This window comes from Mytilus galloprovincialis, chromosome 13, assembly GCF_965363235.1.
Source record: "Mytilus galloprovincialis chromosome 13, xbMytGall1.hap1.1, whole genome shotgun sequence".
In the NCBI taxonomy this organism is placed as follows: domain Eukaryota; kingdom Metazoa; phylum Mollusca; class Bivalvia; order Mytilida; family Mytilidae; genus Mytilus; species Mytilus galloprovincialis.
In genome coordinates, this window is record NC_134850.1 from 8,070,633 (window position 1) to 8,142,721 (window position 72,089).

The 72,089-nt window shown below is 32.4% G+C and overlaps 3 protein-coding genes across 10 annotated transcripts in view; 1 reads left to right on the top strand and 2 right to left on the bottom strand.

Moving 5' to 3' along the window:
* Positions 1 to 7,543: 7,543 nt before the first annotated feature.
* LOC143056089 (uncharacterized) lies at positions 7,544 to 9,540 on the bottom strand. The gene has a single exon (XM_076229174.1). It carries the CDS (start codon positions 8,890 to 8,892, stop codon positions 7,702 to 7,704), a length of 1,191 nt encoding a protein of 396 aa, XP_076085289.1. The 5' UTR covers positions 8,893 to 9,540; the 3' UTR covers positions 7,544 to 7,701.
* Positions 9,541 to 13,419: 3,879 nt separating this feature from the next.
* Positions 13,420 to 49,430, bottom strand: LOC143056869 (protein kinase C iota type-like). 8 transcript variants are annotated; one of them, XM_076230044.1, is made up of 19 exons: positions 49,297 to 49,430; positions 45,584 to 45,652; positions 42,071 to 42,192; positions 41,664 to 41,753; positions 41,200 to 41,250; positions 40,360 to 40,445; positions 35,874 to 36,008; positions 34,974 to 35,085; positions 33,661 to 33,692; positions 33,249 to 33,275; positions 31,277 to 31,441; positions 30,671 to 30,768; positions 28,988 to 29,124; positions 28,051 to 28,136; positions 27,190 to 27,277; positions 22,227 to 22,352; positions 20,698 to 20,777; positions 19,296 to 19,501; positions 13,420 to 17,300 (listed from the first exon to the last, which is right to left on the bottom strand). In XM_076230044.1, the coding sequence occupies exons 2-19, from the start codon at positions 45,643 to 45,645 to the stop codon at positions 17,213 to 17,215; spliced, it is 1,791 nt and encodes a 596-aa protein (XP_076086159.1). In that variant the 5' UTR covers positions 45,646 to 45,652; positions 49,297 to 49,430; the 3' UTR covers positions 13,420 to 17,212. The 8 variants fall into 8 exon arrangements, with proteins under 8 accessions (XP_076086159.1, XP_076086158.1, XP_076086155.1 ...); XM_076230043.1 differs by having other exon boundaries at positions 49,286 to 49,390; XM_076230040.1 differs by lacking the exons at positions 27,190 to 27,277; positions 49,297 to 49,430 and adding exons at positions 23,712 to 23,799; positions 48,979 to 49,117.
* Positions 49,431 to 65,647: 16,217 nt separating this feature from the next.
* The window catches only part of LOC143057207 (F-actin-capping protein subunit beta-like), a 9,402-nt gene continuing 2,960 nt past the window's right edge, over positions 65,648 to 72,089 (top strand). Inside the window, exons 1-4 of the mRNA XM_076230464.1 lie at positions 65,648 to 65,773; positions 69,244 to 69,333; positions 70,739 to 70,860; positions 71,477 to 71,590. Coding sequence (XP_076086579.1) covers positions 65,771 to 65,773; positions 69,244 to 69,333; positions 70,739 to 70,860; positions 71,477 to 71,590 — 329 coding nt within the window. The 5' untranslated portion in view covers positions 65,648 to 65,770. The remainder of the gene's footprint in view (positions 65,774 to 69,243; positions 69,334 to 70,738; positions 70,861 to 71,476; positions 71,591 to 72,089) is intronic.

A 72,089-nucleotide genomic window follows, 5' to 3' on the forward strand; every position in this document is an offset into this window, starting at 1 on the left:
TGTCATTTTGGTCTTTTGTGGATAGTTGTCTCATTGGCAATCATACCACATCTTCTTTTTTTTTTTATAAAATCAACATATTGCATTGATGATACATGTCTATATATGTAGCTATGAATTATAACTATTTGAATATAGACTGCAAAAATTCAAGAGATGGAGTATGATTCCCTGTATGACAACGTTCAATCAGAGACAAAAGGACAGGGATGTAAACACATAAAGGGCACTGTTAGGACTTCACTTATGATCAACACGCATGTCCTATAGTTAGATTTAAAGAGGAGTTCGTGATGAGATGACTCACTCTATTAACTTGTAAATAAGGTAGAAATGGAAACATAGTACATGTATGTTCCTAATTCGAATGTACTGCATATAACAGTCTAAATTGGAAATGCACCAGTCTGAGACTTAAAAAAATAGGATATCATTTGAACTGATTGCATAATTAAAGTGAGCATTAATTGTACTTGTAATTTAAACTTGTTTATTTATTCTTTCTATCAGCAACAACAACCGTCAACAAGATAAAAGTTACAACAAAATCAGGTAAGAAAAATGTCTGTATTTCTTTGTTAAAGATGGATTGATAAATGGATTTTTAACGTTCAGTGGAAAGTTAAATATACATTCAGGACAAAGACATGAAAATGTGATATGCATATAAACTATGTTTTGTACTAGACTGACACTCTTATCCAGATATCTGAAATGTCTATGAAAAGAGAATACAATTAGATGTTTTAAAGGTTATGCAGTATCAAGTCAATATTGTGTTGTTTTCACTCAATAATTCGATTATGTCTGTTTTGTTCACGCATCGTTGTAAAATAACGGAATTTGATGCGACTGTCATACAAGTGAGAGGTCATTTTTATAAATTTCCTGTTTACAAAACTTTGAATTTTTCGAAAAACTAAGGATTTTCTTATCCCAGTCATGGATTACCTTAGCCGTATTTGGCACAACTTTTTGGAATTTTGGATCCTCAATACTCTTCAACTTTATTCTTGTTTGGCTTTATAAATTTTTGATATGCGCGTCACTGATGAGTCTTATGTAGACGCGCGTCTGGCGTACTGAATTATAATCCTGGTACCTTTGATAACTATTAGCGCTGTAAAACCAGGTTCAATCCAATTGAAAATGCCTGTACCTGACAGCTGTCCATTCTTTTGATGTTTAACATTTGATTAGGGACATGGGATTTTTCCTCGGAGTTCGGTATCTTTGTGATTTTACTTTTTTCTGTTGCATAGAAAAATAAAATATATCTTGTAAACCTTAGTTAAGCTTTATTCAGTTACTCTCATGATGTACCCTTATATCAAACTGTTATCCACGATGTCCGAATGTTGCTTTGTGATCACTTGTAACAAACTGCTGGCACACCAAATTCAATCTAAAAGTACATTTATTTAGGGTTGGAATAAAGTTACGATAAACATTTCATTTGTTTGACGCTATAGTGTTTTCTCAAACGGCAAAGAATATGTAAAACCTCTTTGCATGAAGTTTAAACGTTATTATTTTTCTTCTGCTACTGAATGCACATGTACTTATATTTAAGCTGCTGTATTGTGTATTTTATTCTGTATGTATTTTTGTCCGTTTTCTATTTGTATTAATCGTTTTTGAAGGCCTCATGGAAGATTAACATGTAACTGTTAAATGTGTTACCTTCGTTAAATAAAGATTTGTTTTTACTTATTATTTATTATTATTATTATTATTATTAAACAATGTTAAATTCTAGATTTCACAAATTTTCATTTTTTTAATGTCTCTTTCCTTTCGGGACATCTCTGTCGCCTTCTTTTTTTTTAAGTGTGGTACGGTCGGTTTTGCATATAGATATAGGAAGATGTGATATCAGTGCCAATGAGACAACTCTCCATCAAAGTAACAATTTAAAGAAAACTATTATAGGTTAAGTGCGGACTTCAACACGGAGCCTTGGCTCATACTGAATAGCTAGCTATGAAGGGCCCCCAAAATGACTAGTGTAAAACCATTAAAACGGGGTAACAAACAGTCTAATCTATATAAAAACGAAAAACATGTATGAACTACTTAAAAAAATTCGTAAGGGTTCCACGAAACCCAGTGTCTCGCCTACTTTTGCTGTTAATCGCAAACTCAACAAAAATGAGGAAAAACATCAATAAAAATTTCCTTCTCGATACTGTCTTTTGATTGAAAGAAGCTTCCAAGTTTGGTAAAAAAAATCCAGAATAGTTTATGAATCTAATAAATGTTTTATAAACTTTAACTGCAGACTGTATGTAATGTTAACTGGAAGAAAAACTAAGTTCATTTATAAGTAAAATACGGAAAAAGTTAATTTTTTTTTACAAAATTTACTTCTGAATAATATCTTATGATCAGAAACAAGCTTTTGTTTAAGTTTGGTAAAAATCCAGGATAGTTTAAGAACATTATAAAAATTTTAAAAACTTAAACCACAGAGTGAATGTTTTGTTTCTGGCAAAAAAAACTAAGTCCATTTACAAGTAAATACGGAAAAGTGGAAATTTGTTTTTACAAAATTTTCTTCTTGATACTATCTTATGATCATAAACAAGCTTCTGTCCAAGTTTGGTACAAATCAAGGATAGTTTATGAAAGTTATTAAATTTTTAAAAACTTTAACTACAGAGTGAATGTAATGTTTCCTCGCAGAAAAACTAAGTCCATTTATAAGTAAAAAATGGAAAAGTGGAAATTTATTTTTACAAAATTTTCTTCCTGATACTATCTTATGATCATAAACAAGCTTCTGTCCAAGTTTTGTACAAATCAAGGATAGTTTATGAAAGTTATTAAAATTTTAAAAACTTTAACCACAGAGTGAATGTAATGTTTCCTCGCAGAAAAACTAAGTCCATTTATAAGTAAAATACGGAAAAATGGAATTTTTTTTTACAAAATTTACTTCTGGATACTTTCTTATGATCATAAACAAGCTTCTGTCCAAGTTTGGTAGAAATTTAGTATAGTTTAAGAAAGTTATTAAAATTTCAAAAACTTTAACCACAGAGTGAATATATTTGTGGACGCCGCCGCCGACGACGACGGAATGTAGGATCGCTTAGTCTCGCTTTTTCGACTAAAGTCGAAGGCTCGACAAAAACGACAACCACTGTACATCAGATTCCTGACTTAGGACAGACCTGTGCAAACATTTGCATATTTTTTAAAAGTGTGATAAGGACGGTTTTGTATGTTATTTTAAGTGTGATACGGTCGGTTTTGTGTGTTTTTAAAGTGTGATACGGTCGGTTTTGTGTGTTTTTAAAGTGTGATACGGTCGGTTTTGTGTGTTTTTAAGTGTGATACGGTCGGTTTTGTGTGTTTTTAAGTGTGATACGGTTGGTTTTGTGTGTTTTTAAAGTGTGATACGGTCGGTTTTGCATGTTTTTAAAGTGTGATACGGTCGGTTTTGTGTGGTTTTTTTTAAGTGTTATACGGTCGGTTTTGTATGTTTTATATTGTCCGTTCTTCTAGACAGTTAACATCTTGTGCCTAAGTATCTTCGTTGAACGGTTGATACCTGAAGAGTTTTACAAGATTTGTTAATCCTGCTAATATGAGTAAGAGTTTGATAACTAGCTGATTTGTAAGTTACAAAGTTAATAATATTTTTTATTTTAGTTTCTTGTGTATAATTCGGAGTTTAGTATGACGTCCATTATCATTGTACTAGTATACATTTTTTAAGGGGCAAGCTGAAGGACGCCTCCGGGTGTGGGAGTTTCTCGCTACATTGAAGACCCATTGGTGGCCTTCGGCTGTTGTCTGATCTATGGTCGAGTTGTTGTCCCTTTGACACATTCCCCATTTCCTTTCTCAATTTTATTCAATGACTAATATTTTTTTTTCTGTTTACAGGGAAAAGTTCAACAACAAAAATTTCACATTCAACAACTGGCTGGCTTGCAATTAAAGGCAAATACACAACAACTGGTTGGCTGGCAATTAAAGGCAAATAAATATTTATAAAATTTGAAGGCTTTTATAATAAAGACATTCACATATTCATAAAATAAATAAAAAAAAAAAAAAAACCAACCACACGTTATAAATTCCATGCGCTTAAAGCGCTCTTCTAAATTTACCTTCATCAAGAACAATCTAAGCTGATTATTTGAAAGCCAAGGATATATAAGGACCGAACACGTTGAACTGCATCCGTCTTTTGCCAACTATGTATGATAATGAGGGATACGAATAGAAGGCTTTTATATCAAAGGCGACTAATATGTATAAAGGTTGAAGTCTGCTATATAAAAGAAAAATGAATATTTATAAACAATTATGGCTTTTATTTTATCATGTTTATATTAAAGTGAATGTAAGTAGACTTACAGTAGGGACGTATATGCAACCGAGTAAAGTCATTATATAGTCTGCAACAATAAATAGAGCATGTCGTATAAGATATATCAAGGAATACATTAATTAAGAAATGCATAAGAAACAATTTATTGCCAAATGACCAGCATGTCGTGTAGATTTGGGTACAGAAAGCGGACTCCAGGAGCATTTTTGTTTAATTGTTTAAGTTCTAGATTTTTCTGAAAAAAAAGCATTTTTGTGTTACGCTCACTGAAACAGCTTAGAGGGTAACATTTGTAATGAACCCATAAGAAACAAAATTAAAAAATCTCAACTGTTTCCTTCCATTCTTTATGAAAAAAAAAACGTCAAAAATCATAATTTTCGTCTTTGTTTACATATTTTCGATGATCACCAGCACCGGTCAGGACCAAATCACCAACACAGAACGTTTTACCTTACCCACCGTGTGACTAGTATTTAAAATATTATGTATAAAACTGCAATAGTTAAATCAGTACAGGAAGAGCACCTTGCTGGTACTATATAATGAACAAAGACAAACTTGATCCAAACAATGTTCAACAATATTTTCAAAGAATAAACTCATTTGACTAAAAGCATGCTCAATATGAGATTTCCCCCCCCTTGTTTTTATTACCGATCGTTGTACTTCGGAGTAGATTCAATTTCATACAGCAACGTCATAACCTGTACAGAAGTAAAACCACACAACAATCATGTGATATACTCAGAACGACATGTACAAATCTCAAATTCAGAACAGACAAAAGTGATATTTTAATCTTTTAAAGCCATTACTAAGCGATTTGATGGTCCTGTTGAAATAAATCGTATTTTTACCGGATCGAGTAGCAAAACTTAAAATAACAAAAAACCTCTGAAGAAAAAGTGAAAACCAAAAGCCAGAAAAAAACCCCTAAAAAAACCAAAACAGATGCTATGCAGGGCGCAGCTTTATACGACTGCAGCTGTCGAACCTTTAACAATTGGGGCAAGTATGGACACACCATTCAAGCTTGATACCGCTCTGAATTTGGATTGTGATCAAATTTTTGACATAATATGTGTTTCTGACACAAAAGAAATGTCAAGATCTTACAAATCTATTGCGCAATTAAAGATTTCTTCTTCAAACTTTTCAAAAATTTGGAATTTGAGAAATTTGGAAAAAATATTGAAAACTACTACCGACACCCTTTTTTGCAATTAGTCCAAAACCTTACATTCCTTAATTTACAAGAAATATAAGGAAGGATATCTGAAAATACCCAAAATTGTATGTTAAATGTTATTGAATTACCTCCCTTAGACTGCTTTTAAATTTACTTAATTGTCCATTGACCGTGCAAGGGCTGTATAGCCAGTCAAGGTCGTTAAAAACTTCCATTTGTTGTTGACCAGAAAAACCTCAAGAGTCTATCCTAAATTGAGGTAAGTTATAATACCCTCCAAATGTGGTTTACCATCTTTGCCTCAAGTTTATTGTTTTATGTTTGGTAGTTAATTAGTATAAAGATCCATTTGTTAAATCTTGTGATCTATTCAATTGGCAGGCGCGGATCCAGAAAGGGGGTTGGAACCCCCCTTTTTTTTGGACGATCAATGCATTTGAATGGGGACATGTAATTGGAACCCCCCTTTGTCCTGGGTTAGGAACCCCCCCCCCCCCTTTTTAAAATGGCTGGATCCGCCCCTGATTGGCAATCGCCAATGGCAGTCAGCAGGGTTTAAGAACATCAGATGTTCGACCTGTTAGTCAAATGCCTTTAGTCTTCTTTGGTCTTTTGGAAAATATTATTTGTGCTGTATTTAGACCCCTCTTAAAGAATTTTTTTTTACATGCACACGTATAACAATTGCAGTTTTTATCAGGAGTTCTTTGGTATCTAGACAGTTGTGTATCATACATTATCTTGTATTGTATTTAAGTGTCAGCAATATTCTGATGGGTATGCCCCTTGCAGTAAAAAAATTCGGATAGGTCAATTTTACCAATGAAAGCCCATCCACTCAATATGAACAGAAACTCTACATCTGATAGTTCTTAATTTTTAGATCTGATAGGCCGTTTTTCATGATGTTTTTTCCGATACATATAAAAACAAATCTCCCCATCCCTCCCCACGGTGGCCATTTCAGTTAATTTCTGACAGGTGGCCCACCTGTCAGAAATTAACTGAAATGGCCTAAGGGATACTGATAGCCTTTTTAGAATTTTCACCACTTTCTAGCACTGCCCAAAATTCTACATGCACAGGTTACTAAAGTACTTTTATTTTAATATTCAGAAATTAATTCAAATATGTATCATAACCATTTACTTGTTCAGCAAATCCTTAGGCCACATAGGTCTTTTATCATGCAGTGAATACAAAATTCGCAAAAATTCGCAAAAATTCATTTTCATCTGTATGTAAAATTATTTAATATTTTTTTTCTATACCTGATTCATCCCTCAGTTTTGGGAAGTGTGTTCAGTTGAAACTATATATGTTTTTGTCCAATCACTGCACTTTTCAGATACATTCGATTGACTAGATCAAAATGTAGGTAGGGTACATAAAAAAGAGCAACCTAAATTCCAAATGCAAATACATTGTGCTACTACTACAATTACATGTACAAATGTATATGTTTTTTCACCAGCGTCTGTCCTCAAATGAATTTCTGGACATGATTTCATAGGGAAATTGTAGGAAACAAATAATATCTATTTACATTTAACAAACTAAGTTATTTATTACGATTGCAGAGGTCCGACCCTTAACCATTTATTTTAACAGTTTGGAGAAAAATGGACACAATATTTGTGATTAATACATGCATACAGGTCTGAATTTGGATTATAATTTAATAATTAAATTTTTGACACATATAGGTTTCTGACACAGAATAACTGTAGTCAACAGTCTGCACGGTTAGCCACTAGTCCGATGCCCCAGACTAGTAAAATTTCTTTCAGACTAGTAAGTTTTTGCAAAACTGTTTGGACCAATAAGAAAAATGTCAGGATATTTGTCTTCGGACTAGTAGTTGAAAAATTTTTTGGTGCAGACTTAGTCAAAGAACTTATATATACCGTAAATAAAATTGGTTTATAAATGATTTGAACTTATATTCAATTTTTTGCTTGTGTAAATTGACAATGCCCCCCCCCCCTCCTCCCCCCCCAAAAAAAAGTAATTAAATTATCCCCCTTTTTATGTTTTTGTACAATACACTATGCTGTTGCAAATTAATGCCCCATAAAAAAATAAAAAAGTTATTTGGAGAAATTTTCTGAAATCTTGAGGAGTAACATTTGTACCCCCCATTTTTTTCACCACACTCCCCTTTTTAAATAAGGAAAAATTCTTTCCCTTTACCACATACTCCTGCTTCTTCACTTTTGTAAGCTTCAACATGTTCAAGTTTTTCACCATTATCAGGATTATGTGTTCTCCTGTGTCTTAGATATTGACTATAGTCACCAAACCGTTTACTACATACATCACATGTGTAAGGCTTTTCACCAGTGTGTGTTCTCATGTGTCTATTGTAGCCACTAGTGTAATCAAACCCTTTACCACAGACATAGCATATGTAAGGCTTTTCACCAGTATGTGTTCTCATGTGTCTATCGTACCGAATAGTGTCATTAAACCCTTTACCACATACATCACATGTGTAGGGTTTTATAGCATTATGAATTCGCATGTGTCTATGATAATGACTGTTTTCACTTAACTGTTTCCCACATACATCACATGTGTAAGGCTTTTCACCTGTATGAGTTCTTTTGTGTCTATTAAAAGAACTGTGGTCCTTAAACCCTTTACCACATACATCACATGTATAAGGTTTCTCACCAGTATGAATTCTCATGTGTGTATTATAGTGACTGCTGTTTTTAAAGCCTTTACTACACACATGACATATGTAAGGTTTTTCACCTGTATGAATTCTCTTGTGTCTAACGTAGGAACTGTTGTCCTTAAATCCTTTACCACATACATCACATGTGTAAGGTTCCTCGCCAGTATGAGTTCTCATGTGCCTAACACAAGAACTGTTATGGCGAAACATTTTTCCACAAACATCACAATTGTAAGGTTTATCACCAGTATGTATTCTCATGTGTCTAATAAAGCTGCTTTGATCACAGAACTCTATTTTACAAATATCACATTTGTAAGGTTTTTCACCTGAATGAGTTCTTCTGTGTATGTCACAAGCCTGACGTGCAATAAACCCTTTACCACATACATCACATTTATAAGGCCTTTCACCCGTATGAATTCTCATGTGTCTAAGACAAGCACTGTTAGTGTCAAACTCTTTACCACATTCATCACATTTGTAAAGTTTATCACCAGTATGTATTGTCATATGTCTATAGTAGTGACTTTCGTCACTGTACCCTTGACTACATATATCACATGTGTAACGTTTATCATCAGTATTAATTCTTGTGTGAATGTTGAGTGATCTGCAGTCTTTACCTTTACCACACACAAGACATGGAGAATATGTATTATCAGTATCCATTCTAAAGTATGTGTATAAAGCCCCACTTGAAATATACCTTCTACCACATTCTTTAAATTTAACAGTTTATTGCCGATGGTATGTGTTCTCCATTGCCTTTATTTCTCCTATGATTCTCTATGTGTATCAAACCCAACTTGAACTATACCTTCTACCACATTCTTTGACAGATTTATCGCCAAAGGTATATTCTCTCCTGCCTTTAAAAATGTATTTTTCCTGTGATTCTGTATGTGTATCAAGTCCAACTTGAACTATACCTTCTCTGTTGCCTTTATTTCTCCTCTGATTCATCGAGATAAAGCTTTGAATAAATTGTTGCCCACATAATAAGTACATTTTTTTAAATAGTGTATTATCTGGACATCTTACTCATGTTTAATGTTTCTATGTGAGTTCTACCTCATGTTTTATGTTTCTCTGTGATTTCTATCTCATGGTCAATGCATATGTTTCTCTGTGAGTTCTACCTCATGTTTAATTTTTCTCTGTGAGTTCAACCTCATGTTTAATGTTTCTCTGTGAGTTCTATCTCATGTTTAATGTTTCTCTGCATCAAATGGTCTGCTATTTCACAGTTTTGTTTTCTTTATTTAACAGATCTCTTACACTCTAGTCATGGATTATTTGTAATTATCTGAAAACTTGAAAAAATATATCATTTAATTTTAAAGCGAAAAAAAATGTGTTTACAAATATATTAACAAACATTACAACCCTAATTATGTTTGATGTGATATTTTTCACGATATTAGCTCAAAAATGGTGAAAAATTGGTGAAAATGGGAAAATCATCAAAATTGGGTACTTTCAAGGGGTGTAAAAAAAGATATTTTTTTTTGCCATATACATTGATATATATATTCTTAGCAGTCCAGGGACTTTAACAGAAAGTCCATGTGTATTCATATAAAAAAATGGGGGGGGGGGGGGGGTAGACCTTTATCAGGACTCTGGGACCGGGTGTTTTAAAGCTCAGGATTTCGGGATTGGTCCTTTCGGGATCCAGCCTCCAGGAATTTTTTTTCTTCAAATTTCTGGATGTCAGGATTATTATATATCTGATGCCACAATGGAAAAGTGATTATTGTACAAGTCAAAAGTTCAAGCAGCCGGATCAGCCAGGATTAGAGATAAGGTGTATTATTGGTACTAGGTAAATATCCATATTACAATACATAATAGATATAGGAAGATGTGGTGTGAGTGCCAATGAGACAACTCTGCATCCAAATAACAATTAAAAAAAAAGTAAACCATTATAGGTCAATGTACGGCCTTCAATATAAACATGTTCTTGGGCTGAATATGCTTATTAATTTGCCCCTGTCATAGTTAGTGAGACGGGGTTCGTTTCATGTATGGATAGTAAACCCGGCAAATTGTAACAAGGCCCTGTGGAAGCACAAAGAAAATAATTTAGCCTAATCACTTGAAAAAATCGAGCCGGGCAAATCTCTGTTTGGCTCGAATTTCATCTCGATTGTTTTTTCACCAAACTTTGTATTAATCGTAATATGCAAAATATGTTTTCTATCATTGTCTATTAATATCAACTCACATGTTTTTTTTTGACGATCGAAAATAGATAAACAAAATCAAGGGGCGATAATCGATGAATATCATTATGGAAGCAGGACAAATCGCCATCACCAACTCGCCCCACATTTTTTACAAATCGACCCTCTTGTGAAATGGTTTAAATTCCGTTAGTATCACTGCAAACTCGCCAATCTTTATAATGAAAAAAGGTAAATCTAGATGAATATATAATTTTCAGTTCTGGATCACCATGCACTGCCCTTCTATCAGATAACTATGTAATGTGTGTTAAATGAAACCAACCCACTAGGACTCACAACACAGAAGGCTGGAACAGAAACCATAAGAATGAAAAGCCAGCCTTCTATGACCTCATAAAAAAATTCATGAAGAATCACAACTCCTTCCAATTCAGATCAAGCTTATATGCTACCAGCCTGCACTGACCAATCCATTCTATTTAACATTTGGGGGCAGTACATTGCCGGCAGCATATCTACAATCAAAATATTACTCTAGTGTGTTTATGTATGTATGTATGTATGTATGTATGTATGTATGTATGTATGTATGTATGTATGTATGTATGTATGTATGTATGTATGTATGTATGTATGTATGTATGTATGTATGTATGTATGTATGTATGTATGTATGTATGTATGTATGTATGTATGTATGTATGTATGTATGTATGTATGTATGTATGTATGTATGTATGTATGTATGTATGTATGTATGTATGTATGTATGTATGTATGTATGTATGTATGTATGTATGTATGTATGTATGTATGTATGTATGTATGTATGAACGGACAGAAATTCACAGGACAAAATGTCACAGGACATAAAATCACAAATTTGATAGGACAAAAAGTCACAAATAATTTTTTGTCAATTGTTTGAATATATGTAACAGGCCCGTAGCCAAATTTTTTTAAGGGGGGAGGGGGGGGTATTTGGACTCATGAACTCGACTTTAACAGTCACAATTTGAACATAACGTTGACTTTAACAATGCTTAGTTGTTTTCAAGGTGGGGTTCATCCAAACCCCCTGGCTACGGGTATGTGAAAAAGAAAGATCTTGAAGTATTTTCTTTTTACATGTATTAATTTTTAAGTTTAGGAAATTGGTCTTAAACATTGATAAATGAAAATTTATTAAATTTAAATCATGTAAAGGATATATATTTCTTGGCACAATGAAGCCTTTTAGGTACAAAGCCAGTTTGACATTTATTTTTCATAACAATTAGTTGATCATTTTTTATATTTATTGAATAAATTTTAATAACTAAGTTGCTTTATATATATATAATAAATCAACAAAGTTACAAATCAAATATTTTCAATAGTTGTGTTCTCTTGTTCATATAAAAATAATCTCAAAACTGAATTGTGACTTTTTTGTCTGTGGCTTTTTGTCCTGTGACTTTCCGTCCTACATTCATATGAATGTATGTAGATCCTCCGTTAACGGGACACCACTCGAGTGCGATTGTGTTTAAGTTTCATAACATTGGTTGAGGCAAATTCAAGTTAGAGAATGGAAATGAAAAATTAAGCATTTTCTAAAACTGTAAAAGTGACACCACCAAATTTAAACTTGGTCTCTGTTATGTGCGTCTAAGCATTGTGTAAGAGTTTCATAACATTTATTTCAGACATAATAAAGAAAGAGAACAGAAACAAAAAAATCAGCAATATTTTCATTTGTAAAGGGCATAACTCTAGAACAGTTCAAGTGACGTCACCAAAATTCCAACTTGATCTGTATTTTTTGGTACTAAGCATTTTGTATAAGTTTCATAACATTTGGTTGAGGCAAACAAAAGTTAGAGAACAGAAACCAAATATATGAAGACCTTTTCTTTTTAACTTCTGAAAAAAAAAATTTGCTCCCTCCCTAATCCCCCCCTTTTTTTTCATCACCCCTACCCTTTTCCCAAAAAATCTTTTCCTCAAGTTGTAGACATATTAATCTCAACTCAAATTTCAATTGGAGATGCAACTATAATTACCCATTTAAATACATCATAAAATTCTTAATATAGAAAATTAATATTGCTTAATCAGCATAAACTTACCGGTAATAGTAATTTCTCAATGTAAATTGACAGCTAATCTCCTCAAGACAATACAAAATCTCTTTATACATAGTTTTAAAGCAGTGTAAGTATAGATTATCGGGTTTTCTACACATTGATATCTTAAAATATCAGGCGCGAGCCACAATGTGAACCTTTTTGGCGAGTGAGCGTAGTTAACGAGCGGCAGATATTTTACGATATCTATACGAAGGAAACCTGATTATCTTTTTATCGTTCTATTACTGGTCGTTTCTTTCTCCCTAAGACAGTTTTATGCTTGACAAAAGCAAGCTTGATAACGTCTCCTCTCGCATTGTGACGTCACTGATAACTTCTCCTCTCACATGGTGACGTCACTGATAATGCCTGGTCTCGTTTTGAAGTCTTGATACGAGAATTACGGAGCAACAGAGCAGGGTGATATAGGCAGAGGGAAGAACGATAAGGGAGGTTATATGTAAGACGACAACATAATACCAATATACTACCCCAAAGTTCAATCATAATTTCCTTTGATTTGCACATATACATAGTATGTCCTTATAATCTTCAAAGTTTCATAAAATTTTGCTGAGTGGTTTCAAAGGAGTTGCAATGACAAATTGTTGCAGTAGTATATTGGGGCAAATAAGTTTAAAGGAGCGTAACTCCAAGAAAAAAAACCTGAATCATAATTTCCTGTCAATATGCACATCTACATAGTATGTCCTTATCATCTACAAAGTTCATCGAATTATTTTCAGAGGAGTTGCAATGACAACAACAGGACTGACGGACGGACAGATGGTTGGACCGGTCAACAACATTATACCCTGCTCAACTTCGTTTTGTAGGGTATAAGAAGATATAATTATATATTAATGTGAGAAAGACATAACAAAAATCAGAAATACAAAATTGAAATGTTTATTTAGAAAGAGATTCTTATAATACACTATTTGTACATAGACTAGATTATGTTATGTTGTCTTCTTCTATAACTTGTTCATTATAATTTATATCATACTATAAATATAGTTTTTATCATACCATAGTAGAAATAGTTTCCATCATACCATAGTAGAAATAGTTTCTATCATACCATAGTAGAAATACAGTTTTTATCATACCATAGTAGAAATAGTTTCTATCATACCATAGTGGAAATACAGTTTTTATCATACAGTAGTAAAAATACAGTTTTTATCATACCGTAGTAGAAATACAGTTTTTATCATACCATAGTAGAAATACAGTTTTTATCATACCGTAGTAGAAATACAGTTTTTATCATACCGTAGTAGAAATACAGTTTTTATCATACCGTAGTAGAAATACAGTTTTTATCGTATCGTAGTAGAAATACAGTTTTTTTTCATACCATAGTAGAAATACAGTTTTTATCATATCAAACTGTTAATGAACCTGTCTTATTTGAAAATAAAAATTTAATAATTCTTAAATAAAAATATTTTTAATGAGTAAATCCCAATTCTGTATTTGCTTGGCCTAGATTAATTGATATACTTTTATTTTCTGTTATCATATATATAAATTGTATGTTAATATAAATATTTTGGTTATAAAAACTGTTTTTTCCAAATACTATAAAAAAAAATAAACATTATTCACCGTCGGATTCATATCCACCTTTTGCACCAATTCATTTTACAATTGAATAACTCTATTCTAGCCTCTTTTTGGAAGCCCACATCAAATATTTGTCTAAAATAGCACAGTGGTCATAAGAACTTACATTAATGCCTACTGAGATTCTTACACTGATTTTATTGTTTGTACAGCAAAATGAAAATAAGTTATTGTTCCAGTGAAAATATATTGGTGTACACTACTCACAATATTATCCAATAGGAATTAAGAATTTTATATGATGGGGTATTTTATACAAAAATATGAAAATACTTCAACAACAAAAATATATTTAGCACATCTGGACATAAACTGTATCATTTTCCAGTAACTTTTAGTTTTCTTTAAAAACTTCAGTTTAAGATAGTTTGCTTGTACTTTTAAGACAGAATAAGGTTGTAAAATTAGTATATATGTTGTAACTACTTCAATATGAAGTTAAAAGGTATTGGCTTTCAATTTCCTCAAAGAAAGATTGTCTCAGAATAAATACATATTCTTTATATTATTTCACATTTGTTTCAGAAAATCAATTCCGGTTTTTATCCTGTAAACTGGGAAATTTTTATGCAGTTTACTTCTGCAGTTGTTTTTTCTATGGTCGGGTTGTTGTCTCTTTGACACATTCCCCATTTCCATTCTCAATTTTACTTTCAGATTTTCAATTTAATTATGAGCCCTCTGAATTACTGTTTTAAGATAGTACTTAAATAAACATATAAATAAATCTTTCCTATTAATTTAGTTTCCAGGAAATATACACAGTAATACAACTGGATTGCAAAAGTAACAAAAACACAACTGCAGCAAAAATGTCCTTGTTTACAATAATCAATTACTGTGGATTCATTATTATTCGTTGAATACCTATTTTCGTGGGTTTCATGGGTACAGGTGAACCATAAATTTAAATGTTCAACCAAATACAATTTCTATAAAATTGTCTCCATACTTTGGCAGAACCACAAATTCACATATATATAGAATAATAGGTAGTTTCGTTTTTGATACTGACTATATATCATGTGGAATATCTAGACGAGCCCATTAGGGCCAGTTTAGATATTCAACATGATATAGCCAGTATCAAAAACGGAACTACCTATTATTTTGTTTATTGGTAATTATGATGTCACATAATGTATTGCCTAATATTTTCAGTGATACAGCCAGTACGTTGATACTCGAAAATATTAGGCAGTAAGAACAAAGGGAAAATATACGAATTACCGATAACAATGAATATGCAAGGTTTCTGCAATCCATGAAAATTGATGCCCACGAAAATAAATGAATCCACAGTATTATTACAATGTACGTTATACTATTAAGTTCCACATAATTAAAATACATGTATAAAAATATGATATGTATGAATACAGAGTACTGAAATAGAAAAAGTAAAAAGATCTGTACAATTTATGGTGAATTCTCGTATCACTTTATCAAATAGCTGCAAATGATATTTAATATACTGCTTCAAAGACATCTTAATTAAGTTTGACCTTAAAATGTCATTTACCCGGTAATCTAAAAATAAAGCAACTAAAAATCTTCATTGGTCTTAATAATAAATAAATCTTTTTACATTTTATACAAAGATATCATTATCATCAATTTTCGATTTTTAATATTTCAGATGTCTCCCAACTATTTCATTTCTACATCCATTATAGAGCCTTTTTAAACAGATACTATTACTGCACAGGTTCAGCATTGTTTTGCTTTGGAAATATATAATTGAAATTATCTTTCCACAAACTTTGGGGTCAATTAAAGCTTTTGGAATTTCTTGATGCCAAAAATTATCAATGTTATTGTCACAGTAATAAACATGCACTTGAAAAAACCATGACCAAAGGACTTTAATCAAAAGAGTACAAATACAGTACTATATCTAAACAGCTGACATTATTTGTCATATTCTCTTTTGTTGACTTTTAAATATTTGTTTTCACATTTCATAAGAATAAAACAATGGAAAGCCAACAATATGTTGCACTAAAAATAAACTATTGGCCCCATAACATAAAGGGTGTGTTTGGATATACGCCTGAGGCGGCCTATGGTTACCCATAGGAGGCATATATCTAAACACACCCATAAACTTACAATAAAACTGTGCAGTTGTATGAAATCCTATAACTGATGTTGATTTACTGATAATAAACATGATAAACAATGTCTCTAATACTGTGTGCTGTAAACTTCAAATCAACATACATGTTCAAAAATATGGAGTAAACCTGGAGTTGATTTCACAAATAATCTTACGACTCAGATTGATCCTAAGTATAACGAATTGTTCATGGCTTATGATCAATCTTAGTCGTAAGTTTTTTTTTATGAAAACAACAACAAACTATGACACATATTGTTTTGTTTACATAGAAGTGTCAAGAATACAGGTTTTGTAGTGCTTGCATTCATTCCGATATCTCAAAATATACTTTAAATATTTTTTAAAGTTTAATTTTAATTGTCTCTAATTCTATATTAACCTTTCCAAGTAAAAAAAGATGTGTCAAATAACGGTACTAATTGTACTATAAGTTAAATTTAAAAAGCACTCATGGTAGTTAAATTTCACAGAGAAAATCGACTGATTGTGGATGTTCTATTTCCATAGGCTTCACATGACAGATTTCAAAATCTGAGTGTTGTCACCTAAATCACCAGCATTCATCCTGTTTCACTAGGATTCACTAACCCACATGTTTATACTACCATCTTAGATAAATATTACATAAATTACTTCTAAAACTGTTCAATGAATTTGCCTTTTCAGAATCTAAAGTACTATGGGTAATCTCCTTGTTTGTACGCCAAAATGAAAATAACTTTCCATTGTTTAGAACATTTTTAATCAATCACACCCTTTTGGTGTATGCTTTTGGAAATATTACCAAGAATGCATTAGATTCTGGAAGGGTGAATCACTCTAGTGTTTACAAAAATTTATAAATTTTAAATAAAAGGAAGCACAACCGGAGATTTAATATCACAATCATCAGTAGTATACTGTTGCCCTGTCTTTAAACTGGTTCCCTGTTGTTATACTGTTTCCTCTAGTGACATCAGCAATGGATTAACATATTCAAATCCATCAAATTCTGTTTGATCTATCTCTGATATCAACTTCCTGTAAACAGACAACAAAGACAACAATTGTAAGTCTTTAGAACTTCAATTCTGGGATTTGAATTTTTGTGGTTCATATGATCATTTAAATAATTTTCTTTCCACTTTGTACTAAAAACATCCTTCTTCTCTGGAGCACCAGAGTTCATCTCTGTTTTTAGTGGAGTTTGTGTTGCTCAATTGACTTTGTACTAAGACAAGAGTGCACATGCTGAAATGTCTAGCCTTCTTTACTAATCATTGATATTATGTTGATAGTCCTAAATATAAAGCTTTATTACAACTGACACATAAACTTAACATTAACCAAGATAACTAAACAAGGACCAATGAACCATGAAAATTAGGTCAAGGTCAGATGAACCATGCCATGCAAACAATGCTTCCATACAACAAATATAGTTGACCTATTGCTTATAATTTAAGACAAATATGCCAAAACACAAAAACTTAACACTGAGCAATGAACCATGAAAATGAGGTTAAGGTCAAATAAAACCTGCACGACTGACATAAAGATCATTTAAATATTTCCATACACAAAACATAGTTGACCTTTTACATATACTAGTATTAGAAAAAAAGACAAAAACTTAAAAACTTAACTTTGACCACTGAACCATGAAAATGAGGTCAAGGTCAGATGACATCTGCCCACTAGACAAGTACTGGTACACCTTACAATCATTCCATACAACAATAGACCTACTGCATAAAGTATGAGAAAAACAGACCAAAACACAAAAAATAAACTATATCCACTGAACCATGAAAATGAGGTCAAGGTCAGATGACACCTGCCAGTTGGACATGTACACTTTACAGTCCTTCCATACACTGAATATACAAGACCTATTGCTTATAGTATCTGAGATATAGACTTGACCACCAAAACTTAACCCTGTTCACTGATCCATGAAATTAGGTCGAGGTCCAGTGAAAACTGTCTGACGGCATGAGGACCTTGCAAGGTACGCATATACTAATATATTATCCTATTACTTATAATCAAAGAGAATTTAACATTACAAAAAATCTGAACTTTTTTTTCAAGTAGTCACTGAACCATGAAAATGAGGTCAAGGACATTGGACATGTGACTGACTTGTATCATGAGGAAGTCCTATACAAAGTATGAAGCATCCAGGTCTTCCACCTTCTAAAAAAATTAAGCTTTTTTAAGAAGTTAGCTAACTCCGCCGTCGTTGCCATAGCTTCTGGATAACTATCCCTATGTCGAGCTTTCTGCAACAAAAGTTGCAGGTTCGACAAAAAACCCTTCTTCTCTGGAGCACCCAAGTTCATCTCTGTTCATCTCTGTTTTTAGTGGAGTTTGTGTTGGCTCAATTGATTTTTCTGTTAGTGACTTGGTAAATTTCCATTACATGGATCTTTTAATATATGTATAGGAAATAAGTTTTAATGCTCCTATTAAAGGGATCATAAAGTGTCGATTTGAGTCTATATAGTAAATATCCTTTTAACAACATGCAGACAATGAATTTTCTGTTTGGATTTTTCCTTATACATAACTAAGGAGCATACAATTTCCTGCCGAGTGGGTAAAAGTATGATGACAAGCTCAACAAACATATGAATTCCAATAACCTTTGGGAGCTCATGAAGGATTCTCAGTCATTAAACTTTACGCATCAATACCTTATATAGTTATGGATATAGTAATAGAGATGTTTTCAAAAAAGAGAAAGAAATAAACCAATAAAACCAAATTTAATGTGCCATGTTCATGAACAAATCCCAAGAAAACACACAAGTCTTAAAAAAGAGTACTGTATATATAGAAATTATTGCATTCATTTATTATTGCGATTTTTCATGAATGGAGTATAATGCGATATCAGGAAAATCTGCATAAAGATATATGTAACAGATATTATAATGCAAGTTCCTTATTATTGCGAAAGTGTTTTTAGTCGAATAAATCACAATAATAAAAACCTCGCCATAATTTATGAGTTTAAAGTATTATACATACGGATCATCAGGGGTAAGCTGTACTGGCTCATCTGTAAAAGCTTTATCAAAGTGTTCTAGGTCCCTGTCTGACTTGAGCTCTGGTTTATAGGGGGGTTTGATTTGTTTCTGTTCTAACTGGTCCCAGCTTATAGAACGGTAGAATGGATGTGACATGATGTCACTAAATCCTGTTTGTGGATGACAACCAAGTCTTTCTACAGGATTCTATAAATAGACATTCAAAACATTGGTTGGAATGGAATACAGAGGTTCCCAGGTCAAAACAAAACAGATATTGAGTTTAGTATGGTGTTCATTATCACTGAACCAGTATATATTTGTTTAGGGGCCAGCTGAAAGATGCCTCCAGGTGCGAGAATTTCTCGTTGCATTGAAGACCTGTTGGAGACCTTCTGCTGTTGTCTGCTCTATGGTTGGGTTGTTGTCTCTTTGGCACATTCTCCATTTCCATTCTCATTTTTATGTTCACATGTGAAATAAATGTTGTTATTCTGACATTCTATTTAAAACATTGGTTAGAATGGAATAAAGGTTTCGATGTTGACATGTGAAATAAATCTTGTTATAGCTTTTTAACGAAATTTTCCGTTTGTATTGCTGACTGATATTTCCTTTCTCAGCGGAGTCGAGTGATATTAAAAATTAATGATAGAAACTAAGGGGTGCGTGGCGTTGTTATTGAAATTGACATGAAATGACAACGTGGTCATAGGTAAAATAGAAATAAACAGATTATCAATGGTCTTCTCAATTTGATTGCTTTTCTCACTTTTGCCGTACAGGCTCAAGTGAGAAAATCAATCTCATTGAGATGATCAACAATAATCTTTAATTATTCTGACATAGCAAAACAGTCGGTGTTGCTAAGATGTTTTCAGATAAAGCTCCTTTCATGTTCTATTTAATTTACATTTAAATCAATGTAATTAAAAGAAAGACTCACTAAAAAATAAATGTTCTATCACTAAATCATATTTTTGACATGTAAAATTTATTCTATAGTTACTTTTTCAAATGTTAGGATTATCTAAATATACGCATTATGAAGCAGTAGTTTACAAAAATGTTTTTTTTTAATCTGAAAGTGCAATTCTAAAATATCCCACGAATAATCAGTCTTCTGAAGTCTAGTTTATATATTTGATATTTATTTTGGGGCAATCACTTTTACAAGGAGTCAAGTTTAATTAGGCTAAAAAAATATATTTATTAAAAAGGTTGCATTGACAAGAGAGAGAAGCCAAAGATACCAGAGGGAAATTCAAACTCATGGATCTATTTACTTTTATAAATTGTGACTTGGATGCAGAGTAGTCTCTTTGGCACTCATACCACATCTTCCTATAGTATCTATCATATGTAAAGACATGAATTATCCTTAAAGTAATACTGTCTCTCACCTTGTTCAGGAATCCTTTGAGTATTGAAGCTGCCTTTACTGACAACGACCTAGGAATTCTTATAGTCTTTTCCAATATAACTGTAAAATTATAATAAATGATCATTCATTACAAAGAATTAAAATCAATCCTTAAATGTCATGAATGTATATTGCAAGTGTGGAAATGCCTTACATTCACAAATGAATAAACATAATTAATATAATTAGAAATTGTCAACAAATTGATATGTGCTAACAGTATTGTAACTTTATATGAATTACAAGTAGAATCTATCAAACTAACTGAAGCAGAAAACTTGACATTTAAGGATGTACCCAACACTTTCACTAAAATTAATTTGGCTCGTTTAATTTTCATAAAATTTTGTCAAAGTATTTACTTTGAAACTTTAATAAAAATATAAAAATTTAAATTTTTTTGAACCAACCGTTTTGTCAGAAAAATTACACTGGTTATATAGCAATTTGACAAACACCAATTTTGATCATTGAGAAGCTTAATATTCCTTTTACAACTCAACGTAATTAAAACGTTTAGCTGACTTTACAGAGTTATCTCCCTGTAGTGTTAGGTACCACCTTAATTGTCTGTTCCATCATCTACATCAATGTTTATCCAATAATACAAATATGTTATCGCTATTTTATGAAATTTTCCTTTGATCTTGCTGACTGATAATTTTCTTTCTCAGCAGAGTAGAATGATGTGAAAATTATCGCTAAAAACTAAGGGCGCAAATTCCCCTTGTCAACAAAATTAACAACATCGTCATAGGTGAAATAGCAATAAACAGATTATTGAATTGAATAATTATTTATTATTATTATTTTTAATTTTAGTTTCTTGTGTACAATTTGGAATTTATTATGGGGTTCATTATCACTGAACTAGTATATATTTGTTTATGGGCCAGCTGAAGGACGCCTCTGGGTGTAAGAATTTCTCGCTGCATTGAAGACCTGTTGGTGACATTCTGCTGTTGTTTGTTCTATGGTCGGGTTGTTGTCTCTTTGACATATTCCTAATTTCCATTCTCAATTTTATCATCATGATCATTGGTCATCTCAACTTGATTGCTTTTCTTGCTTTCGCCGTACCGGCTCAGAGAGAAAATCTTTCAATCTTGTTCAGATGATCAATGATAATCTATAAATATACCTATCTATTCTCCTGGTTGACAAGAATATAAATATACCTATCTATTCTCCTGGTTGACAAGAATATAAATATACCTATCTATTCTCCTGGTTGACAAGAATATAAATATACCTATCTATTCTCCTGGTTGACAAGAATATAAATATTATATCTATTCTACTAGTTGACAGCTTTGAATGCCGACATACCCTCTGCATTACATTTTGAATGCCCACATACCCTCTGTATTACATTTTGAATGCCCACATACCCTCTGTATTACATTTTGAATGCCCACATACCCTCTTGCATTACATTTTGAATGCCAACATACCGTCTTGCATTACATTTTGAATACCCACATTACCCTCTGTATTACAATACTTTACCTTGGAAGAGGTAATCTTCTGTGTTTTGGTCAGGGTTCTCTGCTCCGCCCACCACATCAAAGGGGGATCTGCCAGCCAACATTTCAAACATAAGAACCCCTAATGCCCACCAGTCTACACTAAAATCTGTGAATAGTGTATTAAATTATTAATTAGAGCAATATTTGTAAGTCAATCCAATAACATCATTAAAATATTCAATCAACCAATACCAAACAAAAGCAATGTAGTAGATGCAAAAATACAAGACTAGCTGTTTAATCAGCTGGCGATGTTCAAAAGAGATCAGACAGATTTAGTAAATGTATATACAACCTGTCCAACTAAGGCAGCCTGCAGCTCATACATATTTGAAATAATTTTTAAAATATACCGAAACAAATTGCTTTACTCATATTGAATGCCATGTCCATTAAAACAATAAAAAAAACACCTTCAAAATGAAATTGAATATACCGGGTACCTGCCTCATCTAAAAATGCTGTGAAATGCCTGGTTAAACAAGCATTCTGTGAGTAAATATCTTCAAGCATGAAGAAAAAAGAGTGGAAAACTTATTTGACGAACTAACAGACAGACAGACAAGACAGACGGACAATGTGCAATCTTCTTATATAAAGGTGACAAAAAAACATGTTAGGAATATTATTAAAAATGTGGCAAAAGCCAAATAAAAGGAAGTTTTAAGGAAATAATAAATGAATAAGTCCTGTTGTAGAAATTAAAAAGTGCTATGAGACTGGGCTGTCATTTTTAAAAACAAGGGACTTGTAATTATTTGTAATGGTGCCTTCAAAATCTTACAGACACATTTCAAAAACTACAAGTCTTGAAAAGTTATGTCCCTTTTGGCTATGTAGAGTTTTCTTTGGCCACATCAGCATTTTAATGGATCTTCTTCTTTATTGTACTCAATAAATGCATTGATAACAATACACAATTTTCCAATGAAACCTACATAATTCGCCTTTTCAGAATCTAAAGGACTATGGGTAATCTCATTGTTCATACATCAAAATGAAAATAATGTTACGTCATTGGTTGGATTTCCATTGTTTAGAACATTTTAAACCAATCACAACGTTTTGGTGTACGCTTTTGAAAATCTTACCCAGAATGCATTAGATTCTGAAACGGCAAGTTGAATATATAGCAACATAAAGGGAAGCTCTTACAGAAAACATGCAAAGCAGACAAATTTTGAAAATTGTGAGATGCAATCGCTGTAAAGTGTGATACAACAATAATAATTCATGTATTTACCAAATCAAATTGCCTCTTCAAAAGAAGCTACTTAATTTAAAATAAAATCAGAATTGGAACAGCCTTGCTTTGGGACAAGTGTCTTCAAAGTAAAAGATGTCGGATTTCATATGACAGTGTAAGTGTTCAAATAGATCCAAGAAATTTTGTTAATAGATGAAAAGTTTTTGTTGCAAATGCTTGCTCATACACAACAGTGAGAATAAAGAGAAATGTTTATACCATATTCTTCTCCCCGTAACACCTCCGGTGCGATGTAATTCGGTGTTCCACAGAAAGTGTTAGTTCTATCACCAGGAACTAGACCTTCCTTTTAAAGCAAAATTATATTGTTAAACAAAGCTGACAAGTTAAGAACACTACAAGAAGGTTATAAATTATTTACCAATGTTTCAGGGCTGGTCATAATCAGCAAAATAATTGTAAAGGGCTAGGAAAAGGCACTATAGTTGAAGTTTGATTACAGCTATTTCCCTAATGTATGTAGTTTAAAGGTTTGTTGGATTGCTTGATTTGTGTATATAAATGTTTGCTCAAGCATTTTAATTAAGTTTTACAATTGTGATTAATAGATAGATGGTGCTTCAGATTTTATAATGTTATTGGATGCTTGTGCAAACATGTATACAAACAAAGCAAGCAAGCCAACCAAACCTTTAAACTACATGCATTTGAAAATAGCTGTAATTGCTATAATTAATGAGACTCTGCCTAGATAGATATAGGATCTAGTGATCCTTGATCATAACAAATTATAAATGAGAGGGTTAAATGATGAGTGTCACCCTGATTCCTTAATATTTCTTTTACAGTGACTTGACTGTTAGTGTTGCTATTCACCAATTGCAACTCATTCAAAATTTTGACCCAATTGCAATTTGTTTTATTAAATCAAATTGTTCAACTGGTCAAAAATTTGAACAAACTGTTCAGCCAAAATGTGAAAGTGCAAAGTGATAAAATAAATCATACTTACAATCCTATAAGTCTGTAACTCCACTGTATAGATGTATTTCCTAAATCAGTCTATCAATCTGTATAGTTATATTATTGCCATTACCATACTAAAGGTGAACTGTTTTATTTTGAATTGCTATAAAAATGTCAAAACTAAGCTTTTATAGAGTTTTTCTTTCGAAAAGTATTCTATATTTATACGAATCACACACTATGTGAATAAAAACATTTCATATTCAGTAAAATATTTGAAATTGCAATATGTTTGTAGGAAGGGGAGATAATCGCTTTTTGGTTTCAAAAAGTCTTTATTCAAAAGAATAGTATTTTAGGTTATCTCCCCAAGGAAGCATATTGTTATTTCATACATATTTTACTGAATATGAAATGTTTTTATTCACATAATGTGTGATACTTATAAATATAGAATACTTTTCGAAAGAAAAACTCTATAAAAGCTTAGTTTTGACATTTTTATAGCAATTCAAAATAAAACAGTTCACCTTTAGTATGGTAATGGCTGTAATATAACTATACAGATAGATAGACTGATTTAGGAATTACATCAATACAGTGGAGTTACAGACTTATAGGATTGTAAGTATGATTTATTTTGTCACTTTGCACTTTCACATTTTGGCTGAACAGTTTGTTCAAATTTTTGACCAGTTGAACAATTTGATTTAATAAAACAAATTGCAATTGGGTCAAAATTTTGAATGAGTTGCAATTGGTGAATAGCAACACTAACAGTCAAGTCACTGTAAAACCTTTGTCTGAAATATTGGTAAATAATTATTCTTAGGTAAGGTCAGTACAAAGCTATTGAGAAAACAAACAAATCATATTTCAATTCAAAACTTTAAATCGTATCTACAAATTTCACCTTGACCTCTTCACAGTCATCATTTCAAAAGGTTATCCCCTCCTTCCTAAAACGTTGATATTTGAAATATGAATTTGCTTGAACTAAAAAAAAAAAATCAGAATCTAGCAGTAAAATGAACCATGTGTATAACTTATCCCTAAATGTATATGTATATTAAATCAAAAAAATTCTTCAAGTCAGTAAAAATTTAAGACTTTTAAAATATTTAAAAAAAATAATTTTTTAAATGCACAAGTTATAAACTATGTTTCACTTTTTACTGAATTCTAATTGACAGGAGCTAGACTCTCAGTTCAAGGGTCAAAGTACCTTCTCAATTTAATGAAAACAATGATCCTGAATTAAGAGTGAAGAAAATGTTAAAATATCACAAGTAAGCATAAAACGTATCCGAAACTGTCTGATAAAGAACAAATTGTTTTGTGAGGCATGACTATCTCCCAAACATGTTGGGTTCACCATTTCACCAAATTTGACTGCATTACTTGAATTTAGCTACTCTGTAGTACTGTTTTGAAAAATTTCAACAGTTTACATACCACAGTGTAAATCTGGTACTTGGTCAAGTAAGAGCAACCAAAATAGGTAAAATCATTATGCAATTGGGGGAGAAAATTTAACAGTTTTCAGATGAATTGTCATAAATAGAAAACATGAAACAGTTTATTTTTCCTTCAAATTGCATGGATCATAAGCTTAATTTTAAATCTTAGTTGCTCTTAATTGACAGAGTATCAGTTTAAACTGCCACAGCAAAGGTAACCTGTTAAAAAATTTAAAGTCCGTTAAAGAAAATAGTCTATTGAAATTTAGTTCAAAGATATATTACTTGTCTGCAGCTTTTTCAAAACGTCAAAATGAAGATTTTTTAAAAATTTTCCTATATAGTACATCTTAATAGTACTTTTACACTCTGCTATCACCAATGTTATTTCAACTGATCGGGCGGAGCTTACGTTTTAATTTGCATAAGGACAGTCCATTTGAAGATGTGTTTGATAAGGATGATTGCCGTTATAATTATTACTGATTTCTAATCACCTATCAGTGTCATCAATGAAATTTACAAAAGAATAACTAGACACTTCATTGATGAGTTTATTCTAAAACACCTATCTATAGATGGACTGGTTTATTATGAGCGAACCGGTTAAACTCCGCCCAGTCAAGTGAAATAAATTGAGTAATACTATGACAGAGGTTTAAAACCCAACTGTGACTATCAATGAGAGTCATGCATGGTCCACCTTTAGAATTTGAATGCTGTCTACCTGTGATATTTTATCATGGTTGTTCTAAGTATATTAGGAAGTGCTACTGTAAAATAAATTAAACTATATTAAAAAAAAAAAAAAATCAAAGAAATGTTACCATAGATACCCAGTGGGAAAATTAAATTCAATCAAGCATAGCCTCCCTTGTTAACAGCAGTATGCAAATTAAAAAGACAAAATGAAGATGTTCCTCTGTTGAAGAAAACCTTAAAAAATGTATTCTTTCCTTTCGCTCTTTTTAAAAAACTTTTAGTCTATGATTTTCACCTTTTTCTCATTCCAATATCAAAATAACAGGTAAATGGACATATAATTCCACTTTTTCAGAGTTTAAAGAACTTTGGGAAATTTCATTGTTCTTACGCCAAAATGAAAATAACTTTACATCATTTGTTAAATTTCTATTGTTTATCAAGTTTTAAACCAATCTCAATGTTTTGGTGTCCGCTTTTGGAAATATTACCCAGAATGCATCAGATTCTGAAAGGGTAGGTTGAGGTTACAGACACTCAGAAATACTATTTACAGGAAGCTATACTTGATTGACAGGTTAAGACCACACCCACTATAGCAGACCTACCATACTCTTCGCCCCTTAGGATTTCTGGAGCGATATAATTTGGGGTACCACAGAAAGTACAGGTCGTGTCTCCGGGCCGTAGACCTTCCTGGATAATACACAACCATTTTACTATTAACCATCAACAATCATTTCAACATTATCTTATAAAACCATCATTTTGTTTTTTCGATGACTGTAGACTTTAGAGATCATCAAAGTGTGAAATAAAATTAGACAAATAACAGAAAATTGTTGGGCAAATCGAAACAGTTTCGTAACACTGAACAATTATAATCTGTCAGTGCCCCATTTACATTAATGTGGTTTATTTTTATAATGACAAGTTTTTTTAAAGACCTTGAATACCAATGATATCATATTTTTTTCCTGTAAGGGGATCATTTTGAGCATTTTAAGTGACAGCCAATTTAGTGGACATCACCCAAGCCTTTATTCATTTATCAGTTTAAGTAATGAATTTTCAAAAGATATTTCACACATCATACATCCAATTGTTTACAGCCAATTTCATGGAGTGTGTAGGCAAAGCTAATATCAGTCCTAACATCATTATAAGGTTAGGTAAACAACCCTCCTTTAAGAGTAGACTAGTCTGACAGATAACCAATCTATCTATCTGTATGACTATACTACTTCGAAAGAAGGGTAGTATACCTGACCAAATAATGACTTCACTGTTCAGCTAGCAAGCAAGCTTACCAAAAATATTACCTATACCTTCATACTCAATGCAATTGGCTGTATTACTCAGGACATAATTCACCAACATTTGTTATCTGACAATTATTACTATTTTTTTAAAATTCAAAACTTTGTTGGTATATGGAAAGAAGACATTATGTTGACCTTTGACCTTACCTTACACATTCCATAATCTGTTAACTTTACATGACCATCATGGTCCAATAGCACATTATCTAGCTTCAAGTCTCTGTACACTATACCTACAGAAAACACTTTTATTATCTTTCATATTGACTGGTACATTTGTATTTGTAGGTTGTAATTTTCAATATATTCAATGAACATTTAAAAAAAAACCCACCTGAATACAGGCGGTATCAGTTGCATAGGAGGGTAAAAGTCCTGAGTACCGCCTCCTAATTAATGGCTGGATTATAATAATAAATAATAAAAAAAACATAACAAGTAAAAAATAAAAAAAAACACAGACACACATAAGATATTTCTTATTTGACTTTTTTTTCTAATTTTACACATGTTGTCTAGTACCCCTAATTTTGACGTTTTTATGCTGTGTCTTGTGTACTATTTTTGTCTGTTTGTCTTTTTATTTTTTAGCCATGACGTTGTCAGTTTATTTTTGATCTATGAGTTTGACTGTCCCTCTGGTATATTTACCATCTTTTTATTAGGTTTTATACCTGTTGTGTCTGTTTGTTTTGTTCACACATTGTTGTCAATATAATGGAACTTTCATTCGACTGTCATACAAGTGAGAGATTAAGCTAGCTATAAAACCAGGTTTAATCCACCATTTTCTGTACCAAGTTAGGAATATGACAGTTGTTGTCCATTCGTTTCATGTGTTTGAGCTTTTGATTTTGCAATTTGATAACAGACTTATCGTTTTGAATTTTCCTTGAAGTTCAGTATTTTTGTTATTTTAAATTTTCCCTGCAGTTGGTAGTAAAATACAAATAATCAAATAACAGTAAAACAATAGACTATTTTTATATCTAATTCCAATGGGGCAATTAAAGAATCCAAAGTTGAAGCACATATAACACCATAATAAAAATCCACTAATTAGCTTTTCACTGACTATCCTTACCCCTTTCATGAAGGAAATTTAAGGCAAGGCATATTTCAGCAGCATAAAATCTTGCATGCTCCTCGTGTAGTTTTCGTTGTCTTTGCATATGGAACATCAAGTCTCCACCACTAACAAACTCTATCACAAAAAATAACCTGCAAGACAAAATAATAATAAATGAATTAATCAAAATTTCAAAAACATATAAAACATTGAAATTGCCTAATTAACAATATCTTACAGTAACAATAAATATTTTCCCATTCTAATGCAACACTTGTAATGTTCAATTTGATTGGAAAACGTCATAAATTTTCATGGCATCAATTGACATTCCACATGGACAGACCACATATGGCAGATTCTAAATGTATGATTTGAGGTTGTTTTCTGTCAATTTCATTAGAATGGAGATAACAATATTGTATTTAAGCTCTGAGGGCATCAATAGGTGATTTGAAGGTCACAAATATTTGTTTACTGGCTCTGCAAATGTGTCGCCAGTAAACTTAATTTGCAACCATCAAATTACCAACTGATGCTGTCTGAGCTTAAAATAAAATACAGTTATCTCCTAATTAACATTGTCAAATTTTCTTTAGTCTCTGATCTCTATAGTCCTTGTCAAGAATAATTGACTTTTCCCTTCACAGATTATATCAGGTCTATGTCCTTCCGCATTCAAAATGCATCTCATCACTTGTATGCTGTCTCATAATCAAATAGTCTGCAAACAAATACAATGGCCTTAAGACCTATTGTTATGCCCCACCTACGATAGTAGAGGGGCATTATGTTTTCTGGTCTGTGCCTCCATTCATCTTCGCCTGTTCGTTCGTCCGTTCGTTCATCCCGCTTCAGGTTAAAGTTTTTGGTCGAGGTAGTTTTTGATGAAGTTGAAGTCCAATCAATTTGAAACTTAGTACACATGTTCCCTATGATACGATCTTTCTAATTTTAATGTCAAATTAAAGTATTGACCCCAATTTCATTGTCCACTGAACAAAGAAGAAGATAGTGTGAAGCTCAGGTTAACGTTTTTGACCTAGTATTTTTGATGAAGTTGAAGTCAAATCAACTTGAAACTTAGTACACATGTTAACTATGATATGATCTTTCTAATTTTAATGCCAAATTAAAGTATTGACCCCAATTTCACGGTCCAGTGAACATGTAAAATGATAGTGCGAGTGGGGCATCTGTGTACTATGGACACATTCTTGTTTTATATAGTTTTATTCTAAAATAATTAATTGCTCCATGAGTGTGATAACACTGGGACAAGCAATCATTTGATATATAAATTCAGAATTGGCTTGAATTCATAACACAAAAAATAAATTTGACTTTGCAAAAATCTTTGTGGCTGCATGGTAATTATTCAATAAAATCAACATATGGTGTAAACAACTAATTTTTCAGAATCTAATGCATTCTGGGTAATATTTCCAAAAGTTAGGTGAAATACAAATGTAGAACTAGTGTTTTCTATTCAATTTGACTAGGAAAAGATCAACTTTGACAGTTTTTATGTTGTTGAGTTTCTATCTCCTTCATCATGTTTATACACTTTCTCCTTTTTATATTTGTTCATGATTGAGCAAATGTTGGTGCTAACGTTTTAAACACATTTGATTTTGGGGGACATCTAAACTTCTACGTTATCGCTTACTCACGGACTATATGTAACTGCTTACTCACCGGCTGTCTGTTTGGAAGCAGGAATGTAAACCAACAAGAAATGGATAATTTGTTGCTGTTTCAAACACATGTTTTTCTGTTTGGACCCAATCAATATCCTGAAATAATTATATGAATGTTTCAGAAGAATCCGTTATTTTGATTGGATGACAATGCTTATGCATTATACTACAATTCACCTTTATATCCCAATGAAGTTTAACATTCATGATGACACATGCTATCAGAAAAAAGTGCACAGGTTAATAAAAGAAATAAACGATAAAAGTAAATTTTCATGATCATAGTGAAAAAATAAAATTATAAGTGTTGAATGCTTCTTTTCGTAATTTCATAGGGTTGTTAAAGCATTGACAATGTGAACATTTTTAGAATGAAGCGCTTCCATGCTTTTTACAAAATGAACTTTGGTCAACACTTTTACACCTCAATGAAATTACAAAATGAAGGATTCATTAATTATATAAAACATTGGGTAATAATCATTCTTCAAGGAACTATATACACAAAATATTTAATAAACACTGTATCTTATTATGTTTCAGAGAAGAAATGTTTTTTTCAAAAGTAAATATTCAATAGATAACAGTGAGCTTTAAATCTGACCTCATCATCATTAACTAATTCTTTCTTTATCACTTTCATTGCGTAGACACGTTGTGTTGTTCTTTGTTCCACCATTAGCACTTTAGCATAACTTCCCCGACCAATCACACGTAGGAGATTAAACTGTTCTAACGATATTCTACCAGCTTCATTTCCATTGGTTGACTAAAATTTTAGTAATCATTTTAAAAACTAGTTACAAACAGTAAGTGATAGCAATTTAGAAAAATAAGGAATAAATGGATTGAATATTGTTTAAAATGTAAAGTTGTACATGTGTTCTCTAAAATCTTGTCATATAAAAATATATATATATATAAATATACTTCTTGCGCAGAACTGTCAGAAGTTTAAGAATTTTTTTTTTCTTCAATATACCACATTATCACCATGCATTGTAAGCGCTTCCTGAATAAAGTTAAAACTTGACCAGACTTGTAGACAAAATTGTTAGAATTAGTTTCTCTTCTCTCTTTTTTCATGCTGACATGAATGTAAAAACTACTACAGGCTGTGCAAAAATTGAATTTAAAAGACCTTTCTGACATTTCTACATCAGCTCTTGAAGATGTACAATGTCAATTAAAGGGAGACAAATCTTTTCAAAACCACAAAACATTTAAATAAAATGGCAAAATTAATGCATTTTTGTATAAACACTATTCCCTCATCATGCAGACAATATCGCATTTTTTGCAATTTTTGTGTGCAATTTGTTGGTTTTATTTTCATAATAAAAAAAAAATCTGTAAGGTTTAATAAATATGTCTCAAACATACACATTAAAATCAGGAAGTTTAAATGATATCAATACATTATTTCACCAAACTGTTGAATATCTCCTTAAAATTGTGAGTTATCTAGTATTAAACATTAGTGCCATCAAATGATCAAATTAAAAATATATACAGACATGTTACTTTTGTAATACATGTATAAATGAATATAAAGAAAAAATCTTGAATTAAAGCAAAAATATAAAAATCTATTATTTATGATCATTAAATAAAAATTTATTAAAGTTAAAGTAAGTTAATATTTAAACAACTGACAAAACAAAACCGAATACAATTTTGCAGCCTTGCAAATAAAATGGTGCTGTACATTGGCAAACCTTCCTATCAAATGGCTTCCGTGTTGGACAATATAACACAGGTATGAAAATAAATGGGGAATGTGCCCATCAGGCCGGGACACAGATGATGCCCTTGATTACATATAATGTTATAAAGGGACTTAACTCTTGAACATGCCACCTAAATTCTCAGCAGGGTAATATGTCCATTAAATATGTTTTAATATTCAAGCAGGCATTAATCTTTTGAAAGCTTCAACTTAACAGAACAATACTAACATGAATCTGTTAATCAGAGAATGTGAATCCTTAAGGTTTAACCCTATAACTCATTAAGGACTTGAGCAAACTTTGAAAAAAAGGTTCAGGTCCAAGTAAATTGACTTAACAGAGGTTTCTCATTTAAGGAGCTTCACATTTGTCATGGCAGGGGATTTTATATTAAATATAATGTTGTGTCTTCTGTGCTGTTGTTTGTCTATTTGTCTTTTTATTTTTAGTCATGGTGTTGTCAGTTTATTTTCAATCTATGAGTTTGACTATCCCTCTGGTATCTTTCGTCCCTCTTTTATAGCTATGTGGAATATATTTTGATCATTGTTGAAGACTGTACAGTGACTTCTTACTTCTAACATATATATCATTTGTTCTCTAGTGGATAGTTTTCTTATCGGCATACAACATCTCCTTATTTCATATGTGAACTTAGACCTATTACAGGAAAGATAAACGAACAGAATAATGGACAGATGCATAGACCAGAAACATATTGCCGTCTATTATCGTAGGCGGGACATACACATATTTTTTGACTTAATTTGCTGACAATGAACATGGAAGCCATATCTTTTAACATGCAATACAAAACATAAAACAATCATACAAATAAAATTATACCTCACTTCTCACTTCACTCTCCTCTGTCTGAATAACAATATAAACACTTTCAACAAAAATACATAACATTCAAAAATATTTTGTGTTTGAATGTTTTTGTAAGTCTTTTTATGTATATATATATGGGTATAAATGACAATGATGCAATTACAGGGGATATTTTACATACTATTGGGAAATAATTTGGTCAAATAAAGCTAAAATTAGATGCTATAGAAGATATATTTTATTTATAATAATTCATGGTTGAAATATCATCTGACTAAAACATATAGGTTTTGCCTTTAAGGCTTATAAGAAAAATTTGAGAGTCCAAATAAAATTATGATGCTTTATCTGAAGACTTTGCAATATCAATAAGGATTTTACAGTCCAAACTGTAATTTTATCAGCCATTAAACAATACACATACCCCAGTGACGACTTCCATAGAAGCTACATGATCTGAAAATAAACAAAAGATGTAAAAGTTTTAATTGATTTCAAATTATAGTGGATTAAAGAGAAATTAAAATGTATATTTTTGTGATATTCAGTTTTGTGCTTTGAAAAAATTCTGCATACAATAAAATAACCCTGTTCTTCGTTAACTCCAATAAGTATTCTGAATTCACAGTGTATGATTGAAAAAGCATACCCCAAATTGACATTTAAAGTACAAATGTATTAGAAAACTGGAATAGGTGACCAACAGACACAATAAAATGCTAGCCCATTACAAGTTATCATTATCACTATCCCTATAAAAGTGCTAAACATATTTTTATATAAGTCTTCTGTGCTATAGTATCTGAATAAAGTGCAACAATAATATTTGCTGGACAAACGGACTTAAGGACAATTTGAATACAATATAGATCCAACTCTTAAAGCAGGGATATAACAAGAAACATCTATAGGAGTCAACATACAGTCTCTAAAATTAGGCAGATGTATTTACCATACTCATAATTATGTTCCCTTCACTCATCTTTTGTATCCTCTTCTAATTAAAGAAAAATTTCAAGTCAACTTATCATTTTCAATTGACACGAAACAATAGCTTTTAGCTGCTATATAGCAAATGTTTCATGGATCTCATTTGCAAATTTAAATTTTTTGTGTCAAAATCAGTTGATATGGGAAAAAAAAAAAGTTTAAAAAAAATAACTCTCTTAAACATTTTTTTGAGTAAAATAAAAAAGTATAGTCATAACTACATGAGATAGAAATTTATTATTAAAAATACCAATATTTATGTTATGATGAATGTGGCTACTATTTTTAGGTTCTTTTAGGTCATAAAGCTCTTCAACTGGTTCACTTTTTATACATCTCTAGCTTTCAATATTCAGCTATGAGTGTTCCTGATGAGGATAAATCCAGCAATGCGCTCTAGACTCATGAAACTTATAAATTGTAGTTTTTACATTTTATTCAGAAATTTTACAAGATAATATATCCCCTGTGCTTTAAAACATAGTGGATATAGTTTACTGTGAATTCGTTATTTTTTGTAGGATACCAATTTTGATGGATTTCGTGGTTATCCAGGAACCATGAATTCTAATGTACAACGAAATTATAAATCTCCTTTGAGAAGGTATGAAGACTTTGGCACAACAACGAAATGAAATATCCACAAAAATGTTTTCCTCAATTCACGAAAAAATTGATAGCAATGAAAATAAATGAATCCACAGTATATAAAAAACCTGAATTCAACATTTAGACGATTGTTTGTACCTGAGGATTCACCATTAGTTGAGTCTTTGAGGCCTATGTAGTCCTGGCCATCTTGTATCTTGGGTGGTGGACGTTGGTACTTTACATCAGGTCTTGGACCTTCATTTTGATTCTAAAAAGCAACACATAATATATCATTCTATTTATATCATTTAACATATCTTCTTTTAAAATATCTATCTGTATTGTGTATATATTCATCTTTTGGTAGTTTAAACACATTTATTTATAGTGGATTAAGGAAACAAGTTATTGCAACTAATATAAATCCCTCTGCACTTTGCTGGTGCGAGTGCTGCTTTGAAGCGTCATTAGCCTGCTCTTTTTCTAAATCTACAAGGGTGTCTTTTATGTGCAAGAGATATTTCTCTCACTTAACACAGGTCAGCCATTAATTGTTTCCTACCGACGGATTATCAGTAACATCTTTCCTCAAGACCATACTTGCAAATGGTGTCAAAGGAGAGCCGAAAATTTGGTCCCTTTGTTTTAACAAAAATAAACTTTTCCTTTATGATACAATTAATAAAAATTCCTTAAAATTCTAAATGAATGAGTTATTTTTTACTTTCATATATAGAACTAAGTTCTGAAGCATAATTGATGAAGTCTACCACAAATATACTCTTAAGTTGCTCATAATGTGGGTCTCATTGGGGTCTAAGAGTGACATTTGAGGCCAATTTTTTGTGAGCTTGACACGTGAAGTCAAATTATTGTGCCATGAAAACGGGACATGAAGTCTAGTGGGTCATGGGAAATTACAAAAAAAAAAATGCTTATGTACTTAGGGTCAGCGGGATACAGGAATTTGACAAAACACTAAGCAGGATCTGGGATCAGAACCCCATAATGAGACCCCTATAACAAACAATTTAATCTAATAACATTTGTACTTACCACTTGTGGAGCACCACAGACAACTTTTAATAATTTATGGCATCGTTTGTGTACTGTTAGTTTACACTGTATACACTTGTAGCCTTGACGACCAAGACCCCATATTCTATCTGCACAAAATGAGCAAAAGGCTTTCTAAAATGAAAAAAAATCAACATTAATGAACGTAATATCTGATTAAATACTACAAATTTATCTAAAACACTTAACTTTATACTTTATTAACAAACAATATGTGTTAAGGTGGTACCTTACACTACAGGGAGATAACTCTGTAAAGTCAGCTTAACGTTTTAATTACGTTGTGTTGTAAAGGAAATATTAGGCTTTTCATTGATCAAAATTGGTGTTTGTCAAACTGCTATATAACCAGTGTAATTTTTTCGATAAAATGGTTGGTTCAAAATTTTTGAATTTTTTGAATTTTTGTTTAAGGGACAAATTAAATACTTTGTCAAAATTTTATGAAAATTAAATGAGCCAAATTAATTTTAGTGAAACTGTTGGGTATCACCTTAAAATGTAAAACAATTTTTTTTATACATATTAGCTTATCAGCTTATCACATATTCTTTCCATGTATATGTTTTCTCCTACCTCAATAAAATCTGAAGACTGAAATTGAGCTTAAAAAACTTTTATTCCATTTATACATCTATCTGTCTATGCCTAATTTCCTTTTTGTGTATGATTTACATGATTGTAAATAACTGAGATATTATATAACAGAAATTCTTTAGTGTGGACAAGTGACTGATAATTAGGCCAAATAAAAATAGGGTCGGTAGGTCGGCAATTTTTTTTTTTTGAATGTCAAAATCCGGGAAAAAATAAATCGTGTGTTTACCGAAATTGTTTCTGGTATTATACATGCCCCAACCAGAAGTCCGCCATTTTTACATGTGTTTGGTTGTAAATAAACAGTCATGATATGTTTTTTAGTTAATTTTGTTGCATTCTGTTATGAATTCTTGCATTTTAGCCATAACAGATACTTGTGATGAAAATTCAGATGACAGAAATCTATGAATTTTATTATTTTAATTCACAATCCTCACAATCTTATCATTTGAAAATTTATTTTTCAGAAATGAAAAAAAAAGTTCTAGGGTCAGGGGGGTTTTAACTAGGGTCGGTCGGGTTACTGGAACCACACATATATTTTTATTTGGCCTTACACAAGAAAAAGACCAAAAATAAGCTTTGAGATCATTTCTATCAATACATTCTGTCAAAGAGGAGACTAAATCACATTTGAGGGCTGACAAAGGTGTTAATATTATATATATAGTTTACCATAGAAAACCTTTGACAGCCTGTAAAAATTTATGTCTCTAAAATAAGTTACCTTTGAGAACATTTAAGCCTGAAATATTCAGTAAATAAGTTTAAAATAATTAGAGAATACTATAAATCTATAGGAAAATAATGTTTATAACAACCTGTGAAAATATTTTAGTCTGAAATAAGTGACAAAATATGTTTTGAATAAGTAGAGAATATTACAAATTTAAGGGGAAGTTACTATGTTAATAGTTATCAAAGGTACCAGGATTATAATTTAGTATGTCAGACGCGCGCTTCAACTAAAAAGGTAATCTATGCCTGGGATAAGAAAATCCTTTGTTTTTCGAAAAATTCAAAGTTTTGTAAACAGGAAATTTATAAAAATGACCATATCATTGATATTCATGTCAACGCCGAAATGTGTCTACTGGGCTGGTGATACCATCGGGGACGAAACATCCACCAGCAGTGGCATCGACCCAGTGGTGTAAATAGTTATGAAAGGTACCAGGATTATAATTAAGTACACCAGAAGCACAATTCGTCTACATAAGACTCATCAGTGATGCTCATATCAAAATATTTATAAAGCCAAACTAGTACAGAGTTGAAGAGCATTGAGAATCCAAAATTCCAAAAAGTTGTGCAAAATACGGCTAAGGTAATCTATGCCTGGGATAAGAAAATCCTTAGTTTTTCGAAAAATTCAAAGTTTTGTAAACAGGAAATTTATAAAAATGACCACATTATTGATATTCATGTCAACACTACTGGGCTGGTGATACCCTCGGGGACAAAACGTCCACCAGCAGTGGCATCTACCCAGTGGTGTAAATAGTTATCAAAGGTACCAGGATTATAATTAAGTACGCCAGACGCACGTTTCGTCTACATAAGACTCATCAGTGACGCTGATATCAAAATATTTATAAAGCCAAACTAGTACAAAGTTGAAAACGGGAGTGCACACGCTAAAATGTCTCGCCTTCTACACTAATCATTGATATTATGTTGATAGTCCTAAGTATAAAGCTTAGTTTTATTACAACTGTCTCATAAACTTAACCTTAACCAAGATAACTAAACAAAGACCAATGAACTTTGAAAATGAGGTCAAGGTCAGATGAACCATGCCAGGCAGACATGTACAGCTAACAATGCTTCTATACAACATATATAGTTGACCCATTACTTATAGTTTAAGAAAAATAGACCAAAACACAAAAACTTAACACTGTGCAATGAACCGTGAAAATGAGGTCACGGTCAAATAAAACCTGCGCGACTGACATAAAGATCATAAAATATTTCCATACACCAAATATAGTTGACCTATGGCATACAGTATTAGATAAAAAGACCAAAACTCAAAAACTTAACTTTGACCGCTGAACCATGAAAATGAGGTCAAGGTCACATGACATCTGCCCGCTAGACATGTACACCTTACCATCATTCCATACAACAAATATAATATACCTATTGCATATAGTATGAGAAAAACAGACCAAAACACAAAAATTTAACTATAACCACTGAACCATGAAAATGAGGTCAAGGTCAGATGACACCTGCCAGTTCAACATGTACACCTTACAGTCCTTCCATACACCGAATATACTAGCCCTATTGCTTATAGTATCTGAGATATGGACTTGACCACCAAAACTTAACCTTGATCACTGATCCATGAAATGAGGTCGAGGTCAAGTGAAAACTGTCTGACAGACATGAGGACCTTGCAAGGTACGCACATACCAAATATAGTTATCCTACTACTTATAATAAGAGAGAATTCAACATTACAAAAAATTTTAACTTTTTTTTCAAGTGGTCACTGAACCATGAAAATGAGGTCAAGGCCATTGGACATGTGACTGACGGAAACTTCGTAACATGAAGCATCTATATACAAAGTATGAAGCATCCAGGTCTTCCACCTTCTGAAATATAAAGCTTTTAAGAAGTGAGCTAACACCTCCCCCGTAGCCGCCGCCGGATCACTATCCCTATGTCGAGCTTTCTGCAACAAAAGTTGCAGGCTCGACAAAAACCTGAAAAATATTTTAGACAGAAATAAGTGACTTACAAATTTAAGGGAAGTAACTATGTAAAATACCTTAGAAAATCTTTTAGCTTGAAATAAATGACTTACAAATATAAAGGGAAGTAACTATGCAAAATACCTTAGAACATCTTTTAGCCTGAATTAAGTGACTGACTTACAAATTCATGGGGAAGTAACTAAGTTAAATACCTTAGAAAGTCTTTTAGCCTGAAATAAGTGACTTACAAATTCATGGGTTGTAACTATGTTAAATACCTTAGAAAATCTTTTAGCCTGAAATAAGAGACTTACAAATTCATGGGGAAGTAACTATGTTAAATACCTTAGAAAATCTTTTAGCCTGAAATAAGTGGCTTACAAATTCAAGGAGGAGTAACTAAGTTAAATACCTTAGAAAATCTTTTAGCTTGAAATAAATGACTTACAAATATAAAGGGAAGTAACTATGTAAAATACCTTAGAACATCTTTTAGCCTGAATTAAGTGACTGACTTACAAATTCATGGGGAAGTAACTAAGTTGAATACCTTAGAAAGTCTTTTAGCCTGAAATAAGTGACTTACAAATTCAAGGGGAAGTAACTAAGTTAAATACCTTAGAAAATCTTTTAGCCTGAAATAAATGACTTACAAATATAAAGGGAAGTAACTATGTAAAATACCTTAGAACATCTTTTAGCCTGAATTAAGTGACTGACTTACAAATTCATGGGGAAGTAACTAAGTTGAATACCTTAGAAAGTCTTTTAGCCTGAAATAAGTGACTTACAAATTCAAGGGGAAGTAACTAAGTTAAATACCTTAGAAAATCTTTTAGCCTGAAATAAGCGACTTACAAATTCATGGGGAAGTAACTAAGTTAAATACCTTAGAAAATCTTTAAGCCTGAAATAAGTGAATTCAGATTCAAGGGGAAGTAACTAAGTTAAATACCTTAGAAAATCTTTAAGCCTGAAATAAGTGAATTCAGATTCAAGGGGAAGTAACTAAGTTAAATACCTTAGAAAATCTTTTAGCCTGAAATAAGCGACTTACAAATTCATGGGGAAGTAACTAAGTTAAATACCTTAGAAAATCTTTAAGCCTGAAATAAGTGAATTCAGATTCAAGGGGAAGTAACTATGTTAAATACCTTAGAAAATCTTTTAGCCTGAAATAAGTGTCCATTCATTCTGTAAAGCTTTCTCCATCTTCTGGCTCCTTTTCTGTACATATTCTCTAAATAACAGATAAACAAAAATATGGGTCAAATCTATTTTAAACATTTTTAGTTGCTGAAGGTATACAAATATTGATAATAACAATTTATTTTAAGTGCAACACAATTTAGTATTTGGCAGTATATTTGTTTCCTTTAATCTTCATTTGAAGAATAATATAAATTTTAGCTAGAAAAAGTCAGATATTTGATGAGCAAACAGACAAATTGTTACAAGTCACAGCAACTTCTATAAAATCATCTTATAAAAAATTCACACATTATCTACATAAGTTTGTTACAGGTACAGTTCAGCTCCATAATGCGACAAAAAAGAAATTAAAATCAATTTCTTTTTGTAACCTTTATAAAAATAATGAAATATGGTCCTTTGACCTTCCAATATTAATAACTACATAACTGTCATAAAATTTCAAAAATCATCAAACAAATAAAAAGTTTATTACTATTGAAAACAATTATAATAAATGATTGGGATAGGCGGATATATATTGACTTGATGTAAATGTATAGCAATACATCTGTTAACCTTTTTCCTGTTGAAAAAAGCACTACAGTAAGTGTGTAAATGTCTGTAAATTGAGTTGTGATAAAAACCCTACATAACAGAACAAAACTCATCTTTTATTTTGTATTCAAATGTTCTAAAATCGACCTAAGTCTTCTGCATGTACATGTATACATTCACTTGCAAAAGGTTGATTTCTAATACCTATATGAAAACATAGCGACAAGTTTTTAAATTGAACTTACTATCCTCTCCAACGCATGGCATTCCTGGTCTTTGGGGTACATTTGGGAAGACTGAAACAAAATAATAATTAATAAAAATATCTTTAAAGATAAGTAACTATAGTTTAGAAATGTATGCACACATTCTTTATCGAGATATTGAACAGATGACAAAAATTTGGATTTGCTGCAAACAAAAAACATCAAAATTTAAAATGTGAGTTATTGTTATTGCACACTTAGAAATTCAGTAAAGGAAAATGTAATACAGGACTATGCGAAGCTTATGAAAGCATATAACTTTTGCTTTTATAATCAGTACTAGGGTATAATTGTTCATTTAAGCCAGATGGCTACTTAAACAGGTGTACTATTTTCAATCTCTGTAGGAAATTTTATAATGAAATTAATTACAGAATAATTTTTTTTAATTCAAAAAGTGATTTGTATTTTAATTGTAATATTTTCACTATTCATATGATTACCATGAAGAGAAAGCTCTGAATCTTTGTTCAGTTCATAAAGTCTGATTGCCTCATCAAGTTCCATCTGTGATGATATCGTACAGGGATCTCCTACAAAATACAATGTCAAACATAATTTTATATCATTAACACTCTAAAATAATGTACAGGGATCTCCTACAAAATACATGGTCAATATACTAAAATGGTGAAAGGTTGTTTGTTATCCTTATATACAGTACTAGTGAACATGTTTACCATCACAATTCTATCTATTTACCCTAAACTACCATCAAGATTTTCTTACCTTCTTCGTCTAACCACTTCATGGTGAAAGGTTGTCTTTTATTAAATGTATATATATAGTGTACATGTTTACAGTCCAAATTCTCTCTATTTACTCTAAATGACCATCAAGATTTTCTTACCTTCTTCGTCTAACCACTTCATGGTGAAAGGTTGTTGGTCATCAAATTTACAAATGTCTTTAATCTCAGCACAGAAATCCTCATATAGAACATCATGCTGAAGGTTTGATATGAATATATTCCTGAAAGTAAAAGTACCAATTGAAAAGAAAGAGCTTTTCATAAAAACAGTAAAATTTCAAACTCAGGAATAACTGCAAACAAACTTTTTTCAGTAATATTTTTTCCACTTTTAGCTCTGTCATGTCAATTTCTTAGCAATATATGTGGTGATTTTCTACCATTGTCGTTGTATTCATATATATATATAATAGAAACTGAAAGATTGTTACATTTGTCATCATTCAGTTTTGGGATTTTTCTACTCTTAAGGAGGCTCGAGGGTATAAAAATTTCAGAAAAAAATTAAACATTCGTTTTTCATTACAAATTTTATTTATTACCTTTTGTAGTTGTTACTTTATCATATGATACAAAAAACATTCAAAACAATAAATTCGTGTTGGCCACAGATGACTTTTAAAATGTAAACATCATTGAAAAAGTTCCAAATTATCTCCCTTTGGTGGAAAAATGTCATTTTCTGGCTTTAACATTGAAATATCTCTTTTAACTCATCGGTAACCTATATTTTTTAATATAATTTTGATATATGCTGTACTTAAACTAAATTATTGTAAAATTTGAGCGATTTCTGTAATAAATTTCTTTTTTTATTTCGATATTACCTTTATTTCTCCTATTAATTCAACAGAAAAACACCACTTTTATGCTTCTTTCGAAGGCAGATTGTGAGCGCAAATGAACGGTGACCCCATTTTTTTATTTTATTTTTCTAATAACGATAAGATAAAGTTCATTTATAGAAAAATATAGAGAAATCCTATATAAATGATTTAAACCCGCGAACCCCCTTAAATGCAAAAGTGAATTGATTTGCCATAACATATTTTGATCTCTTTAAAGTGTTAATAGGGCTATACTATTTTTTTAAGAGATTTTCAAGTAAATAATTTACTTCAGAGGGGTTACAAATTGTGATAAATAGTAATTCACAAATGCAATGATGGTAGTTGCCTCTATTTTCATTGGATCCTCATTGCTCTTCAACTTTGTACTTGTTTGGCTTTATAAATATTTTGATATGAGCATCACTAATGAGTCTTATGTACAAACAAGAATGTGTCCATAGTATACGAATGCCCCACTCGCACTATCATTTTCTATGTTCAGTGGACCGTGAAATTGGGGTCAAAAATTTAATTTGGAATTAAAATTAAAAAGATCATATCATAGGGAACATGTGTACTAAGTTTCAAGTTAATGTAACTTTAACTTCATCAAAAACTACCTTGACCAAAAACTTTAACCTGAACTTCGCACTATCATTTTCTATATTCAGTGGACCATGAAATTGGGGTCAAAACTATAATTTGGCAGTAAAATTAGAAAGATAATATCATGGGGAACATGTGTACTAAGTTTCAAGTTGATTGGACTTCAACTTCTTCAAAAACTACCGTGACCAAAAACTTTAACCGGAAGCTGACGGACGAACGGACGCACAGACGGACGGACGGACGAATGGAGGCACAGACCAGAAAACATAATGCCCCTCTACTATCGTAGGTGGGGCATAAAAATGTAGACGAAACGCGCATCTGGCGTACTAAATTATAATCCTGGTACCTTTGATAACTATATTCATGAACTATCAACAATTGTTCTAATGATTGCACATGTTTGAACCAAACTATTAAATATCCTAGTTGTTAATTGTATCACTGAAGAGAATTTACATCATCTTGATCATAGGGGATTTGATAGCTAACATACAATGAATTACTAGTACTTCATTCTTTTTGTAATAGATTTGAAGACAGTCTCCATCTGAAGTTATCCAGGTTAGGGGGAGGGTTTGAATCCCGCTAACATGTTTAACCCCGCCACATTCTGTACATTGCTGTATGTACATGTATGTGCCTGTCCCAAGTAAGGAACCTGTAATTCAGTTGTTGTCGTTTGTTGATGTGTTTCATATTTGTTTTTCGTTCATTTTTTGTACATAAAAAAGGCTGCTAGTTTTCTCATTTAAATTGTTTCACATTGTCATTTCAGGTCCATTTATCATGATAGCTGACTATGTGGTATGGGCTTTGCTCATTGTTGAAGGCTGTACGGTGACCTATAACTGTCAATTTCTGTGTCATGTTGGTCTCTTGAGGAGAGTTGTCTCATTTTTTATATTTACTTAGGTTTTTAAATAGTTGCAGACTACACGAATGAATTTTATTTTTACAGGACATTCAGTCTGGTAAGCATCCTTGTTTTACCAGACCGAATGAAATTTTACCAGACCAATTTTTTTACATCTAATAATGTATATTATCCGACAAAAAAAACCCAAACGTATGACTTTGTTGTACGTGCCCTACTCCAAAAATGCACAAAAACAAAATGATGTAACAAGAGGGTATATTGTTATGAAAGTTGTGTACAATTGCTTGATGTTGTACTGTTATACCACTGTCCCAGGTTAGGGGGAGTGTTGGGATCCCGCTAACATGTTTAACCCACGTCACATTATTTATGTATGTGCCTGTCCCAAGTCAGGAGCCTGTAATTTAGTGGTTGTCGTTTGTTTATGTGTGACATATTTGTCTTTCGTTCATTTTTTTACATATATTAGGCCGTTATTTTTCTCGTTTGAATTGTTTTACATTGTCTTATCGGGGCCTTTTATAGCTCACTATGCGGTATGGGCTTTGCTCATTGTTGAAGGCCGTACGGTGACCTATAGTTGTTAATGTCTGTGTCATTTTGGTCTTTTGTGGATAGTTGTCTCATTGGCAATCATATCACATCTTCTTTTTTTATATTGAATGCATTTTAGTGAAGAGTAATGTCCCATTTTATTGGATTTTGACAATGTTTGTGAACTAAACATAATTTAGAGTTTCTGTATAAAATATTATTTCCTGTTTCTTTTCTTTTTCATATACCTTTTGGTTTTCAATTCTAGTGGCTATATTTCATAGCTGAATTTTGTGATCTGCTTGGATTTTTATTCATTTATTGTATTTAATCAGCAAACCCGGAATTATCCTTATCCGTTCCCAGAATCTGATCCGGTTTTATTTACATTTCCAGTTGTGCCAATCATGGCAGCCATTGTTGTTTTTGACAGTCAGATATGTTTTTACCAGGATTTACACATTACTGGTTGGCGATTTTCGGCATACAGCTAGCGGTTGAACAAAATAAACATCGCTGTGATGAATAATAAAGATAAAAATAAATTTGAGATCGTTTGGCAATTTTGCTAGAATGTTAGAAAAATCCATGAAAAAAAAACCACCAGACATTCGGACCGGAATTCAACAAAATTTTACCAGACCGATCCATTATTTACCGGATTTGTCCGACGGTCCGGTGTATTTCGTGTTGTATGCAGTTATTGGAATGCTGTATATGTCTTATAGAAATAATCCCTTATCCAATAGGATTACTTACCCACTATATCCAACCTTCATACGTATTCCATTATCATCATCCATTCTTTCTTGTGTTGGCATGATTCTTCTAAAAAAATAAAAGTTGAAAATATACTATACACATACATGTTTACTGTGAATTCATTTATTTTTGTTGAACACCAATTTTTGTGGGTTTCCTGGTTACAGGTGAACCACAAATTCAAATGTTCAACGAATAACATATTTGCAATACACTTTATATATACAGAGATTGACAAAACCACTAAACATGCTAAAATTAAATATCCACAAAAATGGAACTTTTCAGCAATCCACCAAAATTGATACCCACGAAAATAAATGAATCCAAAGTGTGTGTACAGTAATACAGTATGTACGAAGATTATTGGTACATAGATGTCATGTATGTATTATCTTTTATTAACTGAGTGTCCTTGTTATGACATGTCAATCATTTTTATCCTACATGTACATCCTGTACTGAAGAGCTTACCTCATGTACATGTATCTCATTGATAAGAATACAAGTTTTTTATCATTGCATGAGGGGTCAAAACTAAAACTTTTATCTTATTCCAGATAATAAGAGGGATCTTTCTAAACTTATAAAAAACTTTTGTAAATATTTTCTATTTTGTTGTTTTGATGACATAGAAAAAAGAAGATGTGGTATGATTGCCAATGAGACAATTATCCACAATAGACCAAAATGACACAGACATTAACAACTATAGGTCACCATACGGCCTTCAACAATGAGCAAAGCCCATACCGCATAGTCAGCTATAAAAGGCCCTGATAAGACCATGTAAAACAATGTTGATTGAATACCACATACCCGTAGTTAGGGGGGTTCAAACCCCCCTTGAAAACTAATAAGCACTGTTAAAGTCAACGTTCTGTTCGAATTGTGACTGTTAAAGTCAAGTTTGTGAGTCCAAATACCCCCCCCCCCCCCCCTTGGAAATTCCTGGCTACAGGCCTGTACCAATACTACACTGTCATACTGTCATTCAAACAAATAAATGCATAATTGATATTCAATATTAGTTTCTTTTCATAACATTTTTCAGACCATTTTACAATTTAGAGCTTATATTATTGTTGAAAATAGTGTGTTTATCATGTTTATATTAATTCAACATTCAATATTTAATAAATCTATTTAATGATTAAATTTAACAAATAAGTGGTCAATCAAAAATTCAAACATGGGTTTAAGAAAGCTTTTTGTTTTAATCAAGAATGTTAAGTATTTACAAACATTCAATGTCCCTTGTCAAGTGTCAACAAAGTATTGAAGAAGTGGAAATCACAATCATTATTTTCTTTCAAAATACCAGCATGATCAGTAAAAGAGCTCCTGGACAGTATGACTAACAAACTAAAATCGAGCTCCTTCCTTGTGTTGTGGTTCTTAGCTGTCTATGTGTTTCATCAAATTTAAATGAGACAAATTTGACCATATGTTGACCTGGAGGGGAAAAACCCAGACCAGACGGACATATTAAATTATAATACTGGTACATTTTTGTACCTTTGATAACTATTTACACCACTGGGTCGATGCCACTGCTGGTGGACGTTACATCCCTGAGGGTATCACCAGCCCACTAGTCAGGCTCAGCACTTTGGTGTTGACATTAATATCAATGATATGGTCATTTTTATAAATTTCCTGTTAGAAAACTTTGAATTTTTAGAAAAACTAAGGATGTTCTTATCCCAGGAATAGATTACCTTAGAGCTCTGTATTTGGCACAACCTTTTTTTGTAGAATTTTGGGTACTCAATGCTCTTCAACTTTTTACTTTTTGGGCTTTATTACTATTTTGATCTGAATGTCAGTGATGAGTCTTATGTAGATGAAATGCGTGTTTGGCTATTAAATTATAATCCTGGTACATGTACCTTTGATAATTAATTACACATTTAATTGACAATCTTTTATGCATGGCCTAAGAATTAATTCTTCACAGTCTCCTGTTTGAAAACCAATTTATGATCTACATTAAGATACATGTGGCCCTTTACATTATAGTGCATTTGTAAAAAAATAATCATTGTAGCGCTGCAAGCAAACAGTCACTTCTCTTCAAAACTCAACATTTCTCCCTATCAATTACATAAAGGACAAGTCACTTCTCCCAATCATTTTTAGATGACGAAGTACTGTAGTGTGAGCTTTTTTTCATAAGAACATTATTAATAAAAATATGATTCCTTGTTGATTCAACTGAATGTTACATTCTATAGAGTTTATTTCTTTTTACATTTTGAAAGATCATATTATTTTAATGATGTGGTGACATGCCATGTATGATGACCAACCTTGAACAATCATCAAATTATGGACATGATGAATTACAAAACCATTCTTCTTTTTGTAATTTCTTTTGAACTCAATTTAAATATTTATTTTACTATTTAAAAAAAAACATTTGTTATTGCATTTTTCAAAATTTAAGGTTCATGTGGACCCTATGGCTAAAATGGCTGTATTTTCACCTCAAAATTTTCTCTGAGTACAGGCAAACTTGTGCATCTGAAAAAGTTTTAAGGCATAGCATGCCCTAGATTGAATTGTATGATTTAGAAAATTTATAACTTAACTGGATTTTGCTGTACACTTTTTTTCGTCTCTGCAGAAGATGATAAAATTAACAAACAGTTGAGTTTACCTTGATATGGTCCACTCAGGCACACAGTTTAAACAACCAATTATTGTCAGGTATCTATTGTCCATCTAATGTCCATGTCAATTAAAAATGCTCACTTTAATTTTTACCTGTGGGGAAGTTCTCAAACCTGTTTCCCAACTTAGTTTATTTTGGCACCTTCTGGAGGAATGAAAAAAGTGCACGGCAAAATCCTGGTAAGTTTTCATTTATCTAGGGCATGCTATGCCTGAAATGTTTTACAGATGCGCAGGTTTGTCTGTACTCAGAGTAAATTTTGAGGTGAAAATACAGCCATTTTAGCCATAGGGTCCACATGAACCTTAAGACTATACATTCATCATATTGATGTTTGAAAATATTGTGTCATTTTATTCATATTTCAGTTTCATACTATCTTAATCATGTTAATAAATGAAATTGGCTCAGCACCCTTTAGTATTGCTGGATATAAGCTGAGACTACTATAGTGTTAAAGTAGTCTCAGATATAATGGTAAATACAAAATGTAGCAAAAAGGAGGGATACTTGTAACTTATCATTTTGGAAACTATTTCCAAAACATATTATCTCTGTTTAGCATTCTGTGATACTTGTTCACCATTTGAAATCATACAAGGATCATTTTAGCTGAGTGGTATCAACCAATGTGCTATAGAAAGCCAACGTCTTTGATATGTTTGATAAGGTGTCTAATTTTGACAGGTGCCCAACCTGTTTTAAGTGTTTGTACCTCCATAAACAACTCGGATATTTTTGTGGTCTCTTAACACAAAACATCCACCCACTTGCAACAAGGAAACAAGAACCAACTTTAACACCATTTCATTCTTTAGGGAACTTATAAAGAACGATAGACATCAAAATATGAGACTTTTTGTCGGTCGACCAGCGCCGGAACATCAGGTGTGTCCCTTTGGTCCCCGGAAAGAAAGTGGCCGACCAACTTCATCTCGACCGAATTCTGTTCACGGTATCAACACTTTTAAATGAATAACACCAGTAAGAATAATAAGAAATACATGTTTGTATATATTTACCTTTAACTTACTTCTAAATGAAAACAGAGTTTCAGTTTTTAAAGTCCGTCCATGTTTACAAAGAAACCGGAAATCACGTGACTTGTCGTTTTTTAAAGGTATTTCCCAAATGTTAAATTGAATTTTGAATACCATATGATCCTATATTCTTTCTATCTCATGCTTATTGAAATGTTTTATTTGAGATATATTTTTTTGAGTTGAGATAAAGGTGCTATTAGAAGTATTGATTTGAACTGGCAAAATATTGAAACATTTATGACCAAAAATGGACAACACATTTTTATTGGTTGACTCAGTTTTAGGATTCCCTAATATAGGTATAGTAAGATGCTACTACAGATTATACATGGTCCGGAGAAGGAAAATGAATTTCGATTGAACTTGACCGTCATTTTTCATTTTCTAGTTTACCTAATATATATTGTTTTAACATGTTTAATTAGAACGTTTTAATCACTGATGTAAAAAAAAAGAGTGCTTCGACTGTTGAAAACGGCATAGGACAAAAGTGGCACTCTAAAAATGTCCTATAATTTTTTACTAAAATCGATATATTTCAAAATATATTACCAAGTATTAAAGTTACCGTATGAGCGAGTTTTATAAAATATATACAATATTAAAGATGTACAAATGTCTGAAGTTTTATTGTTTTATTTGACCGTATTTTTTGGTTTCATTATTTGATGGGTTAAACACAATTAATTGCAGCTGCTTATGATTTTAATCAAGACTTGGTTTTAAAAGAAAATATAGCAAACCGTGGCTTTCAAGGGATTTTTTTACTCTGTGTTCACCTCGTCATAAAATTAAAATGAGCATGAATAATATCATGGCCAAATAAAAATTAAACTTTAAACATGTCTAAATCTTACTCATTTTTACTGTATTCATGTAGTTATTTAGTATCTTTTTTTTTTTAAATATTTGAGTTTAGTTGAAATGATAGGACATTTATTTTAGTGGGAACTCATTTTTGTCCAATGACTGTATGCTGAGTCGACTGTACTAACATCAGCAACACGACGGATGCCACATGTGGAGCAGGATATTCTTACCCTTCCGAAGCACCTGTAATCACTGCATGGTATAGTTTTCAGTGGGGCAAGTTCGTGTTGCCCCGATACTCTACGTTTTCTTCCGTTAGTCAATAAAGGATTATTTATCCCGCATCAGGGCCGTCAAATTCTGATTGCAGGACTACTTTACATTGTGTATTTACATTTTTTTTTAATAGATGTCGGTTCGATCGGTGGAGTTTAAAAAAAAACATGATGAATGGATTCATTATATAGAAGAGGGACGAAAGATACCAAAGGGACAGCCAAACTCATAAATCTAAAACAAACTGACAACGCCATGGCTAAAAATGAAAAAGACAAACAAACAACAGCACACACGACACAACATAGAAAACTAAAGAATAAACAACACGAACCCCACCAAAAAACTAGGGGTGATCTCAGGTGCTCCGGAAGGGTAAGCAGATCCTGCTCCACATGCGGCACCCGTCGTGTTGCTTGTGTGATAACAAATCCGGTAAATAGTCTAATTCGGTAGGTCACATTCATGAAAGGGCAGGGGAATGTAGTTACGACGTAAGGAACATATCCGATATCATTTGTGAAACGGTTATTCCATAACGGTCAACCAACTCGTAATGGCGTCCGAAAAATTTACGAAGGGATGATTTCAACTTCACCATTTGGAACTCTTGGTTTACTAGCTTCCTTGTGAGCAGCAACCCTCTATCAAGAAAATCATGATAGGAAATGCAAGCACGGGAATATCGTATCAATTGGGAGATATATACCCCGTATGCAGGTGCTGCTGGAATGTTGCTACTTAGAAATGGAAAGTTCACAATTGGAAAGTTGAAATCATCTCTTTTGTCGTAAAGTTTTGTTTTCAACCGACCCTCATTGTCAATTTCTAGATGTAAGTCAAGATATGAGGCCGACTTAACTGTATCTGTAGTATCCTTTATCTCTAGCTCGATTGGATAGATGCGTTCCACATAGTCACCAAATTTTGAATTATTTAGTGAAAGAACATCATCTATATAGCGAAAAGTAGAGTTAAAGGATATTGCTAACTTCTTATCTTTCTTCATAAGAAGTTCCTGCATGAAGTCAGCCTCATAATAATAAAGAAACAAGTCGGCAAGTAAAGGGGCACAGTTTGTTCCCATTGGAATGCCGACAGTCTGTTGGAAAACACGTCTTCCGAACGTAACAAATATGTTGTCAATCAAGAAATCAAGCATCTTGATAATATCAGTTTCAGAGAATTTTTTGTTCGAATCAGAGTGATCCTTTACAAAGTAGGATTTATCCCTCCTTAAGACAAGATACTTGTATCTACGTTGGTCATTCTTTTTTACGAAGCAAAGCAATACCAACTCTTTCATTTTGTCTTTTAGTTTGGAATGTGGAATACTAGTGTACAGAGTAGAAAAGTCAAATGTTTTAATACTGTTACAGATGAAAGAGAGTTAGATTGTATGAACTCTAAAAGATCTTTGGAATTTTTAAGTATCCACATCTGATTCACGCCCCCTCTAGAATAGGCAGTTTCACAATAACTTTGAAGCCCGTCTTTCATTGCTGATAAAATAGATGTTAATAAGTTAGAAAGAGGTTTTGTGGAGCACTTGGAAGACCCAGCATTAACCGTTGTTGTAAGGACACTTATGTAGTTTAGGTATCCAATACAGTGATGGCAGATCTAGTTCTTCATCTTTGGTTGAAATTCCAAAGAAACACAGAACAGACCTATGATTATCCAGGATTTCCTCTTTGGTAAGTGTCGTGGGGGTATATGTTGAGTTTCCAAGTGAATTGTCAATAGCTAATTCGTTTATCAAGCAGTTAATGTAATGAGTTTTACATACAAAAACGATGTTGTTTGGGGCTTTATATGCGGGGACAACAACATATTTGTCATGGAGGTAGGATAGGTGTTTTGCAACATTTGGGTCTTCAAAGATTGACGTAGCATGGGCATTGATAGACCCATTCAGTTTCTTAAATCTGTATCAACGACCTCACTGCCTTAATCCATTCGGAAAGAGTGTCTACGTCTTCCTTCTCGCGCTTAGCCCATTGCCTGGCATAATCCTTAACTGAATCCATCAAAATTTTAAAGTTGTATTTCCAATTTATGGATTTAGGGTCACGATATTTCGGTAGCACAAGTGCAATCAGGAGGTTTAGACTTGAAGTCGTCAATATCGAGATCCTGCGAAACGTGTTTGTAATTTTAGTTGAAATAGGTTTGGTATAGGTATAAGAAATGATTGGTACAGACTGGTCTTTGAAATAAGGAGGTATTTTCGATTGAACTAATTTATGATGAAGGATATTGCCTAAGTTGACGCCATCGATACCTTTGTTGGCAAAGGAAAGATTAAGGAACGATCTTTTCTCTTTTTCATCTTTGCCAATGCGGACTGGCTTGAAAATTCTGTGACTTGCAATATCCGAAATTATAGCTGTAATTTTGTATTGGTTTGAATGAGGGTTTGTAACAGTGGATTCCAAACATAAAATGAACAGAGAATGAAGTTTTGAAAGGGATAATGAATAAAGTTTCGTGCGAATGTGATGAATACCTAACGGCTTTTGTATAAATGGCAGCAAGTCATTAATAGATACATCATGCAGAGAAGGTGATGTATAATGACGATGACCATGACTGCGTCTACGTCGAGGAGTCGAGTTGAAAATATTCATCACATTCATAGAGTTACACGAAGGACTAGATAAAATACCTATACCATCAATTTTGTCATTGCAACCATAAGGTGTCGCAGTGTCCAATTGTCTAATCCAGTAGTCCTCTTTTTGTCTACGGAGAGTTCAGTGTTGAAAGATTAGGATTGTTAGAGCTATGGTATATCTTTTCGATAATGCGAACTGTCATGGAAACGATGGAATGACCGGGCTGATTGAAATGCTGGTATAGAATGTCGTTAGCATTGAGGTTAATGTCTGATCTATGACCGCACATACGTTTGTTTAGCCTTCCTTTCGTTTCACCGACGTATACCAATCTGCAAAGGTTGCACTCTAATCCGTAGACGACATTTATCGATTTACAATTCAGATCATCGTAACTTCTGGTAACATATGACTTCTTGGTCAAATTGCTAGTGAATTCAGCATCTGTAATTAAAATTGCACAAGTTTTGCAGCCTTTGGTCTCACATTTCGAAATGCGACAGTGTTGTACTGTGTCATCAAAAACCAAAATGTCTTTAAGGAGAACTGAACATGGCTGTATATGTGTAATATTGCTGTTGTCACTAGAAAGATGATCTGAATGAGTCATGTTTGTCATGTCTGGTGATGAGGGGACACCTGCCGTATCAGACGACACCGTGTCCATGGTGACGTCTGTTTCGGACCTTTTTATACTGGGCGACGTCCGAGCCAGTTTCCTGTTAGATCTTCGTAAATTCATGCAATGGTAGTATAGGTGTGCTGTTATGTCTATGGCTATTGCTCGATAGAAATTGACCAGTCTCATTTTTGGAAATTTTCTTGATCTTCAATTGTGTCAATCCTGTTGTCAAGATTCCGTTCTTTGATTGTTAAGGGGTAAACCATGTTTTGATACTCCACAGTGCTGTATTTTGGCTACATTATTTACATGGAGTGACTGTGTTTTGGTCGTCTAGTATTCGATAGATAGTGTAGTATTGCAGTAACTCTGTTGTAACTTGATGTTACATACTGGTTTGGAATGTTATAAGACTAGCCTCATTACGGCTGTCGTCTTTTCCCCTAAGTTGGGTGTGACTGTCACATGATGTTTGTCCTAGGTCCTAATTCGGTATTGATAGATGCTTGGTACGAATCTCGCTGCATGGTGTTGTGCCATCTTTGTTCTATGTACATCCTTTTTCCAGTGGGTTCCCTTACCGAGCTGTTGTATTCAAGAGGTGGTCTCACTAGTACCAAATATACTTGGTCTTGATGTTTTGCGGACAATTGGGTAAATTTCGTTATATATAGTAAAGTTATAAGGTGGCCTTATTTACGTTTTTGTGATGTGTTGATTCCAGTTTAACTAGTTTATTGCCAAGTTAACTCCAAGATATGTGGTTATGTTTACTTCTATTAAATAGAGTCTTGTAGGAGTAATATGGTTGATTGATTTTTCCATCGGATGTTGTGGGTTGCCTGGAATAAATAGCGCTTTTGGTGTCGAAATATACTTTACAGTCTAGAGACCACCTTTCTAACCCGGCAATTGTTTTTTTTTTGAGTATTTTGGTGTCTGTAGGAGATTGGATGGTTTTTTTTATATATTAATGCAACAACTAACTAATAAAGATTACAGATAGCTGAAATCATACGTTCTAATTATATTTTTATATACACAAACATCCTGGTATGATAGTAAATCTTTCGATATCTTTTTTAATTTCATAGATTAGATGTTGAAAATGAAAGCATTAGCCTTTCAATCCACACAACACGCAACCAGCATGATTCTCAATTCTATGTTGATGTCAATGTCATACGGTTCCATGATTCCATCCTCCTTACAAAGTACCGTTCTACTTGATTTACCATTTGATAACAAGACCACAATTCTATCTTTTCCTAGAGAAGATATATAAACAAATCCGTTCATATCTACAGCTATTCCCTCTGGTTGATATATATCCTCGTGAGTAAATGTCCATAGATGTTCACCAGTTATTCTGTAGCAGTCAACTCTGTCTTCATAATAATAAGTGCCATACATTTTTCCATTAAACAGTGAAATACGGATGAGACAAATTCCTTCTAAAATTTCTTCGGTCATATCTTTCAGATTCAGTATCGTAGTTTTTCTAGCTTCTTTCTGACTGATAACCAAAGCTTCGCCATCACTTGAAACTCCGTAACAGTAATGAGCAAGTTCTATAGTTTTTATAAGTTGATTCCTTTCTACATCAACCAGCAGCACATTTGTATCATGATAAAACGTGACAGCTACTGTATTATCCTTAACAAAAAGTAAAAACACAAAAATACTGAACTCCGAGGAAAATTCAAAAAGGAAAATCAAAAATAAAAAGACAAAATCAAAAGTCCAAACACATCAAACGAATGGATTACAACTGTCATATTCCTGACTTGGTACAGGCATTTTCGAATGTAGAAAATGGTGGATTGAACCTGGTTTTATAGCTAGCTAAACCTTTCACTTGTATGACAGTCGCATCAAATTCCATTACATTGTCAACGATGCATGAACAAAACAAACATACTCAAAGAGTAAAAATGTCAAAAATAGGGGTACAACAGTCAATATTGTGTTATCATCTTAATATCACTACATAAACAACAAATGTAACAAAGTAGCACAAAAAGGCATACATCAAATTTAACATTCTCATTTTGCTTTTCTTATACGGCTGAATTTATCTATGTAAAGTCTACCCATAAATGAAAGAAGGTTTTCATTACTGGTGTAAAATTGCGCGTTTGAAATTCGCACAGGTAGACATAAAATAATTTTGTCGTATGACGGCATACATGAATGCAGACTCACGTAAAGTAGATATAACAAAAAACAGACTTACAGTAAAAATAATAAATAAAATACTGGTGTGGTTCAAAGTATGACGGGACACATAAGTACAGTTTCACGTCAAATACGGCTGAATTTATCTATGTAAAGTCTACCCATAAATGATAGAAGGTTTTCATTACTGGTGTAAAATTGCGCGTTTGAAATTCGCACAGGTAGACATAAAAATAATTTTGTCGTATGACGGCATACATAAATGCAGACTCACATAAAGTAGATATAACAAAAACCAGATTTAACAGTAAAAGTAATAATAATAAATAAAATAATGGTGTGGTTCAAAGTATGACGGGATACATAAGTACAGTTTCACGTCAAATGTATATCATAAAAAACAGACTAAACAGAAAAAGTAGTCTTATTGAATAAAATAATTTAGTCATTCATAGTATGTCAAGATCCTTAAGTAAAAGTAATATCAATAAATGAAATAATTTTGCCGTTCAAAGTATGTGGTTTTACGTAACCACAGAGTCACTTCAAATGAATATCTAAAAAAGACATATAAAAGAATACTATAATACGTAATTAAGATGATAACAAACGTCAGTACGCAAAATCTATACTTCAAGACCATCTTGTATTATTTGTGAAGTTGATACGGAATATTTATCAACAAGTTCTGGGTATCTTCCGATGAACTTTTTTAGAAAAAGGACGAGACGTTCTTTGACATACCCCTGGTTCATCAATTTTCTGCTCAGACACTGGTGACGTTTTACAAAGTCTGAATAGGAGCTGCAAGCTCTTGAATACCTAATAAGTTGGGAAATGTATATTCCATATGCAGGTGAAGTTGGTATATTACTACTAAGGTGGGGAAAATTGATAATTTCAAAATTAAAATCGTCTCGTTTGTCATAGATTCTGGTACTGAGATGACTGTGTATGTCAAATTCGAGGTATAAGTCTAAAAATGAGGCAGAGGAAGCCGTGTCTGTGGTCTCTTTAATTTCTAGTTCTGGTGGGTATATTAATGGAATCCAATCAGAAAAGTTCGGATTGTTAATGGACAGAACATCATCAATATATCTGAAAGTGAAATTAAATAACCTGGCTTCTTTGATCTTCTTGTTTTTGACAAGTGTCTGAAGGAACTCCGATTCATATGAAAATAAGAAGAGGTCGGCAAGGAGAGGCGCACAGTTCGTTCCCATAGGAATGCCGACAATTTGTTGAAAAAGTCTACCTCCAAATTCAACAAATATGTTGTCAATAAGAAACTCCAGCATACTGATCACTTGTTCCTCTGTGTAGTATGTTTTACCCTTTTGTTCCTTATTAACAAACTATGCCTTATGGTATCCCAAAGTGATAAATTTATAGCGTATGCTACCATTTTTATGATGAAAAGCATTGTGAATTATTTCTTTTAGACGGGTTTTCAATTTCACATGGGGAATGGTTGTATACAAGGTTGAAAAATCAAAAGTTTTAATAAAACTAATTTCAGAAAAAGACCGAGATTTAAAATTATCCAGAAGTTCTTTAGAGTTTTTCAGAATCCACATATGGTTAATACCACTACGTGAGTAAACAGTTTCACAGTATATCTGAAGACCCTCTTTAACTGCGGACAGAATTTTAGTCAATCTAATGGACAATTCTTTAGTAGAACAAGCAGATGAGCCGGCAATGTACCGTTGTTTGTACGGAATTTTGTGAAGTTTAGGTACCCAATACAAACAAGGTAAGTCCTCGGATTTGTTGTTCAATGCAATGTTCATAGAAGCCATGAAAGACTTATGATTCGCCAAAATCTCATTCTTGTCAAATGATATGTTTTTGTATGTGGGATTACCTGAGTGTTCATTTATTCCTAATTCTTTTATAAGACACTCGTAGTAATACGATTTACATACAAAGACAATATTATTTGAAGCTTTGTCCGCAGGAACAACAACATACTTATCTTGAAGAGATGATAGACATTTCATAGCCTCTTTGTCACTGAAAATGGACTTAGGTCGATCATTCACACAGTTTTTCAACTTATGAATGCGACGTTTTATCAGAGACCTGATTGTTTTGACCCATTCTGACAAAGTGTCCAGTTGCACTTCTTCTCGCTTAGCCCATGCTCTGGCGTAGTTCTCAATGGAATCCATAATTATTTTGAAGTTATGGTTCCAATTGATGTGTTGGGGTTCTCTAAACTTAGGACCACGAAAAATCACCTTTCGGAGATTTTCATGTTGAATTATGTTTAGATCCCCAGTAATAACATGGCCAGAGGGGCTGTAATTGTAAGGCGAGTTGGAACAGTCACATGTCAGAGGTTTATTTAGGTATTGTTCTAAATCAAGGTCCTGTAATGCTTGTTTATAGTTAAATATTTTGGGTGCAATGGTTTTGGTGTAACTGTAGGATACAATAGGAACAGACTGATTTTGAAAATAAATAGGAATTTTAGATGTTACCTCCTTGTGATGTAGAACGTTGCTGATGTTGATTGCATCAATTCCTCTATTGTTAAAGTGAACAGGAAGGAATTTCCTCTTTTCCTCATGTAAAGGTTCCGATCTTACTGGTTTAAAGAGACGGAAAAGAGCTACATCACAAATTATACTGACAAGTCTGTATATTGGAGAAAATGTATTAGTACCTCCTTTGTCAAGTGCATAATCTCTCAAACATTTTAGAAAATTAACCGGCAGTGAAAAAAGAATAGTTCTAATGTAATGTAACCCTAACGGATGATGCAGATGAGAAAGAAGGTCATCACAAAGCATACATCATAGGGTTGCTCTTTGAATGCCATCAGCTCTTTCATAAAGGTACCATCACTATTGTACTGCATCATGCTATTCTTTGTGTTATGAGAAAGTAATAATGTACCGTCTGGTAATATCTGACTGGTAATACGCTTAAGGCTTTCACCTTTCAGAACGCTTAAGCTGTTCAAAAGCGAAGGCTTGATTTGCTCTATTCCATGAACCATTGAAACCAAATGATGGGCTTGATCTTTTCTGTCAGTCTTATTCTGGATTTTTTTGTTGATGATTTGACAGAGATATTTCCAAAAGATTTGATATCTTGTAAAACGGACATTACAGTAGAATTAAGAAACTGTTATCGCCACATCATTTAACTGGCTGCCACTCTCTAACTCATCCAAGTATTTTGCTTCTTGAGATTTTTCGATTTCACGCAGGCCTATATATGTTTGCAGTTCAGTTGCATGCTTAGTCATAGTAGAAAAGTCATCCTGTAATAGATCAATCCGTTTTGCGCGGGTCTCCGTTTGTTGAGCCAGTACCATCATTATGGCTAGTGCCTTCATGTCTGAAGCCAATTTCGAATGTTGTGACTCTAAATCGTCAAGGATTTCCCTTTCTAATTTGTCGAAGTAATCATTAAGTAATTTGCGCGTTGTCCTTACTTCTTGGATGCCTTTCGTTTTTTTTTTTAATATGGATTGTTTTGATTTTGTCCTGTAAGTGTTTAAAACTTCTTCGAAACTTTCTCTAAATATTTTAAATCTTTTTTATGGAGCGGAACAACAGCAGATGATCTAAAATCTTTCAAAATGTCATCAAGGGGTTTCAGGTCTTGACACTTGTGGTGTTTATTGGCGATACATTAAATGCAAAAAGGACATGAATGGAGAGAACAAGAAAGTTTGTAATTTTTGTCATGGTCTTTGCACCGGTTGCTCGTTTCGTGCATGAATTGCAGTAATTTGTGATAATCAACAGTACACATCTTACTATGCTCTTTAGATGCCTTTGATCTTTTGTGATGTTTTTCGCAGTCTGTATACAAAGAAAACTTCTCATTCCAGTGGCGGATCCAGAAATTTTCATAAGTGGGGGCGCACTGACTGACCTAAGAGGGGGCCCGCTCCAGTCACGCTTCAGTGATTCCCTATATAAGCAACCAATTTTCCCAAAAAGGGGGGGGGGGGGGGCGGGCCCCCTGCCCCCTTAATATGCCTCTGCATTCTGTACACCAGGTGATTGCATTATTGGATATATCACCCTCCGTGTAGAGTGTGCAGATATCCACACTCTTTGCTGCCATTTTCTTTATAATATCTGAAATTAATACATATTTGTTAAAGTTATAGTGCAGGTCCAGTTGCGATATACTTAACTATTTGTCACAATTAATAATGTAATATAATTCGGGATGAAAAAACTTAGCGCAACATATCAAAAGGTTATTTTTGATAACTAACAAAGGAAAAGGAGATTGACACTGACAATTATTTATTTCAGCCAATTTGATTTTCAAACACTCTTGTTTTTTTGCCATTTTGCAGATGAAAGAAAATGTGTAATCTGTTTATTTGTAAATATAAACATACAAACAGTAGTATACCGCTGTTTGAAAGTCATAAATCGATTGAGAGAAAGCAAATCTGGGTAACAAGCTAAAACTAATTGGCTGAGTTTGCTTTCGAGAATCTTTTAATTGGTGCATTTGGTTTTTGTTTTATGTTAGTTTTGTTTTCTTCGTTTATTGTCTTTAATCTGAATGTCTAGTTCTCTAAGCTAGGAACGTATCAGTAGTAGTAGAAGCTCACACTGTCTTAATTTGATTCAAATTGATATGTTTTATTACAGTGCTCCTGCGCAGGGTTTACACTTTTTCGGCTCGAACGTGACGTATTTTGTTTTATTTCGTGTGTTTTATGCAATTAAAGCAGGACTCTTTTCTTTTCGTTTTATTCATTGTTTCCACCGCCGCTGTTAATTAAGACATTGCTAAACATTGAAATGTTCAAATACAAAATGAGTTAAATTTGAAACTAGTTGTCATCTAAAATTTAAACTGGGAATTAATTTTGAATTCCATCTTTAACTTAAATGTAACACGTTGTCAAAATCCTACCACAAATGATGGAAATCGTAAGTTGCTGGTTTAAAAAGAAATTAACCATATCATATGTATATGTAACACTTTAAAGTTATTTAGACTACATTGAAATGTATTGGCTAACTTTTTGCAGTACAATGTAAACTGACTTAGAGACAGTCTTACATCATCTCATTTTCTTTCATTCTATTGTGACTCATCGAAAGAGATTTATTACCAAATTCAAACCTTCTAGAGCAACACATACATGGTTCTCACATTTGGAGCAAGATCTGAGTGTCCTTTCCGGATAATCTGAGACCAGACATTATCTATGGGGTTCAGGTTGCTCAGTGTTAAGTGTTCTCTATATTTTGTGGATTGATGTGTGTCATTTCGATCTTCTTTTTTTATTTGGAAAGTTCATAATCACATGGCAAAATCAAATAACAAAACGCATCAAAAACGAATGAACAAGAACTGTCATATTCCTGACTTGGTACAGAATTTTCAAATGTAGAAAATGGTGGATTAAACCTGGTTTTATAGCGCTAACCCTCTCTCTTTGATGACAGTCTCATCAAATTTCGTTATATTTACACTGATGCGTTAACTAAACAGAGACAATAAATAAAATAGTCAGAATATGGGGTACAGAATATGGGTTAATTTATTCATTATGTATCGTTTCACACATATAATCTAAATAGTATAAGTTTGCATTATTTGCAGTGGAACGCATATGAACAAACATATCTATTATATAAATATCGTGTTACCAATTCTAGTCTGTATCTTTGATAAGTTTTATATTACAGACAGTATTTTATTTGATGTGCAGTAGGTCAAATGTTTAAAATGGACCTTGTCATGCTAGTCATAGAGCGATACTCATAGTCATTGTCTACTCTTTACATCGACAACGTCAACCGGTCTTGGGTTGCAGCTCGCTATCATCAACAATCAAGTAGCCAGTCTCCCGGTTACATTTATGGTAGAGGAAACCCAAAGACTTTTAAGTTCGACACACGGTATCAGTACCTCAAGCAGCATCTGTTGAATGCATCTATCCCATTTTACATGAAATACCGGATACGAAAGGTATATTTAATAATATTTTATATCTTGACTTATATATATAAATTTACAATTAATGTCTAAACAACGCAAAGCTTTAAGACAACGTATAGGATTTCAGCTTCCCAATTGTAAACTTTCCATTTCTATGAAGCAATATTCCATCAGCCCTTGCATATGGAGTTTATATCTCCCAGTTGGTACGATATGCCAGGTATTGCGTTTCCTATCATGAATTTCTTAATAGAGGTTTGCTCTTTACAACGAAGCTATTAAACCAAGAGTTCCAAGTGATGAACTTGATATCCCGTCGAAAAGTTTCAGAACCACATCACTGTTTACAAAACTTTTGAATCTTTGAAATACTATGGCTTTTCTACCTCAGGAATAGATTACCTAAGCTGTCTATGGGAAAACTGTTAGGAATTTTGGTCCTCAATAATCCTCAACTTTGTACTTTATTTTGGTCTTTTAACTTTTTTAAATTCGAGTGTCACTGGTGAGTCCTTTGTAGACGAAACGCGCATTTGGTGTAAATACAAAATTTAATCCTGGTATCAATGATGAGTTTATTTATTCACATGTTGGTGTACCGTTATGGAACATATGTTTCACAGATGAATATGAATACGTTCCAATCGATTATCGTCGTTCCACAATCCCGTCCTCCTTTGCCCCGAAAGAAACCTATCGATTTAGACTTACAAGTCACATTAACAACACGACAAGTCTGCTTACCTTGAGATTTCGATAAAACAAAGCAGATCAACATTGGTTAGCTGTAATCACGTGCAATTATATAATTCGGAATATTTATATATCGAATTTGGATTGTTCAATTACATCTACCTAAGGAATTGGGAAATACTAACGATTTTCTATCCAGCGAATTTGGCTAGACTTTCGGAAATTTGAATTCTCAATACTCTTCAACTTCGTACTTTATATAGTGATATTTCCCAACTATTTCTTATTCCAGTTTTACTGGTGAGTCTTCTGTAAATTGAAAAAAAAAATATCAACAACTGGAACGTCCTTTTCATGACTAAATACCAAAACAACACAGATTCCATTACAACCAGCATTCAATTTCTGCATGCATGGGTCTGCTAAGTGCTGCTTAAAAAACTCTTTCTAAAATATTACTATATTTTACAATTAATCAAATCGGAATTTCAGAGTAATTATCTCTTTAGGTCGTGTAAATCACGTGTGGATATTTAAAACGATGTATTATCTAAGTACAATATAAGTCTCTATCCTTTTCCATTAGAAAACATTTGACTTCCCTATCCTTTACAACAATATCAATCCTTCTAAAACATCGAAAGAGTTTTTGTTTGTTTCATAAATTAAGCCAATGTATTAACAGCTATCTTGTCATAGGAAGAGGTAAAACATGATTTTCAAAAACGCACTTGATTCTTACTAAACAAATTTTTAAACTATAACAATTATAGTAATATGTCTGTTTGAATTTTTCAATTGACATGTTTGTCACGTTTGGAGCACTTGATGGTCAACAACCTATTGGCATTCCTATGGGAAGCAATGGTCCTTTTGTCGATTTTTCTTTTTCGTAAGCATGATAGGTAGACGACTTATATACACAAGCTTCTCGGAAGAATGAAAAGAAGCTACTATCATTCTCATTTAACTACATATCCTATTATAAAGATAATGTCGTCTCTGATTTCTCCCATTGGATTCCACAGATACAGATTGTCTGCCTCTTTTCATAAATAGTATCTGGATATTGACAAAAGAGATAAGTCATGTTTCCCAATTTTGAACTTTCCGAAGTTTCTCAATTTTGAACTTTCCGATTCTAAGCAACAATTGTCTCATATTTGAGGCAAGACATTAATTGATTATCTCTGTATTTATCTCCGAAGCTATTACATTCCAACTTGATTCCTCTGTGGTTCTAAGAAAGATAACTCTAAATATACTAAAGCTATCTACAAGTTTTGAAAACTATTATTTTGAATTGCATGAATTATGGATAAATAAAGGCAACAGTATTATACCGCTGTTCGAAAGTCATAAATTGACAGATAGAAATTAGAGAAAACAAATCCGGGTTAAAATGAGTAATGACAAATTCCACATTGTACTGTCTTAATATAAATAAAGAAGATGTGGTATAATTGCCAATGACACAACTTTCCACAAGTTTTAGAGACCAAAATGACACAGAAATCAACAACTATAGGTCACTGTTCGGCCTTCCACAATGAGAAAAGCCAATGCCGGATGTCCGCTACAAGGTCGTTTTTCAATAAAAGCGTAACTTTCAGACCTAAAAATAATGGAAAATCAACTTGTCTAAAATTTAATTTCAAGAGTTATTTTGAATACCTCTATTATAGACCTGTTTGTAAACAAAAAGTGCAATCTTAAATATTCTTTTAAATGATATTATTTTCATAATTTGTGTACTGTTTCGGTCCCCTATGAAACTGCTTCTAAACACACATATTTTTGCAATTTTAAATGTTGCCTATAGACATTCCAGTTTGTTTTCTTTATATACTAGAAAAATCTTCTTTTTTGAATTGGAGAACCATTTTTTATCGATAAAGATTAGACAGTATTTCACATATGAAGGTACAACTCATGTTACGTAGTGGACATTTTGATGCGTTTCGTAGTCATGGTAGTTGACAAAACCGTTTCGTAGTGGACAAAAAGTTTCGTAGCTGACATCAACCCCTATTCTATGTTGATAAAAACATAATAAAAATTACATGAATTTAACCCTTGTTATTTGTTTTGCACGAATATAATTGAAAAAAAAGTGTTAAAAAAAAAAGACTGCATGGTAGTGGTAGTGTCCACTACGAAACGTTTTTTCTCCCATACTTGTTTCGTATAGGCGACCGTTTCGTAGGGAACCTATTCACATGTTTTATTTTTTTCCCACAATCCCTATATTGCAATAGTAACAAGACTGATTGTATTATTCAAAGCATGTATTAAGCTGTACACTGATATTTTTCATAATTTTAAAACCAGATACTGATGGAGATTTGACCCGTTTCGTAGGGGACATTAAAAAAAATACGGTATCACTCTCACGGGTCCATTTGATGTGCTCAATTTTTCTTACCATGCAACAATTTAATTGCCGTCACGGTTATAAAAGCATCACTTCTTTTGTAAGACCCTAATGTTTATATCTCTTGCAAACAAAAATTACAGTGATTAAATCATTTTATAAAACTGTTTATTAGCAAATATTAATGACTTCGTTTCGTAGTGGATATTTTGTCAGGGACACACCTTCTGAAATTGAAAATCCTATGCTAAAAGCTGTTTATTTAAATATGTTGGCTCTAAACAAAATTATTAAAGAACTTATATTAAGTAAAAATAACATTTATTTCTAATTTTTTTTTACGAGTATGAATGTTGAACAGGCGGTCTAGAGACATGTCATTTTTGGTTGTTTTGGACCTGAGACTACTATATATGTTATAGTAGTCTCAGTTTGGACCATTCAGGAATCAATATCGTATCAATCCCTCTAAAAAATAATTTGTTTCTTTGCTTAAAAATGTTACATCTTATTCGATTTACTGGCTGCATAAAAAATTACTTACAAAGATCAAACACACTTTTTTAAAAGTGGCGTACGTAGGACAAGAAAGTACGTTTTTATTGAAAAACACCTTTAAATAATAACCTTTTGTTAAAATAGTCAAATCTGTATTTCTTTTGGCTCTTATCTGATATTTATATTTATCTTAAAATATGATTTTTTTCTTTTCTTTTTTTTTTTTATAAATCTGGTTGACGTTGATTTTTTTATTATTTGTGCAAAACTGAAAACGAACAAAAAATAAATTCGTTCCGATGCTGCATTTTGTATTGACCCATTACTGATATCCGGTTTAATTCTTTTTCTTCTATGCTTGCTCTCATGTAAACCAGTTAAGGCTGTCCCGGATGTAGAGGCCATTTCTACAAACTCTTGCTTCCTGAATCAAAAGATTTGAGTATTATCTCCACAAAATGGTTTGCATAAATGTTTAGACTGTTATAGATCGAAAATATAATAATTATACTTCATATTCTTCAATCAGTATTTACTTATAGCAAAATTTTAATGACATTAAAGCGAAGTATCTTAAAAGAGGGCGGATTACCCATCGATGTATCCATATCGTTCAGTGTTTCAGAAATTTGATAATATCAGAATATATTGACATTGTGCATGCTTGGAACAGTTGATTGTACTAAAATAGACATTATTGTGTTATAAATGTATGGTCAAATACAGCTTTATAGTCGATTGTAACAATACATGTACATAAACTCAAAGTTCATATAATAACAAATGGACTAAAATGGTTGTTTACACTAACAGTCTTCACCTTGAACCCTATTAGAGGATCTGCAACACTTGACCTGAGATTGCTATTTATCTGCCATTACTGGACATCTCAAAACAAAAGGATCTGGAAAAATTTGAAGTCATAACTGAAAAAAGTCCAAATAATCATGACGTGTTGATGGGCTAATATCACAGGCACTTGTTTCTATCCACAGGAAGGTCGACTATCCATATAAATAGAAGAAGGTGGCTAACGAAATTTTTTTAGGTCATGACAGTCTCCGCTTCGGACGCTTTTTCTACCCTTCAACTTAATGCTAAAAATCCCTACCTTATATGAATCGATTTAGTGAATATTTTCCTTTAACACTAAACTAATTTCATAATCCCTGCAGTGTTCCTCTTCACGGTAATCTACTCTCAATTCACTTAACCATGTCGAAAACAGCGTAGACACGGTTTGTAATGGGTAAAGTTCCTCAATCGTTCAATTTTCATCCATGGAGATCCCTGCAATAATTGTCTTTCGTAATGTTAAAAAAGTCCATCCAACAGTCAGAGCTCAGACATAAATAAGTCTGAATCCGCTTTTGACTCATAGAAGTCTAAATTTGTAAGTTTTAGGATTTGTCTCCCTTTAATGCAAGACAAAATACGACTTTAATAAGTCAAATATTGTTAAGCAAGAAATAATTGACAAGAAATAGAAAGTTGCAAATACGGACTATGTACAAGTCAATAAGTTACCAACATTGGTAAACTTCAAGACCCACGCATATTTATAAAAAGGTCACGCATCTAAATCAAATAATGACCACATTGAAAAACAATGCTTTGTCTTCTAAAGAAAAATATGAATGAGAGTCTAAAAAATCGGAGATAATGTTAATTAACCTTACAATGCAACCACCTGGAGCCACACTTAATGAGGTAAAACATCTGTGTTTAGTTTAAGTTAGGATGTTCAATTGGATAATTAAATATAGATAGCTCAAGTCCTTGTGAACTCTCAGACAAGTTTTTGCTGTCATAGGTGGTTTACTTTGGCCACCAAGTCAAATTATGTTTTTTCATCAACATAAATAGACCTAAACAAGTCTGTCATTTTCTGACTTAGATAAGTCTAAAATTGAAAACACATTTTTATAATAAATACATGTTTTGACTTCTGTAAGTCAAAAACAAAAATCGACTTGTTTATGTCTGAGCTCTGACTGTCCAAGGTTGATGTTTATCTTCTGCTTTATTTAAAACATCTATAACTGATTTCTTTAAAGAAGAGTAAAAATGAATTTTTGCGCCAAACTCTGTAAAATTTGACAGACTCAATTTCTGAAACCTTTGTTTTAAATTATCCAGAAATCCAGGTATGTCAAATTTTACGGAGTTTAGTGCAGAAATATATTTTATACTCACTTGAAGCATCTTTGAGAAAAATCAACCCAAGAGTTTTATTAACACAGATAATTACCTTTGAGTCCAACTGAAAATATGAGTTCAGCGTTATGACATCAATGTAAAATGTCAAACTTAAAAGTATAAAAGCCTTTCAAGACGTCATAATTATTCAGACTAAAACAAAATGTAAAATGAAAAGATTGTTGTATGACATAAGTAGTTCAAGAGGTGCAGATTCTCTGGTAAACTGGTGTTAATTTCCAAATAGGTGTACATGTATTTGTGACACTTGGAACTTTTTGATGTCATCCAACTTTCACTTTTCCAATACTTCAGACATTTTCTCTTCAAAAGACTATTAGTTTTGACCTGAAAATTTTGAGGAAACATCTATGAAGTCCAATATTTAATGACTTATGACCCACAAATGAAGAATAGATGTCTTGGATAAGGCATAGGAAACCATAAAATCATTCGGTCAGACCAAACTTTTAGGATTTTTTTGGTGGAATATATAGGAGGAAAATTCTAGTTACTTTTTTGGTCAGACAAATCCTGAAACAGTTTGCAACAGACTGCCTCATCAGTCTTCACGATGAACTGTTAAATCTACAGGCCCGTAGCTCAATTTTTGAAATTTTTTAGTTAGATTCTGTTGGCCTAGATAAATTTTTACAGGCCCGAGAGCAATTTTACAAGCCTGGGCTGCCATTTAGCGTGAAGACTGCCTCATACACTTGTACATCAAGTACATGTTTATCTAGATCTCTGCATGGAGAACATTTGATAACTTTTTTGTGTGAAAAAAAAACAAATTTACTAATTTTTGACAGAATTAACAAGCAAACTCATGTGCAATTCTTTCTAGATTTTTATGACAAATCAGAAAATCAGTGGTGATCAATTATTTTTAAAAGTGTTGTGTCCCTTAGACCTGTATGTTAGAAGCATTATTTGCATGGAAAATTGCATTGTTAGCACTGTGTACAATTCTTGCCAGAATTACCTGAAACTTTAATCATACATGTAGGTTTACATGTATATCAGCAATGTCTTTGATGAGTTCAAAAATCAGTGCCCATTAATATTTTGTAAAAGAGTTACATGTATGTACCCTTGAAATATTTATATGGAAAATTGCAAGATGAGCATTCTTATGTGTACTTTCCAGATATAAATGTAATTTATATTATAGGTCTATTCACATTTCGGAATAAGTTCCAATAGAATATTTTTATGCCCCTTGGAAATATTGGTTATACATGCAAGGGAAATCACATGGCATTTACTCTGAGGCCTTTGTTTCTCTTAAGATACTCATAAAAAGTTTTATAGAATTTGTTGCAATTTAGCTTTAGTGGTTACTTCAAATGGAAATTCAGATGACAAAAGTTTCTGAGTCTGATTATTTAAACTTGCATCTCTAAATTTTATCATTCCATAAATTATTTTTCTGAAATGAAAAAAAAAAGTTCTACTGTGTGATGGTGGGGTGGGTGTCAATCAGATTACTGCATCCACACATGTACTATTATTTTGCCTAAAAGTATAAAACAGTTTCAAACTCAGACAAATTGTGAACATATGCAAAAAATCAAATCCAGTATTGAAAAAATCAAATCATTTAAAATCAAATCCAGACCAACCAAGCCTATTTATAAAATAAGGATTGTACAAATGTATGTTAGAAACAAACTTTGTTATTTGTTGTCCTTAGTTTATCAGTTTCTGCATGAATGATTTTATTTTTCAGACAGAACAACAGTTAGACTGTGCGTTAGATTTGATGAGAAGGCTTCCTCCACAACAAATAGAGAAAAACTTAACAGATTTAATAGATTTAGTGAGTACATTTGTAGTTGTATTTCTGTATGCACAATGATGCATGTACATGTATATATACAAACATGGTGTGGTCATTTATTCATGACCCTGGGTTATGTGTAGTGATTTATCTCATCATTCTCATGTTGCTAAAAAGAGAATCTGTTATTTGAATAGAGAAAATTCTCGCCAGATGCATCACTGACACGCTAATCGTATATAAAAATTTGTAAGTGTTCCGCAGAACCCAGTGTCCTTCCTACTTTTGCTGTTATTTGCAGGCTCAACAAAAATGAGGAAGTAAATTAATAAAAATATTCCTTTAGATACTATCTTTTGATTGTAAAAAGCTTCTGTCCATGTTTGATACAAATCTAGGCTAATTTAAGAAAGATATTAGAATTTTTAAAACTTTAACCACAGAGTGAATGTAATGTTTCTTGGCAGAAGTCCATTTAAAGATGTAAGTAAACTACAGGAAAAAAATATTTTTTTTTTACTAAATTTAGCTCTGGATACTATTTTATGATCATAAACAAGCTTCTGGCCAAGTCTGGTACAAATCCAGGATATAAAAATTTCAAAAACTTTAACCACAAAGTGAATATTTGTGGACACAGCCGACAACGGAATGTAGGATCGCTTTGTATCGCTTTTCAACAAAAGTCGAAGGCTCAACAAAACGTGAGTTGTCAGAGGAACATTTATTGTTTACATGATTAATCACCTTTTGTACTTCCATATACATGTGTAAGTTCTGTATACTGTAAATCATATAATCTTCTCAGGCCATTTATTTTTCGCAACTTTGCGAGTAGAAAAATGATGCAAAGAAAGATCATCGCATATACCGTATGTAAAACTTTGAACTTTCCTCATGTAACTACATCATACAATTACAAACCTGAAAATAGTGAAATTAACTAGTTATCAAAGGTACCAGGATTATAATTTAGTACACCAGACGCACGTTTCGTCTACATAAGACTCATCAGTAACGCTGATATTAAAATATTTAAAAAGCCAAACAAGTACAAAGTTGAAGAGCATTGAGGATTCAAAATTTCAAGAAAGTTGTGCAAAATACGGCTATAAAGATAATCTACGTCTGGGATAAGAAAATACTTATTTTTTCGTAAAATTCTAAATTTTGTAAACAGGAAATTTATAAAAATGACCACTTTATTGATATTCATGTCAACATCAAAATGTTGACTGATGGGCTGGTGATACCCCCGGGGACGAAACGTCCACCAGCAGTGGCATCGACCCAGTGGTGTAAATAGTTATCAAAGGTACCAGGATGGCGAAATGAGCTGGTAGGGTCTAATCACAGTTTACAGTAGCTTTGAACATGTTGAATAGGATATTTACTAGATTGTATGCTCATGTAAAGAAGAGGATTTTATTTGCCATACTTGCAGGTGCCAAATTTATGTGAAGATTTATTATCATCAGTAGACCAACCATTAAAGATTTCTCGAGATAAAAATGTAGGAAAAGATTTTCTATTGTGTGATTATAATAGAGATGGCGATTCCTACAGGTAAGTAGTACTTATAATAAAGTCCCTTACAGTAAAATAATAACTGATTCTAAAATGAGGAGGGTTTGGTTAAAAAAATTCCCTTACAGTAAAATAATAACTCATTCTAAAATGAGAAGGGTTTGGTTAAAAAAATTCCCTTACAGTATTAAAAATTAAAATTGATTCTAAACAATGCTAAATTAAGGATATAATTTACATATGTCACACTTGCACATTTAATCTGTTGACCACACTGTTATATTGTAAAGTATATATATATATATATATATATGATCACCAGCAAATTTGTATATATATCTGATTGCCAAAAAATATGAAAATTATATTGTCCTCTTTCACCGGTAACACCTGTTTCATCTAAATATGAAAAATAAGGTGGTATGATTGCCAATGAGACTACTATCAATCAAAGAACAATGGATACAGACAAATAAATGTGTCATTGTAAAGCCTTCAACTATTGAGAAAAATTTATGCTGCATCTGATTGGACAAGAATGGATACATAAATTTAATTTTTTGTACATCCTGAAAATCTTCTGTATTCATGGTATTTTCCCTTACATATCATGATGATCAATAGCCTTTTAAATTGTACAATTGACTATTTTTAGATCACCATGGAGCAACACCTATTTCCCTCCTTTAGATGATGGTGCCATGCCTTCAGAACGACTCAGAAAACTAGAACAAGAAGCCAATAGATCATTTGATCAATACAGAGAAATGTAGGTGTCGCTGATAATGAATTAAGATAACTGTGTCTCATTGGGAAGCTATTTACAATATTATAAATTACCATGTTTAAGTAGATATAAGTATATGTGGTATGAGTACGGGAAGCTATTTACAATATTATAAATCACCACCTTGTGAACCACATATTAATGGCAACCACTGAACATCAGGTTCCTGACTTGGGACAGGATCAAACAAATGCAGGGTGTTTAAGTTCATGATTTGTATTACTTTTGTTCATCCTGGAGCCTCAAATATCAAATTAGGCTAAACATTAACATTAATCGTTATTGATTGGTCAAATGATGCAGATACACATCACTCACAACCACTCAAAACTTTAAATCAAGATTCAGGAAAAATATTTTATATACATTTAGCTTTTCTTAAATTTCTTAATTATTACTGAATACTGTAATTTCAGAAATTATTTTTTATTTTTATTAATTTGTATTATGTGTTGTAGAGAATGGCAATAATAGATCTATA

Bases quoted from the DNA above. Each gene is read 5' to 3' on its own strand.
- LOC143056089 (XM_076229174.1), bottom strand. From the start codon at position 8,892: ATGGATACTGATAATACATATTCTCCATGTCTTGTGTGTGGTAAAGGT.
- LOC143056869 (XM_076230040.1), bottom strand. From the start codon at position 49,025: ATGTTTTGTGTTAAGAGACCACAAAAATATCCGAGTTGTTTATGGAG. The intron at 33,276-33,660 runs GTATGTGTATTG...ATTGTTATTCAG, and splicing joins CTATGGAAGTCGTCACTGGG to ACAGAGGAGAGTGAAGTGAG. The intron at 29,125-30,670 runs GTGAGTAAGCAG...TTTGTCTTGCAG, and splicing joins TGCTTCCAAACAGACAGCCG to GTTATTTTTTGTGATAGAGT.